This window comes from Nicotiana tabacum, chromosome 5 (assembly GCF_000715075.1).
Source record: "Nicotiana tabacum cultivar K326 chromosome 5, ASM71507v2, whole genome shotgun sequence".
Classification (NCBI taxonomy): Eukaryota; Viridiplantae; Streptophyta; class Magnoliopsida; order Solanales; family Solanaceae; genus Nicotiana; species Nicotiana tabacum.
The window spans coordinates 3,690,841-3,762,929 of NC_134084.1; the positions used below are offsets into that span (position 1 = coordinate 3,690,841).

General features: G+C 37.9%; 2 protein-coding genes and 1 pseudogene across 8 annotated transcripts; 2 read left to right on the top strand and 1 right to left on the bottom strand.

Annotated features, from left to right (window-relative positions):
• Positions 1–2,128: 2,128 nt before the first annotated feature.
• Positions 2,129–22,113, bottom strand: LOC107831385 (subtilisin-like protease; annotated as a pseudogene).
• Positions 22,114–27,439: 5,326 nt separating this feature from the next.
• LOC107795094 (putative sodium/metabolite cotransporter BASS5, chloroplastic) lies at positions 27,440–33,076 on the top strand. 6 transcript variants are annotated; one of them, XR_012709353.1, is made up of 11 exons: positions 27,440–27,788; positions 28,684–28,731; positions 29,183–29,268; positions 29,827–29,957; positions 30,764–30,957; positions 31,030–31,282; positions 31,366–31,619; positions 31,710–31,792; positions 32,161–32,287; positions 32,437–32,564; positions 32,648–33,076. XR_012709353.1 is itself a non-coding variant. In XM_075253272.1 (10 exons), exons 2-9 carry the CDS (start codon positions 28,713–28,715, stop codon positions 32,518–32,520), a joined length of 1,104 nt encoding a protein of 367 aa, XP_075109373.1. In that variant the 5' UTR covers positions 27,440–27,788; positions 28,620–28,712; the 3' UTR covers positions 32,521–32,564; positions 32,648–33,076. The 6 variants fall into 6 exon arrangements, 4 of the variants coding, with proteins under 4 accessions (XP_075109373.1, XP_075109372.1, XP_016473160.1 ...); XR_012709352.1 differs by having other exon boundaries at positions 32,511–32,564; XM_075253272.1 differs by lacking the exon at positions 32,161–32,287 and having other exon boundaries at positions 28,620–28,731.
• A 3,474-nt stretch (positions 33,077–36,550) lies between these two features.
• LOC107795093 (uncharacterized) lies at positions 36,551–41,357 on the top strand. 2 transcript variants are annotated; one of them, XR_001650039.2, is made up of 5 exons: positions 36,551–36,905; positions 38,151–38,229; positions 39,992–40,060; positions 40,746–40,914; positions 40,998–41,357. XR_001650039.2 is itself a non-coding variant. In XM_016617670.2 (4 exons), exons 1-4 carry the CDS (start codon positions 36,568–36,570, stop codon positions 40,851–40,853), a joined length of 594 nt encoding a protein of 197 aa, XP_016473156.1. In that variant the 5' UTR covers positions 36,551–36,567; the 3' UTR covers positions 40,854–41,357. The 2 variants fall into 2 exon arrangements, 1 of the variants encoding a protein (XP_016473156.1); XM_016617670.2 differs by having other exon boundaries at positions 40,746–41,357.
• Positions 41,358–72,089: the final 30,732 nt, after the last annotated feature.

The window sequence follows — 72,089 nt, forward strand, 5'->3', positions numbered from 1 at the left end:
AAACATTCCTCCATTAGAATTATGTTGGCTTTGGTAGCACAATTGGATTTGGAACTAGTTCAGATGGATGTAAAAACTGCGTTTTTACATGGAAACTTGGAGGAGGAAATCTACATGACTCAGCCAGAAGGATTCAAAGTTGCTGAAAAAGAAAATATGGTGTGCAAACTTGAAAAATTATTGTACGGATTGAAACAATCTTCTAGACAATGGTACAAGTGATTTGACGAGTTTATGTTACGGCAAGGGTACAAGAGAAGCAAATACGATCATTGTGTGTATTTGCACAAGCTTAAAGATGGTTCCTTTGTATATCTTCTCCTATATGTTGATGATATGTTGATAGCTTCCAAGAATTCGGAAGAAATTGATAAGTTGAAGATTCAACTGAAGAAGGAGTTCGAGATGAAGGATTTGGGTGAGGCAAAGAAAATTCTTGGCATAGAGATAATTAGAGATAGACGTTCAAAGAAACTCTGTTTATCTCAAAAGGAATATTTGAAGAGAGTACTTCAACGTTTTGGCATAGATGACAAGACTAAGCCAGTTAGTACTCCACTTGCTTCCCATTTTAAGCTAAGTACTACTATGTCGCCAATGGATGAAGCTGAACGAAAGTATATGTCAAAGGTACCATACGCAAATGCTGTTGGTAGCTTGATGTATGCAATGGTTTGCACAAGGACTGACATTTCACAAGCTGTTGGAGTTATTAGCAGATATATGCACAATCCAGGGAAGGAGCATTGGCAAGCTGTGAAGTGGATTCCACGGTATATTCATAATACTGTAGATGTCGGGTTAGTTTTTGAGCAGGAAGACAATCAGTCTGTAGTTGGATATTGTGACTCAGATTTTGCGGGTGATCTGGACAAACGAAGATCAACTACTGGTTATGTGTTTACTTTTGCAAAGGCACCAGTTAGTTGGAAGTCTACTTTGCAGTCAACAGTTGCTTTGTCTACAACAGAGGCAGAGTACATGGTTATTATAGAGGCTGTGAAAGAGGCAATTTAGCTTCAAGGATTGCTAAAGGAGCTTGGTGTTGAACAAAAAGGTATCACAATTTTTTGTGATAATCAAAGTGCTATTCAATTAGCGAAGAACCAAGTGTATCATGCAAGGACGAAGCACATTGATGTTCGGTATCATTTCGTACGAGAAATCATAGAAGAAGGTGGAGTCACAGTGAAGAAAATTCATACTACGGAGAATCCTGCTGATATGCTAACTAAGGTGGTGACTGCGATCAAGTTTCAACATTGTTTGGATTTGATCAACATTGTTGAACACTGAAGATTGAAGATGAAGACACAACCAAAATTTGTTATTGAGGGAGAATTGAAAATGTGGAATTTTGCCAAGGTGGAGATTTGTTGAAGTTTGGCAAAATGCCAAAGTCCCACATTGGTTGGGAGTTAAGTTTGGGGGGATTTTTCCCCTATAAAAGAAGGCCTAATGTTTAGGATTGAAACACACCTCTCATTTGCCTTCTCATCTGTTTAAGGCATTTGTATCTTCTCTCTTTAGTATTATTTCACTTGTATTTTTGGAGTGGAATAAAATATTGGTTGTGTCCGAGGAGTAGACAAAATTAGCCGAACCTCGTAAATTCTGGTGTTCCCTTTATTATTGCTCTATTGTCTTATTTATTATTTGGTAGTTGTCATAATTTTTGGTATAGTAGTTGTGACTTATTCACACTATATACATTTGGCTTCCGCAACATAAAGAACATAGCAAGAGACTCCAAGAAAGCAAATTAAATCATAGATACGAAAGTTTCCCTACAAAAAAAGTTGGCTTCAACAACCCATAAGGAACGGCTTGCAAAGCTATACTAGCAGTTAATTTGTTTATTGTCGCAAAAGTTTTCCTACAAAGGGGATGACTTTAACAACCCATAAGGGACGGCTTGCCAAGCTACACAACTCAGAAAACTTTTGTACCATAACCAACTTTAGCTGTTATAACTCAGAAAACTTTCGTACTACAATAAGCTAACTTTCTTAGAGTATTCTTACTCTATTTTCATAGATGGACCGGCCTTTCCATCCATTCGAAAGAAAGAACAAGAGGGAAATTTAGAAGAAACTCATATGTAAAATATCACAAAGATTTACAAAGGTTACAAGACTAGCACAACTGCTATGGGACTTCTTACGGAGTGTGTAGTACTAGTCCATTTCAAGAATCCTTGAACTACATCATTATTTGAACTATTGTTTGATTTGGAAAAGATCACTTGGTATGTCAACTTCTGGTTCAACTTAGAGAATTTTAGAGTAGAGGGCTTAACAATTACGGGAACTCCTGGTGGTGAAACGATCTCCACGCTATAAAATGATTTAGCCTCACCGACGTTAGTGGTTGTTCTTGTATACGCTTGAGAATTTGCTACGAGTGTGATGGAAAATGAAGGGTAATTCAGTTGTGCTTCGGGTATACTTTTGACTTCCGAGCAATTCACATTGCGTTATAGAATGCTTTCAAGCTCTTGATTTGTGTAATTAAAACCACATAGATAAGGTAAGTAGTCCTTGAATTTGGTATCATAAATTAGTCGGGGATCACTTGCTCTTGATGGATTGACATGTCCTGCACCAATGGCGAAGATATTAGCAGGAAGGAGCCTTTCATCTAGGATTGGATTGTTGGCAAGGTCTACTGTATCGGCAGTTGTCATTATTGCTGACTTGATAGCTGTAGGAGACCAAGTGGGGTGCGCGCTTTTAAGCAATGCTGCAACTCCACTGAGGTGAGGACATGACATAGAGGTACCGGAAATTATGTTGAAGGTAGATTTTGTGTTGGTGTTGTTCTTAACAGAAGTAGGCCAAGCAGCAAGAATGTTAACACCAGGACCAATAATATCAGGCTTCAAAATTCCAGGACTGGCAATATTTGGTCCTCGAGAAGAAAATGAAGCAACCACTGGTGCACTTTTACCTCCTATTATTGTTCCTTGGAATGTAATTCTAGCAACAGGTATCTTTGTTGAATTCACGTATGCAAGAATTTTCATTCCATCTGCATAAGTAACATCCAGGGCAGGAAGGACGTGAGCATCGGCTGACATTGTGAAACCATCTTCCTCTCCATTGATGATAATCATGCCAACACCTCCAGAATTCTTTACAGCTTCGCCTTTCTCAAATCTGGTAACACGACCACCTATCTTACACAAGACTATTTTGCCTTCATTACGTGGGAACGTTAAATCCGGTTAGCAAAAAGGGCTCTCATCAGAGTCACTTTCATTTTTTCCAGGTTCATATAAAGGGGAAAATGCTGAATTGAAAGCCTTTGGATGAAAAGATGATTCACCCTCGAATTCTTGTTTGTTTCCAAGCTGAACGGTTGCCTTAATTTTCCTGTCAAGAGTACTTGCTCCTATAGTGAGAATCCATGGGGCTGCGTTTGCATCAGTGCTATTATTTGGACCATAGTTACCCGCAGAGCAACTTACAAGAATACCTCTTTTTGTCGCACTATATGCACCTTGTGCAATGGGATCAAAGGGGAAGCACGTAATGCTTCCACCAAGGGAAAGTGACAAGATATCAACACCATCGTCAATAGCTACATTCATAGCAGCCAAAACGTCACTGTCATGACAACCGTCATAATTACAGGCCTTATAAATATAAGATTTAGAGTAGAAAGAGCTCAAAGGATAGATTTATTGAATCTGGCAGTAGGCTTTTAAATACATGAACTACAACCAACTAAAGCTAAAGTGTAGGCAACTACTGCTAAAGAAGCTCCCATATAATAGGAACTAATAACTACTCCTAGATATGCTCCAAAACATTAGGAGACTTATTCAAACTATAACTAACTAATAAATGAGTTAGTGAAAATATACAGAACATATGAGTTAGTGAAAATATACAGAACATAATATAGTTAATACACCCCCTCAAGTCAGGCATGGTGCAACAATGCCCATCTTGGAACGACACCTAGTAAATGCTGATTTAGGTAGTGGCTTGGTGAAGGTATTAGCAAGTTGATCACAAGCATGAATGTGAGTAACATGAACTTGCTGAGCTTGAACCTGGTCACGGACATATGCAAAATCTACAGCAACATGTTTCATACGGGTATGAAACACTGGGTTGTGAGATAAATAAGTAACTCCAACATTGTCACAATAGATGGTTGGTGTCTTCAAAATGGTGACATGTAACTCATGCAGTAAGTTTCGCACCCAAGTGAGCTCCGAAAGTGCATTGGCCACTGATTTGTACTCTGCCTCGGTGGATGATCGAGCCACAGCATGTTGCTTTCTTGATGACCAACTAACTGGATTTGGTCCAAAGAAAGGATGTAACCTGATGTAGAGATTCTGTCATTCGGATCGCCTGCCCAGTCCGCATCAGCATACATATACAAATTAGAGCCAGAGCTGCGAAGGATGCGAAGTCCTGAACTCGTTGTTTCTTTGAGATACCGTAGTACTCTTTTAACCGCTTTCCAATGATTATCAGTCGGCGCATGCATAAATTGCGACAATTTATTGACTGCATAAGAGATGTCAGGCCGAGTGATGGACAAATACTGCAACTTTCCAAGGGTGCGCTGGTAACGTGTGGCATCAGTAGGTGGAGAACCATCACCTAGTCGAAGTGGTACACTGGAACACATGGGAGTAGAAATACCTTTGCAATTGTCCATATCCAATTTGTTAGGACCCGGTGGCACTAAACACTACTGCACAGTGGAATAAAATAAATGATCAACGAAACCAAAAATAAATGACACAATATTTAACGTGGTTCACCTAAAACATTTAGGCTACGTCCACAAATCCGACACCAACTTCCACTAAAACATTTAGCAGGCATACAAAGAGAGACTTCCCCAATAATTTGGAGGTACAACAATTCCTGAGCTCTACCCAAAATAGTGGCGCACACAAAAGTGTTTCCCGAAAAATACCCGACTAGTATTCTACTCACTATTTTGTCACTCCCCTGTTAGGAAACATTCCTAAAGGAACTATATCTCTCTCCCTCTCAAACTCTTTCTTCTTGAGTTTTGATATATTTTTTTTTGGTGTGTTATACAATGAAATGGAAGGGGGTATTTATAGTTTTGAGATAGGGACCAAAAGTGCAAATCTCACCTACCAAGAAGGATCAATTTGCAATATTCCCATCTCACCTACCACTCATTGCATCATTGCTTATCTCACTAAGGAGAGTTGCATCATTGCTTACCTCTCCCATACATCACCATAATTGTTGGAAAAACTAACAATTCTCCCCCTTCCAACTATATGGTGGATCCACTATCCCTGCAGCTTCTCTACAGAACTCAAACTTCCCTTTCGGTAAAGTCTTGGTCAACATGTCCGATCCATTTTCGTCTGTATGGATCTTTTCAAGCCGCAACATCCTCTTCTCCAACACATCCCTGATCCAATTATATCTCACATCAATATGTTTGGATCTGGAATGGAATGAGGCATTCTTCGCAAGGTGGATAGCACTTTGACTATCACAAAATAACTGATAACCGTCTTGCGAAAATCCAAGTTCAGTTAAGAACTTCTTCATCCATATCAATTCTTTGCAAGCCTCCGTTGATGCGATGAATTCAGCTTCAGTAGTTGATAATGCAACACATTTTTGCAACTTTGATTGCCATGACACAGCTCCCCCTGAAAAGTTAATCAAGTATCCTGAAGTTGATTTTCTAGAATCAACATCTCCGGCCATATCTGCATCAGTATAGCCAACCAACACAGGGTTGTCTTCTCCAAAACATAAGCATAGTTTGGAGGTTCCTCGAAGATACCTGAGAATCCACTTAACAGCATCCCAATGTTCCTTTCCTGGATTAGAAAGAAATCTACTTACCACTCCTACAGCGTGAGCGATATCTGGCCGTGTACAAACCATGGCATACATCAAACTTCCTACTGCTGAAGCATATGGAATCCGCTCCATCTTTCTTCTCTCATCATCTGTTGACGGGCTTTGCTTGGTGCTCAATCTAAAGTGGTTAGCAAGAGGACAGCTAACTGCTTTAGTTTTCTCCATGTTGAACCGTTGAAGTACCTTCTCGATGTACTTCTCCTAAGACAACCATAACTTCTTGGCTTCTCGGTCTCGCATAATCCTCATCCCAAGGATCTATTTTGCTGGCCCCAAGTCTTTCATGGCGAAGAACTTGCTTAGTTGTTCTTTTAAGCTATTAATTCTGGAAATATTCCGGCCAACAATCAACATATCATCCACATAGAGCAATAGGATGATGAAATCATCGTCAGAAAACTTCTGAGCGAACACACAATGGTCTGAAGTTGTCTTCTTGTAGCCGTGTTGCCCCATCACCGACTCGAACTTCTTGTACCACTGCCTTGGTGCCTGTTTTAAGCCATAGAGGCTTTTCCTCAATCTACAAACGCAGTCCTCTTTCCCCTTTTGCTGGAAACCGTCTGGTTGCTCCATGTATATCTCCTCTTCCAAATCACCATGTAGGAAGGCGGTTTTTACATCCATCTGCTCAACCTCCAGGTTGAGGCTTGCTGCTAATCCCAGCATCGTGCGTATTGAGGTCATTTTCACAACTGGTGAGAATATTTCATCAAAGTCAATGCCTTTCCTTTGATTGAAACCTTTGACGACCAATCTTGCTTTGAATCTCGGAAGGGAATTGTGTTCATCATGCTTCATCTTGAACACCCACTTATTCTTCAAAGCTCTCTTGCCTTTCGGCAACTTCACCAGCTCAAACGTCTTGTTCTCATGCAAGGATTTCATCTCGTCTTGCATGGCTTCTATCCACTTCTCCTTATGTTCATCATCAATAGCTTCTTCAAAGTTGTCGGGTTCTCCCCCGTCAGTGAGTAACACATACTCATGTGGAGAATATCTGGTAGACTGTTGCACAACTCTTCCAGATCTTGTGTGATAAGGAGGGTTATTGAGGATTGGTGGTTGAGGTTGATCCTCCTCGTCTGCATCATCATCACCATTGTCCTCGTTACCTTCAGTATCTGCTGGTTCATCTTCATTAGGAAGATCAGGGGCTTCAGGTTGATTATCCTGAACATCATCTCCAACTTGTCTCGGCACCACTGTTGGAGGCAACTCAAACTCAGCAGAATCATCAGTGGACTTCTCTACTTTGTCAATGTCTTCAATTGTTTGGTCCTCAACGAACACGACATCTCGACTCCTGACGAGCTTCTTCTGCACCGGATCATAGAACTTATAGCCAAGCATGTCTTAACCATAGCCGATGAATACACACTCCCTTGTCTTGACATCAAGTTTGCTCCTTTCATCTTTCGGAACATGGACATAGGCTTTGCAGCCAAATACCCGTAATTGATCATAAGAGATATCTCTTCCTGACCAAATCTTTTCTGGAGCCTCGTACTGAAGAGGGACACAGGGTGAATGGTTCAGCACATAGGTTGCTGTAACTAGAGCTTCACCCCAGAAAGCCTTTGGTAACTTTGAATGAGAGAGTAAACATCTGGTTCTCTCGATCAAAGTTCTGTTCATCCTCTCAGCCAAGCCATTCAACTGGGGAGTTTTAGGAGGTGTGAACTGATGTCGAATACCATGCTCTTTACAGTAAGCATCAAATTGACCCTGGTATTCACCGCCATTGTCTGTCCAGATGCACTTCAACTTCTTACCAGTCTCTCTTTCTACCAAGGTCAGAAACTGTTTGAAAACTTGAAACACTTGATCCTTGGTCTTCAGCGTGTATACCCATGTCTTTCGTGAATGATCATCAATAAAGGTCACGAAATATCGTGCACCACCGAGGGACTTCTTGAAAGGTCCACATACATCTGAGTGTACCAGATCCAACACATTTTGCCTTCTAGAAGGAGGGAATCTTTTGAACGAAACTCTGTTTTGTTTCCCAGCTAAACAGTCAGCACACTTCTTTAACTGGATCTGGTTTAGACCTGGTAAGGCGTTCTTCTTTACCAAACGCGCCATTGACTTCTCACTCATGTGGCCAAGACGTCTATGCCACAACTTGATATTGCTATCATTCTCCGCAACATTTATAACTTGTTGGGAGATGCTCGCCTGGGTCACGTACAACTTTGACTGCTTCGTGCCCCGCGCCACCACCAATGAGCCCTTCGTGAGCTTCCATTGGCCATTATGGAAGGTATTGCAGTAACCTTCCTCATCGAGCTTGTCTACGGAGATCAGATTCAGGCGCATATCTGGAACATGCCTGACATCTCTTAAAAGTAGCTTCATCCCATTCATGGTCTCTAGGCAAACATCACCTTTGCCTACAACTGTTGAGAAATTGGCATTTCCCATCTTTACACGACCAAAGTCTCCAGGTGTGTAAGATGAGAAGAGTTCTCTCCGTGGCGTCGCATGAATGGTAGCCCCACTATCAATCACCCAGGTCATCTCTTGGGTTGTCAGATTGATAATGTCGTCATCGTAGACAACGTTGAACTCACCAAAGGAGTTCGTTTCATCATCACTGCTTTCTTCGGGCTTCACCTTTTTGCCTTTGTTCTTCTTCTGGTCATTCTGGAACTGTCGGCAAAATCTTTTGATATGCCCCTTCTTTTTGCAGTAATGGCACTCAACATTTGCAAATTTGTTGGATTTACCTCTGCTCTTATCTCTGTTACTCTGGCTCTTATTTTGACTTCTCCCCCTGGTCGTAACAGCCAACACCTCTGACTGTGAAGAAGATGTTCCTTGTGATCGGCGTCTCATTTCTTCATTCAGAATGCCACTCTTGACTGTCTCCATGTTTACCACACCGTTGGGTGCAGAATTGGTGATTGAAACCTTCAAGGTTTCCCATGACTCTGGGAGTGTTGCCAGCACCATAAGAGCAAGTACCTCGTCATCGAACTTTATGCCCATTCCCGACAACTGGTCGACAATCCCTTGTATTTTATTAAGGTGATCTGCCACAGTTGTCCCTTCTACATATTTTACTTGCATTAATTTTGTCAAGTAAAATAATTTGTTGTTACCTGTTTTAGAGGCATACAACTCTTCGAGCTTGTCCCATAACGACCTTGCATGTGTCACACCAGAAATGTGGTTGTACACATTGTCTTCAACAAATTGCCGTATGTAGCCGCACACTTGGTTGTGCTCAAATTCCCAGTCCTCGTCTGACTTATCTTCAGGTTTCTGAGAACTGAACACCGGCAGGTGCATCTTTGTCACGAACAGGAGATCCTTCATCTTGTTTCTCCATAAGTGATAATTTGTGCCATTCAGGTTGACCATCTTGCTTGTCCTCGCCTCCATTTAGATCAGAATTTGACAGACTTCTGCAATCTAAAAAAAAAAATTCCGACGGTGAATAGTAACCGTGGATATGAATAGTGCCCGTACGTATGAATAGTACCGTACGTATGAATAGTACTCTAACCAAAGCTCTGATACCACTTGTTAGGACCCGGTGGCACTAAACACTACTGCACAGCAGAATAAAATAAATGATCAACGAAATCAAAAATAAATGACACAATATTTAACGTGGTTTACCTAAAACGTTTAGGCTACATCCACAAATCCGACACCAACTTCCACTAAAACATTTAGCAGGCATACAAAGAGAGACTTCCCCAATAATTTGGAGGTACAACAATTCCTGAGCTCTACCCAAAATAGTGGCGCACACAAAAGTGTTTCCCGAAAAATACCCGACTAGTATTCTACTCACTATTTTGTCACTCCTCTGTTAGGAAACATTCCTAAAGGAACTATATCTCTCTCCCTCTCAAACTCTTTCTTCTTGAGTTTTGATATATATTTTTTGGTGTGTTATACAATGAAATGGAAGGGGGTATTTATAGTTTTGAGATAGGGGCCATAAGTGCAAATCTCACCTACCAAGAAGGATCAATTTGCAATATTCCCATCTCACCTACCACTCATTGCATCATTGCTTATCTCACTAAGGAGAGTTGAATCATTGCTTACCTCTCCCATACATCACCATAATTGTTGGAAAAACTAGCACAATTCAGAAAGAATGTCCAGAATGTATTTTGATTGAGAAAGAATGAGACCATTTGATTCTTGCTTAACTTCAACACCCAAGAAGTAGTTTAGATAACCAAGATCCTTCAATGAAAATCTTTCTGCCAAGGAAGTAATGACAAATTTAATCACTTATGGATGGTTTCCAGTGATTATGATGTCGTCGACATAGACAAGCACATAAATAGTTACAGCTAGATGCTTCCACACAAATAAAGAGGTGTCGGATTCTGTTTTAACAAAATGCATTTTCAACAGATGTTCACGCAGAGCATTATACCAAGCCCTGGGGGCTTGTTTGAGGCCATAAATAGCCTTCTTCAGTTTGCAAACATGAGTCGGAAATTGCGTATTAATAAAACCTCGGGGTTGAGACATAAAAACTTCATCCAATTTTCCTTGTAGGAAAGCATTATTGACATCAAGTTGATGGATTGGCCAATTGTGTTGCACAGCTATAGATAGCACCAACCTGACCGTTGTCGGTTTAACAACAGGACTGAATGTCTCATGAAAGTCTAAGCCAGGGCGCTGCGTGAACCCTTTAGCAACTAGACGAGCTTTGAAGCGGTCTATAGAACCATCTGCTTTCCTCTTGATTCAATACAATCATTTGCAGTCCACAACATTTTTGGACGGGTCTCGCGGTACCAGTTCCCAAGTCTGGTTTTTTATGAAAGCATCATACTCTACTTTCATTGCTTGAATTAGAAATGAAAGCTTAAAAGCAGTTTTAGATGCCTGAATTAGAGTTGAACCAGTGTGAGTAATGGGAATGGTTTTACCGTCACCCATGGATATTCCTTCAGTTCTGGTATACTCTTCAAGGTTGTGGGGCTCAGTAGTGACATGGTGAGTTGCACCAGAGTCTAGAACCCAAGAGTTTCCAGTCGATTGCAGGCTAGACACAAAGTTAGCCTGAGCTTCAAGATGATTGTGCGACTTGGAGCGACAAACATCTGCTGTGTGACCAAACTTTTGGCACAATTGACATTTGACAGATTTCTTAAATTGTCTCCTGTTTTGCTGATTGTTGGAATTCCATTATCGAGACTGAGGTGGTTTCCATGACTGATTGTTGAAACGAGGATTGTTCTTGTTGAATTGAGGAGGCGTGTTGGATTTCTGTGCAACAGCAGCTGTGATCATAGAAGATTTTTCCAGATCTTGATGTTTGAGGAAAAACTCATGATCAGTGAGCTTGTGAAATAATTCTTCAAAGCTCAAAGAAGAGTTTCGTGCGCGTATCGCAGCAGAGATTTCACGGTACTCGGGGCCAAGACCACTTAGAATTTTGACAATTAGTTCATCGTCATTGACAGGTGAACCAGCAACTTTGAGAGCATCAGAGAGAGAACGAACCTCCTGTAAGTACTTTGCAATGGTTTTAGAAGCCTTCTTGGTATTTTGCAATTGATCCCGCAAGCAAAAGATGTGAGTATGACTTTTGTTGGCGTAAGCCATGTGAAGGAGTTCCCACACTTTGTTAGCAAATGGTGTTGTGGCAACAGTTGGGGCAATGGTGGGATCAACCGATGCCATCATTGCTTGTTGAATCAATTGATCCTGAGAAAACCAGATCTGATAATTGGGATTTGCAACAGTAAGATCATTTTGGGTAATAGTACGTGATGGAGCAGTTGTGGTTCCATCAAGATGACCCATGAGTTGATGCCCATTTAGTAGCATCACAAGTTGTGCTTTCCATGTTGGAAAATTGAGGTTACCTTGTAGTTTAATAGGTAACTGAGCAACAGGATTAAATTGTACCACATTAGTGGTGGCAGAGGTTGCTGGACTGCTGGCAGCAGCTGTTGCGGAAGCCAAATGTATATAGTGTGAATAAGTCACAACTACTATACCAAAAATTATGACATCCACCAAATAATAAATAAGACAATAAAGCAACAATAAAGGGAACACCAGAATTTACGAGGTTCGGCTAATTTTGCCTACTCCTCGGACACAACCAATATTTTATTTCACTCCAAAAATACAAGTGAAATAATACTAAAGAGAGAAGATACAAATGCCTTAAATAGATGAGAAGGCAAATGAGAGGTGTGTTTAAATCCTAAACATTAGGTTTTCTTTTATAGGGGGAAAATCCCCCCAAAATTCAAGAGCCCACCGATGTGGGACAAATTTGCCAAACTTCAACAAACCTCCACCTTGGCAAAATTCCACATCTTCAATTTTCTCTCAATAACAAATTTTGATTGTGTCTTCATCTTTAATTTTCAGTTTTCAACAATGTTGATCAAATCCAAACAATGTTGAAACTTGACCGCAGTCACCACCTTTGTCAGCATATCAGCAGGATTCTCCGTAGTATGAATTTTCTTCACTGTGACTCCACCTTCTTCTATGATTTCTCGTACGAAATGATACCGAACATCAATGTGCTTCGTCCTTGCATGATACACTTGGTTCTTCGCTAATTGAATAGCACTTTGATTATCACAAAAAATTGTGATACCTTTTTGTTCAACACCAAGCTCCTTTAGCAATCCTTGAAGCTAAATTGCCTCTTTCACAGCCTCTATAATAACCATGTACTCTGCCTCTGTTGTAGACAAAGCAACTGTTGACTGCAAAGTAGACTTCCAACTAACTGGTGTCTTTGCAAAAGTAAACACATAACCAGTGGTTGATCTTCGTTTGTCCAGATCACCCGCAAAATCTGAGTCACAATATCCAACTACAGACTGATTGTCTTCCTGCTCAAAAACTAACCCGACATCTACAATATTATGAATATACCGTAGAATCCACTTCACAGCTTGCCAATGCTCCTTCCCTGGATTGTGCATATATCTGCTAATAACTCCAACAGCTTGTGAAATGTCAGGCCTTGTGCAAACCATTGCATACATCAAGCTACCAACAGCATTTGCGTATGGTACCTTTGACATATACTTTCGTTCAGCTTCATCCATTGGCGACATAGTAGTACTTAGCTTAAAATGGGAAGCAAGTGGAGTACTAACTGGCTTAGTCTTGTCATCTATGCCAAAACGTTGAAGTACTCTCTTCAAATATTCCTTTTGAGATAAACAGAGTTTCTTTGAACGTCTATCTCTAATTATCTCCATGCCAAGAATTTTCTTTGCCTCACCCAAATCCTTCATCTCGAACTCCTTCTTCAGTTGAATCTTCAACTTATCAATTTCTTCCAAATTCTTGGAAGCTATCAACATATCATCAACATATAGGAGAAGATATACAAAGGAACCATCTTTAAGCTTGTGCAAATACACACAATGATCGTATTTGCTTCTCTTGTACCCTTGCCGCAACATAAACTCGTCAAATCGCTTGTACCATTGTCTAGAAGATTGTTTTAATCCGTACAACGATTTTTCAAGTTTGCATACCATATTTTCTTTTCCAGCAACTTTGAATCCTTCTGGCTGAGTCATGTAGATTTCCTCCTCCAAGTTTCCATGTAAAAACGCAGTTTTTACATCCATCTGAACTAGTTCCAAATCCAATTGTGCTACCAAAGCCAACATAATTCTAATGGAGAAATGTTTTACAACTGGAGAAAACACTTCATTGTAATCAATTCCCTCCTTTGAGCATATCATTTGGCCACCAATCTTGCTTTGTAGCGAACATCTACTTGGTTAGGAAATCCTTCTTTCTTTGCAAATACCCATTTGCACCCAATTGCTTTCTTTCCCTTCGGGAGATTGGCCAATCTCCATGTATGATTCTGATGAAGGGACTGTATTTCATCATTCATGGCAATCCTCCACTTATTTTCTTCTGAACTTTGGACAACATCTTTATAAGTGGTAGGAACATCATCAGCTACAATTGAGGTTGCACAAGCAACCATCTCTATGAGACGAACAAGTTTCGTTATTGTTCTTTTTGGCCTGCTGGTTGCTATTGATTCAAGTTGTTGTTGAGGTTCCTGAGTTGGAATCTCCTCTACTGACTCTTCTTCCAGAGGGTAATCTTCATTTGTTTCCTCCTCTGCTTCTTGTGTAGGAAAAATAAATTTTCCCTCAAACTCCACCTGTTTAGAAGCACCTTTATTTTGTTTGGTGTCTTCTGTTACCTTATTTACCATAGCAGATTCATCAAAGGTAACATCTCTGCTGAATATTACTCTTCTTTGTCATAGGACACCATAAGCGATATCCTTTGACTCCAGAAGTAATTCCCATAAAAATAGCCTTCTTTGCCCTTGGATCCAATTTTGACTCTGTCACATGATAATATGCAGTTGAGCCAAACATGTGCAAAGAGTCATAATCTAAAGCAGGCTTTCCATACCATTTTTCAAATGGTGTCTTGCCATCAATAACAGCAGATGGTAAGCGATTAATGAGGTGACATGCATATGTAACTGCCTCAGCCCAAAATTCTTTGCCCAAGCCAGCATTGGACAACATACACCGTACCTTCTCCAGTAAGGTCCGGTTCATACGTTCAGCCACTCCATTCTATTGTGGTGTATGTCTAACAGTGAAATGTCGGACGATGCCATCATTTTCGCAGACCTTATTGAAATGATCATTTTTGTATTCACCTCCATTGTCTGTGCAAATACACTTGATCCTCTTGCCTGTTTGATTCTCCACCATCGTCTTCCATTTGAGAAAAATTCCCAACACTTCATCTTTGCTCTTCATTGTATACACCCATACTCTTCGGGAAAAATCATCAACAAAGGTTACAAAATAGTGTTTCCCACCCAATGAAGGTGTTTTGGAAGGACCCCAAACATCAGAGTGTACATAATCCAAAATGCCTTTAGTATTATGGATCGCTGTACCAAATTTAACCCTTGTCTGTTTTCCTTTAACACAATGCTCACAAAACTCCAAGTTGCAAGCCTTTACTCCTTTTAAGAATCCTTGATCTGATAGAGTTTTCAAGGATTTTCCTCCAGCATGTCCCAAGCGCATGTGCCATAGCTTGGTTGCTTCTGCCTCTTTGTCGTCACTGGATGTCACTGTCGTTGTCCCAATAACTGTACTGCCACAATATCGGTACATATTATTATTCTTCCGATTAGCCTTCATTACCACTAGTGCACCGGAGCATACTCTCATCACTCCATTTTTTGCAATGATTTTAAACCCTTTTGATTCCAGGGCTCCCACAGAGATGAGATTCTTCTTCAAATCCGGTACATATCGAACATCTGTTAATGTTCTGATCATTCCATCATGGTTCCTTAATCGTATTGAACCAATGCCATATGAGGTAAGAGGGTTGTTATCCGCTGTGTGGATGACTCCATATTCTCCTTCTTGAAATTCCACAAACTAGTCCCTGTTGGGACACATATGATGGCTACAAGCTGAGTCCATCAACCATATGTCTGATGATGTTGATGACTCTGTTGTAACTAATGAGAAGTCTGAATCATCACAATCAGCTACATTTGAATCCATAATGGCCTTTCCATTGTTATGTTTGGCCTTATTCTTCAACTTCGGACAGTCTTTCTTTCAGTGCCCTTTTTCTCGACAAAAGGCACATTCATCTTTGCTGGGTCTGGATCTTGACTTGGATCTTCCCTTCTTTGTCCTCGTTTGATTTTGAGGACGACCTCTCACAAACAGTGCTTCTCCTTCTCCGCCCTTCTGTTTTTCTCGCTTTTTTTGTTCATAGCTGTACAAAGCCGAACAAACTTCTCTGAGAGAAATTTCGTCATTTCCATGGAGTAGAGTAGTTTCAAGGTGCTCGTACTCATCAGGAAGTGACGCCAACAACATTAAGGCCAAGTCACCATCATCATAAGTTGTATCCATATTTTGCAAATCTGTGACCAACTTATTGAAACTGGTGATATGTTCATTCATCGTGGTACCAGGAACATAGGTGAAGTGAAACAGTCTCTTCTTCATGTACAATTTATTTTGACTGTTTTTCTTCAAAAATTTATCCTCCAGTGCTTTCCATAATTTATTTGCAGAAGTTTCCTTTGTGTATGGATATTTCTGCTCTCTAGCAAGGTAGGATCGAATGGTACCGCAAGCAACACGGTTGATAATTCTCCAATCTTCTTCTCCAATAACATCTGGTTTCTTTTCTTCAATGGCCAGATCTAGCCCTTGTTGAAAAAGGACATCTAGAACCTCGCCTTGCCACATCCCAAAATGCCCGGACCCGTCAAAAATTTCTACCGCAAATTTCGCATTTGACACAATTCTTGTCATAAGCGAAGATGCCAATGATGACGTATTGTTGACACTTGATGTAGATTCTTCTTGTTTATTGTCTCTTATATTTGACACAAATATTATTTAATAGCTGACGACACAAATCAAGATTATTCCTTTCTGATGTAGAAGATCAGACTAAGCTGCAACCACAGAGCATACTCAGACAGAACCTTGACTCAGTTACCAAGATAAATCTTTTCTGATGTGGAAGATCAGACTATGCTGCAACCACAGAGCATACTTAGACAGTACCTTGGCTCTGATACCAATTGTTACGGAAGCCAAATGTATATAGTGTGAATAAGTCACAACTACTATACCAAAAATTATGACAGCCACCAAATAATAAATAAGACAATAAAGCAACAATAAAGGGAACACCAGAATTTACGAGGTTCGGCTAATTTTGCCTACTCCTCGGACACAACTAATATTTTATTTCACTCCAAAAATACAAGTGAAATAATACTAAAGAGAGAAGATACAAATGCCTTAAACAGATGAGAAGGCAAATGAGAGGTGTGTTTAAATCCTAAACATTAGGCTTTCTTTTATAGAGGGAAAATCCCCCCAAAATTCAAGAGCCCACCGATGTGGGACAAATTTGCCAAACTTCAACAGCAGCAACATCACTAGAGTTGGTAACTGGAGCCATAGATGAGAAAGCTTAAAGGAAATGTAATGGATCTAACTCGGTGGAGCTTATTGAAGCCCTGATACCATATAAGATTTAGAGTAGAAAGAGCTCAAAGGATAGATTTATTGAATCTGGCAGCAGGCTTTTAAATACATGAACTATAACCAACTAAAGCTAAAGTGTAGGCAACTACTGCTAAAGAAGCTCCCATATAATAGGAACTAATAACTACTCCTAGATATGCTCCAAAATATTAGGAGACTTATTCAAACTATAACTAACTAATAAATGAGTTAGTCAAAATATACAGAACATATGAGTTAGTGAAAATATAGAGAACATAATATAGTTAATAATAAATAGCCAGGTGCGCAAGAGGGGCAATCCCAACTGCAGTGCCATTCGCACAGGGGCGGCCCTTCCATAAAGCAAGTAAAACAACTGTTTTAGGCCCCACATTTGTGGGAGCCCCATTTTTTATTACACCTAATAGGCTATGTATAAGTTTAAAAAAAGGTTCTCTGAATTGAAAAAGTGTGACTTCTTTCTTTAACAAAGTTGCAATTGCTATGATTTCTGCCAAGAAAACTGCACTTGAAATGATTATCGAACCGAATTTCGTAAAAAAAATGTATGATATATAGGAAGTAACAATTTGATGAGAATGTTGATAATAAAATCTCAAATTCGAAGAGTACTTTGGAGTTGATTACTTTATACTTTGAAGTTTACTGTAGATCGCAGGATTTGTGTTTTGAGCAGCCATGGCTGCCATCGTCTCTCCCCAGCTTCCAGCTGTGGGAGAGCCCAATCCAAATCGTAGTGAGCATATCCCCAACAACAAGATTCAACAACCTTACGCCTCTCAATTACTTACAAATAATTCTGCTTCAATCTCCACAAAACTGGTCTTAAAACCTGTCCAAATTGTTCATGGGGAACCTACAATTCAATTCACAATGGAGGAAAGACAAACTTTTGCTGTTGAAGAAGGACTGCATCAAGCAGTTGTGCTGAAGTTATCTCCAAGAGCGCTAGATTTGCAGGTTCTAAGAAGCTTACTGCCAAAAATACTAAGCATAAAAGGCCATTGCTTGATTGGTCATCTTGCCCCACGTCAACTACTGTTAAGATTGGATCAACCAGAGGATTTTGTCAACGCACTAGCCCGAGCAGTAAATTCTTTTTCGCACAGTGGCGAACAACATCAGTATAGGGTCTTCCCTTGGACAGTTGGATACAATCCTAAGGAAGAAACATCAAAGGCTGCAGTTTGGATTTCATTACCAAACTTGTCTCCAGAATTATTTGCTCGACAATCACTGTTGTCAATAGCTAATGCAGTGGGTAAACCAATCGCTATCGACAAAGCAACACAGATGAAATCTCGACCTAGCACTGCTAGAGTTAAGGTTATTCTCGATCTCTCATGTTGATAATGCATCTAGAAAGATTGTCGAGGTGTTTCAAGAAGTAATATATGATAACCTCCCGGGTTATTGTATTTATTGTAAATGGCAAGGCCACGTAGAGGAGATGTGTCGACTGCTTTTAAAGAATAAGATCGACGCCGCCAAAAATTCGGTCGATGACATGTCCAGTGTTGATAAATTAAAAGGAGATGCCAGGGACTTCCTTAATGCCAAAAGATCTGGCCAGTCGGTGGACGATGTTGCAAAAGAAGTTGGCAACTGTAATGTGACTGAAACAGCTAATGGAGAATTAAATAAGGCTAATGCTGGCCAACAGAGATCTGCTGAAGGAATTTCTGATGATAATCGAACAGGATCAAAGGTTGTTAATGGTCAAGCTAACGTAATGGAAACTGTAACAGGGGCATTGCAAGATGCTACTGATCATGAAAAGCAGACTGTCAATGTAGAGGCTAAATTTCCAAATGCTCAAGCTGAAAGGGAGCAGGGATTTGAGCAGGGGACTCTGGCTCAGGGAACTGTTGTTGCACCTGTTAAACCAGTGGACAAAGCAGCAGTAGAATGTGCTGAAGGTGTTGGTCAATTCAGGACTGCTTCTAAGTCCCCTTCAGTTACTGGACAGGTTAATACATAGCAGAAACAGTCTAATGTTCCGCAAGTATCAGGCCCAAAGGATGCTGTTGATCGAGGTGAGGTATCTGTACAATTTGGCAAGGACAAGGTTGGTACTGGTGCTTTGCAAACTGCAGCTAATGCTAAACGTCCTGATGCTCGAGCAACCAATGCCAAGAACCATGCAACTAATGTGATAGTAGGACGTGATAAATCTGGAATGGAATCAGATACTGTATTTTCAGCTTTGGATGCTATTGTTGCATTGACTGCAACTGCTGATCGACTTACTGCTGGGGATCCAAAATCTGGTGCTGTAGTTGATGATTTAATTGAAAAACCAACAGGTGAGGTGCATCAAAAAGGTCATAGGAATGGGCAACAAGCTGCTGCACATACACTTGCAACTGAGCAGCAGAAAATTGCAGAGCAAATCGCTGACAAAACAGTTTCTGCCCAGATTTCTGGGAATGAAAACGTTGGGATTAAGAGTTTAATGATGGAAAACAAATATGGGAAGTTGATAGGGGTTTATAAGGAAGATGACATGAACAAAAAGGAAGGGGATTGGAGCTTGGTAACACATAAAAAATCACCCACAAAGAAGCAGGTCTCACCAACGCAACATAATAGCACTGTTTGTTAAAATGATTTCAATGTTGGTTCCAGCTCAAATAATTTCGAGGTTCTTGCTGCTGCTGGGGACCCTGAAGTACATGCAAAAGGCTTACTTGATAGTGGAATGTCCAAACATTTAGTTCCAACTCCCAGTAATGAACGAGGAGGGCAAGGCAGTCACGATTTAGTTGAAAATTTAGGCTTTCGACGAAATGACTCCAACAACAACTTGAGGAATGAAATTATGGACATCCAAGCTCACAGTTCAAATGCACCTACATTGCATTTTTCCAATCCTCAGGTAGAACAAATCATCAAGAATGCTCAGAATGAAATGATGAAAAACTCCACAATGGTTAAACAGCCTTTGGTCACATTAAATACCTTTGTATTTGATGTTCCATCACAATCAGTTGAAACCTACGGCGACTTTGAAGGTGAAGCTGGGCAGCTTTTTCTGTCAACCGGAAACAATGATGAATTTATCCAAGCAAAAATGATCAAATCTAAACTTTGGTTACAACAACGTGAAGAGGATGACGAATACGAGGATTGGGGTGATGGTCATGCGGGGTTTTCATCTGAAGAAGCTGATCAGGAGGTCGATCAAGAGAGTGTAGGTGAAGATCTTGACTGTCTAGCAATGGCAAAATATGATGAGGGACCAGCAGCAAGTCATAGGAGCAAATTGAACATCAACGCTCCAATTTTTTTGCCCAGAAATTCTCCAAATGGAAGTTTGAAGCGAACTGCAACAACACATACAAAGCAGTTAGTCCCAGCTGAAACTGATCAAACAGCTGCTACAATAAAATCTGGGCAGCAGCATATTGTAACAGATAATCCAATCTTCGATGCAATGGAGCAGCAGCTTAATCAAAATGATCCAGTTATTAAACCTACTGTTGATCGCACATCAACAATAACAACAATTTCTGGGCAACAACAAATTGTGACAACCACTCCTACTATTACACCAGCGGAAAGAAAGCTATTGGATGCAATGTAAAGAAAGCTATTACAAGGTTAGTGATTTTTTAAATGTTAGGCGACTCCCAATGAGAGTTGCCAAACAAAAGAAGGCCGCCCCAACTACATCTACAAAGTCCAATCGTTCAAAAAAGAAATCATGAATTTTGAATACATCTTGAAGAATTGGGATTGTGATGAAAAAGAGTTACAAATTGAAGAAATTACAAGTTCGGACAAGAAGGGACAACATTTTAATTCCTTCATCATTTTATTCTACCATTATATTAGTATTCTCATTTGTAATATCATCACAGAGTATGTTATAAACTCTGTGATGATCATTGAATATTTGGTAATTTCCAGCTCTTATTTTTTACATGCATGCTAGTAGGTGAGGCTACTTAAAGCCTCAATAGGAATAGTAAGGTAAGGTTTAGCCCGGTTAGTGTTGCCTTGGTCCTATGCCTTTGGAAAATATCCTCAAGGCTATGAGATTATATGCCCTCGTGAGACTTTGCCGGCAGCTACCCCATGAATCCTCTACATGAGGCTGCCATCATAAGACAATGTGAGGCGCAGAGGAGTGATTATATAGCCAAGGCATATGGGTAACAATATCGGCGCTATTGTCCCCCTTATTTGTACTCTTCCTAATTGTTGTATTTTTCTTTTCTCTTGTTAATAAAAAAACTAGCCCTAGGCGCTTGCCTAGCGGATTGCCAAAAAAAATAAATAATTCGAAGCATATAAAAATATTTTTGATTTTTTTTTAACGGTAAAAATTAAGATCACTAGATAATGGAAATTTAAAAAAATATTTCATTAATCTTGAATGTTCCCTAGAGCATAATAATCAATTCGATATTGATTGTTTAGATTTTTTTCGAAATTAAAAATTAAGAAAAATAGTGCAATTAGAAGATAATAATTTAATTGATATATCGGTCAAATAAGAAGGTTTGATTCTTTTTCCAATGCATATATTACTTATGGAATAATGTTAATAACTTTTGTTTCCTTCACTACAGCGGAAAGAATTTTTCAAAATCAAAATTGATAAAATCTCATATAAAATCAACAATGTCTCAAAAAGGGTTAAATGGATTAATTATATTGTCAATTAAGAAAAATATATTAAGAGTTATTGATTATAAGAAAATTATTAATAACTTTGTAGCTAAAAATCGCTAGAAAAATAGATATCAAATAAATAAATAATTTTTAAAAAAACAAATATTAAGGTCCCTCGTAAAATTTGGCTTTAGGCCACAAAACTCGCTGGGCCACCCCTGCATTAGCATTCCCATACACATTGGCGCCTTTCACGAAACCCCCAGCAGCTAGCTGTGCTGGCAGTGTGAGTACCATATCCATCATCATCAATAGGTGAATCATCGAATTCTATGAATGACTTTGCTCCAATTAGCTAATTTTGATGCACATTTGTCCTTCCATTTAGCAGGTGGAGGAGGCATCCCTTTGTCGCTAAATGAAGGGTGGTCAGGCGTAATGCCCGTGTCCACGACTCCAGTCATCACGCCTTTACCACAGTTGGAATCCCTCCACAAACCCGTGTTCTGCTGCAATCCAAGAAAGCTTTGGTGTATGAAGAGAATGTGAATTCCATCTAGCATAAAGTTTTACAGGTAATTACATATTAACAAACTAATTATGTATTTATATATTATGTTGTTAGTGCATAAAACAAACTCACCATCAAGCAGTGGTGGAGCCACCCTTAGACAAAGAGCGTCAAATTGACACAAGGACAAGGAATTTTATAGATGTGTAAGTTGTTGAATCACTTTGACAATCTTGATTATTTTGAGTCCCCTTGTTAGAATTCTTGGCTCTGCCACTGCTTGGGAGAGATGTCTTCCCAATTATTATCTGATCCACAAACTAACCCTTGGAGGCTTCAGATCTCCGAGGACATGGCACTCGATAGGAAGTTGTGGAGGTCAAGCATTAAGGTTGTAGGTTAGGAGGTAGTTGAGCATATTTAGTTTACCAGTGTGAGGCTAGACTGATAGGATTTAGTCTTAGACTGCTAGTGGTCAGTGTTGTGTTTTCACCACTCTTCCGTTATTTACTGGTTATTATTTCTGCTTTCCATTTATTCACTGGTTCTTGTGATGTCTTTATTATTTCCATGTGTTTTTATTGATGGTACTGATATATTTTCTCTTTTCATCTTTTCGTTTTCTTGGGCCGAGGGTCCTGAATTTTTGAAATGCTAATTTGAAATTCAGGACTAAGTGCCCTGAATTTCTGAACTACTAATTTAAAATCAGGATATAAGATTCGAACTTCTTGACACAATTTTCGAATTTTAGGACATAATGTCCTGAAGTTTGAACTTTGATGTTTAAACTCTAAGATGTCGTGTCTTGATGTTTAAGTGAAATTGGCTAATCTTTAAATGCATTATAAAATATAAATATATTTTAAACATCATACTTAAAAGTGGCTACCTGGTATCATTACGTGGAAAATAATGAAGCCAATGTAGTTTGATTGATAGTGTAGTAATAGCCACATTTTCAACCCTGTAATAGAAAAATAGCTATTGTTATGGAGTTTCAATTTTCATAGGTGAAACTACATGATAATATCCTGGAGTTACACCTATGTCTGAAGTTGCACCTATGAACAGAGGCAAAACTAGGATTTGAAGTTTTTAAGTTCAGAATTTTAATATTTTTAAATTATTGAGTTCTAAATAAATTAATAAATTTGTGCATATCCAATAAATTTCTTAGGATAAATATAAGGTTTAGACCAAAATTATTAGGTTTGGACTAACCGGTAAGACACACACTAGCTCTGGCCCTACCTATGAAATTTTAAACTACATAACAGTGACTATATTCCAATTAAAGGATTGATAAATGGCTATTTGTAAATATCAGCCATCTTAAAGGCGCATTCATTTTTTTTTAATTCTTGGGTATTTAATAATGGAGTAATTGTAAAATTGAGGTAGGATCCACATAGATATATGCCTTAATGAAGTAACTCAAAAAAGAAACAATTAGGTATTTGATCCTTTTTATTTGGTTGCTAGGAGCTTTGGTCCCTTCCCTATGGATTTTGGTGGGCATTGAAACTTAAGTAAACAACTAGGCTAAAGTAAAAATCCTCTTAAATCTTCCCTCATTAATTCAACTCATAAATGGCTAAAATTGGGTCATTAAATAATTACAACATTAAGCTGCTTAAAAATAAATACAATTAACCGTTATAAAAATAAAAATTTTAACCTAGAAAATAAGATAATATACTTACTATAACATGTTAAAATATATTAAAAATACGTCTAGTTTGATTTATTAGATAAAATAATTATGCGTCTAATATTCTCTATTACTTTATCCATTTTTTGGTTTGTATTTTAAATCCTACATTGCTAATCATGGTATAGTTCTGACACATCAATTGGTGTATTATTTTATACTTAATATAAAATGGAATAACTGTGACAACCCAAAAGGGTCATCGTCTATTTTTAATTGAATTCTGTATTCTGAGACCTTGAGAACCTCATTTATCATTACCTCGATTTGTGTGCGCGGTCCGGGCGCGTAGCCGGAAAGCTTAAATATGAAATTCTATGAAAAATGATAAAATTTGGTTATAAAATGAGTTAGTTTGACTTCGGTCAATATTTTTGGGTAAACGGACCCAGATCCGTGATTCGACGGTCTCGGAAGGTTCGTAGGAAAATATGGGACTTGGGCGTATGCCTGGAATTGAATTCTAAGGTCCCAAGCCTGAGAAATGAATTTTTCAAAGAAAATATTTTCTGAAATTGTTTAAGAAAATTTGAAATGAAATTTGATTAGAACATGATGGTATCGGGCCCGTATTTTGGTTCCGGTGCCCGGTATAGGTCTTACATATGATTTAAGATATTTCTGTAAAATTTGGTGAAAAACGGATGTCATTTGACGTGATTCGGACCTAAATTGCTAAAGTTGATAGTCGATGAAGTTTGAGAAAAATCCTTTGATTTTGAGGTTTAATTCATTGTTATTGAGGTTATTTTGGCGATTTGATCGCAAGGATAAATTCGTATGATGTCATTGAGTTAGTACGTATGTTGGTTAGGAGCCCCAGGGCTCGGGTGAGTTTCAGGATGTTTTAGGCTTAAAAGCAGAAGTTTCAGGTCTCTAAACCCACCAGTGCGGTCCGCGGTCGACCTTGTGCGGTGCGCGGTGGAGGCTGTACGACCGCAGTCGACTATGTGCGGTCCGCACAGGGCGCTGCTATACGGGTCGACTTTGTGCAGTCCGTGGTGGAGGGCTGTGCAGCCGCGGTCGGTTTTGTGCGGTCCGCATAGGGCACCTGAGAATAGTATAAATAGACGGGATTTTCAGTTATTTTTCACTTTTCAAAACCCCAAAAACATAAGAGGCGATTTTTCAAACAACATTTCTTCTCCAAATCAATTGTAAGTCATTTTTAACTAGTTTTCTTCAATTATTAACATCTTTTAACATGATTTTAACTTCAAATCAATGATTTTCATGGAGGAAATTGGGTGTTTTGGGTAGAACCTAGGTTTTTACAAAATTGGGGATTTGGACCTCGATTTGAGGTCCGATTTCAAAATAAATCATATAATTGGGTTCGTGGGGGAATGGGTAATCGGATTTTGGTTCGAACCTCGAGTTTTGACCATGTGGGCCCGGGGGCGATTTTGACTTTTTGGGTAAAATTTTGAAAAACTCATTTTCATGCATTGGAGTTGATTTATTTAGCGTTTATTGATGTAATTAAGTAATTTGTGGCTAGATACGAGTGAATTGGCGGTGGAATCAAGTGGTAAAGCTATAATTGAAACTTGAGTTATGTTCGAGGCATTGAGGTAAGTGTTTGGTCTAACCTTAGTTTGAGGGATTAGGAGTTGTGTCTTATTTGCTACATGCTAATTGTGGAGTACGACATATAGGCATGGTGACGAGTATCTATACGTTGGTGTCAAGCATGCCCGTAAGTCTTGTATTGTAACTGTCATGACTCCACTGTGGTTTACTGCGCTTCATATGTAATTATCACCACTATTCCCTCGCCGGGATGTTTGTTTGAGGTTAATGATCCCTTGCCGGGATGTTGTTGGAATATCATTGTTCCCTTGCCGGGAAGTTGTTATATTGCTCTTGTTCCCTTGCCGGGACTTCTTGTGATTATTGTTGGCTTGAAATGGGAGCGGGTGATATGCCTACCACAAGAATTATTGAAATGGGAGCGGTGGTACGCCTACCACAAGAATTATTGAAATGAGAGCGGATGGTACGCCTACCACAAGAATTATTGAAATGGGAGCGGGTGGTACGCCTACCACAAGATATAATGAAATGGGATCGGGTTGCATGCCTGCAACAAGATGTGAACCGAAAGTGAAATCTGCCTTTGTTTTCCTTATCCTTGTTAGAAGTTGAATTTTGGTTTCCTTATAATTCTCTTGAGATTCTGCCTTATCTCCCGTAGCATGTTTCCCCTTCCCAGATTTAACTGTTTGTTTCGGATTATTTCTCCGTTGCATATATGTATATATCTGCACAGGTTTATCTAGAGTCTGGTCCTAGCCTCGTCATTACCTCGCCGGGGTTAGGCCAGACACTTACCAGCACGTGGGGTCGGTTGTGCTGATGCTACACTCTGCACTTATGTGCAGATACCGGAGCAGCGTTTGGCCAGCAGCATTAGATCGGGAGCCAGCCTTCAGTCTAGTGAGACACCGAGGTAGCCTTGCAGGCGTCCGCAGGCCCGACGTCTCCTCTATTTCTTACTATGTTATGATATCTCTTGTATTCGAGACAGACAGTATTACTTTCTTTCAAACAATTGTGTGTAGTAATTTTAGTAGTCCGTGAATGTTGTGATACCAGTTTCTGGGTAGAGGTATATGTGGAGTTTCTTATTATTTTGGTTCATTTTACCTAAGTCTTCCGCTTAAATCTCATATTCCATTGTTATTTAAATGTTTATCGCTTATTAATGTATGTTATAAAAAGGATGAAAACAAAAGGGTTAAAAATTCCTAATTTCATGGCTTGCTTAGCTTCTACGAGTAGGCACCATCACGACTCCCGAAGATGAAAAATCAGGGTCGTGACAATAACATTACATAAATGAAACATAAAAAATGCAATTTATCTTTACCTCATATCCATCATTAACACCCTTTCAATGTCATCAGATTTAAAGATAAATCCATATTCTAAATTTTATCTTATGTATCCAATTTTTAGTAGTAGAACGAACCAAATATCCCTTAACTTGTTTCTATTACAAAGTTTGTTTGAATGATTATTATATACTGTATCGTATCGTTACTGTAAATACAATATTTGTTTTGATTATTAGTTTAATTTTATTGTATTTTTATCGTTAAATTTACGTAACGAAAAGACCCTTTTTATGTGACGGGCGATTTAGTGTGATCGTGTCGTTACCTTTTCTTTCCTCATTTTGCCCTTACTATAATTCTATTTTACTCTTAATCCTACCTTTTTAATAATTACTCTATCTCATACTTTACTTTTTCTTTAGAATATTGTAAGTCTATTCTTCAAATTGTTGGTGTGTGATATTATGAAACAACAAAAAACGATACAATCTATCCAAAAATTGTATAGACTAAAATAATACAATACAATACGATAAAATACGATATATCAAGAAACAATATGTCACAACCATCCAAACAAACTGAGACTAAAAAATGCATTTTCTTTACTATGTATATTTCCTCTCGAGAAATTGCTTACAATTGTAATAAAAGAAACAAACTTAGGTATTTTATATCGATAAAATATATTATATGTCACCCATCTCTTATAAAAATAGTCATATATAAAACTAAATAAGATTCTTAAATTGAAAACGAGGACGAATTCGAATTTAGTTGAGTCCAATATAAAATAAAATAAAATAAAATGAAAAAACAAAATCTCCCAGCCCATTTTGGTTGCCGGCTTTCTGGTGTAAAGGTTGCGACTTGCGAGGAGCTTTGGTCCCTAAATAGGGAGAGAAAAGAATTCTCCCTACTATTTCCTAGTTTAGTAATTCAACTCATTGATTTCTAAAATTGGGTCACTGAATCATATTATTAGACCCCCAAAAAACTCCGCTTTACTTTCTCTGAAAATTAAGATTAAAAAAAAAATGAGTCTCAGTAGTAAATTTCTTCTTCAGCAGCAGCAGTATAATCAAGATTTCAAGATTCTACATCAGAAATCTCTGCCTTGCTTTTACCAACACACTCTTGTTTCTTTTCCCAAGAAATGGAAATGCTTCCACTCCTCAGGTTTGTTAATTCAAGTAGAAAATCAGATATTCTATGATTATTTTTTCAGTATCAAGTATAATTCTACTGCCCCTTTTTATGAATTAGTCAATAAGTAGAAAAAAAATGAGATTTTTATGATCTTTTTTTCAGTATTAAGTGTATTTCTACTTTCCTTTTTGATGAATTAGTCAAATTATACTTGTAAGTAGAAAAAAAGAGGAGATTTTTATGATTTTTTTTCAGTATTAAGTGTATTCCTACTGTCCTTTTGATGAATTAGTCCAATTATACTTGTAATTAGAAAAAAAGAGAGGAGATTTTTATGATCTATTTTTCAGTATCAAGTGTATTTCTACTTTCCTTTTTGATGAATTAGTCCAATTATACTTGCAAGTAGAAAAAAAGAGGAGATTTATGAGTTTTAAGCATCAAGTGTATTTGTGCTGTCATTTTGATGAATTAATCCAATTATAGTTGTAAGTAGAAAAAAAAATTAATGATTTTTTTTTTTCAGTATCAAGTGTATTTCTACTGTCCCTTTTAATGAATTTGTCCAACTTGTACCTGGGTTCTTGAAAGGGTACAATTGATTAAACCAAAAAGAATGGATATTTATGTTGTTTTTTCAGTATGAAGTGAATTTCTACGGTCCCTTTTGATGAATTAATCCAACTTGTACTTGGGGTTCATGAAGGGGTATCAATAATGAAAAAAGAGAGATTTTTATGAGTTTTTTCCAGTATAAGTATATTTCTACCGTCCCTTTTGATGAATTAGTTCAATTTGTACTTGGATTCTTGAAGGGTACTATTGATTAAAAAAAGTACGGTTTTTTTAATCATTTTTCAGTATCAAGTGTATTTCTACAGTCCCTTTTGATGAATTGGTGTAACTTATACTGGTGTTCTTGAAGGGGTACGATTAAAGGGGTTTTCATCAACTATGCAATCCACATTGGCAAGTAAGTGTTTTGTACCCAATTGTAGTTTACTTTGCTTAAAGTTTGAATCTTTTTAGCTTCTCAAGTTTAGTTAACAATGAGGTTAATTTCATGTACGGTCACTGAGCTACGGTAAAAGGGGCAGCCCGGTGCACGAGCATCCCGCATTTACGCAGGGTTCGGGGAAGGGCCGCAACCCAAGGGTGTGTGATGTGGGCAGCCTACCCTGATGCCATCAGTGGTTGATTCCACAGTTCGAACCTGTGGCCTATAGGTCACACGGAGATAACTTTACTGTTACCTAGCTAGGGTAAAGTCGTAAAACTATTGTATTGGGTAAAATTTAGTTACTTTACTGATACATTGGGTAAAGTTACAAAATAATAGTTTTTCTGACTTTACTGTTATAGTGATTGTGGAACTAGCCCTTTTTGATGTACTCTTTACTTATAAATGTGATCTTTTTGTATAGGTGGTAATTCAAGACTGTTAATTAGTAGATGTATCTCAAAAAAGTTCCCTGATTCGCTTGGGCCAAGTGACTCTGAATCACTTGAGGTTTTCCTTTTGAACTTTTCAATCTTTCTACTCAAAGTTCAATTGTATGTTTCTGACTTTGACTTGTATTGTATGTGGAATAGAGCAATTAGAGACTTGTAATTTATTGGCAAAAACCATTTTCTCTGAGAGGGTACGGCTGTGAATAACATTGTTTCTTTGAAATCTGAGCCTGATCGGTAATGTTCTCTTTTTATGCGCATAAAGTCCCAAATCTGAGAAGCATTTGATTTAGGATGCAAAATTTCTTGCTCCTTTAGAGCCACTTTATTTTCCCTTAAGCTGATGTACTATCTGTTATTACTACAGAACGTGAAGGTTTGGATTGTTTCAGGACTTCTCTTCTCTAACGCTTCTTTCTCTTGAACCTGTAAAGCTAAAAGTGCTAAATACCTCATATTTTTGTTCTTAAATGTAATCTGCGTGTCCCCATATCTTAGAAAAGGAAAACATAATATAGAGGAAAGAGGGGTTAAATTGTTTTCTAGGATGTTTCGAAGCCCACCTCTGAATTGTGGGATTTGACTATCTTTAACAATAGACTTTGTGCTATTTCAGAATCTGAAACAGAAAGAGAACACCTTTTTGACAATTTTGAAGGGAGCAAACTCTTTTCTGCCCCATGTGGTTCTTGGTAGCACAATTTTGGCTCTTATATATCCACCTTCTTTTACGTGGTTTACTAACAGGTTTGTATGTCATTCAATTGATGCCTTTTTTCTAAATGAATTTGTTCTATCCCACAAGTCTCTCATGTTATCTACTTTAAGCCTCGCTGAAAAGTTATGCTTTACGTCCGGTAACTTTATTCAATATTCGGAGCTCACAGGGACCAGGGTAACATAACTGTAGGATGCTTAGTTTTAAAATTTTATCTCGTTAACTGCTACTTTTGTCTGCTAGACAAAGAATTCAATTCGTTGACATGGATGCTGTTTGTCATATTAACTAACTTTGGTTACTGCATAAAGAAAGTGCCTTCCATGTATTAAAAACAAGGTTGCGGGAAGAAACTTATATATATTTTGCCTGCACAAATAATTAACTGCATTCTCGACGAAATAGAAAATCTTTATAAGGCTTAGTGAACATCTTATGGGTTGATCATATAATTTGGCTTATCCTCATAAATGTATGTTGAGACTTCTATGTCTGACCAATTGCCATTAGTTGTAACAAGAGGTGAGGTAGAGACCTGCGCGATAGGTGAGAGTAATACCATCTTACACGAGAATCATGTTGAAAGTTTTCCATGAAAATATCTAATTTTGTATCCATATAACACCTCTAGAAAAGGGTGGAGGTATAGACTTGAATGCTGAAAAAGGTATCAATATTGCACTATTTTGGTCTCTCACATTGTCTATCTAGGAAAGCTAGAGACCCGTAGTATGAGGCAAAAAGTTGCGAAGCGTACACCAAAAAGTTCAAATTGTTTAGCTTTTTGAATCTCATCTTATAATCTCATAGTTACCGTGTCGTTTACTGTTTCTAGGTACTATGCCCCTGCGTTGGGTTTTTTAATGTTTGCAGTTGGAGTCAACTCAAGTGAAAAGGACTTTCTTGAAGCTTTCAAGAAACCAGCTGCAATTTTTGCTGGTTATATTGGTCAATTTGCTGTGAAGCCCCTGCTCGGATATCTTTTCGGCACACTTGCAATGACTGTATTTGACCTGCCAACTTCCTTAGGTAAAATCTCTGATTACTTTTACCAGTGGAAAAATTTGTACGTTGACTAAAGTTCTATGAGCTGTGTATCAGCTGCAGGGATTATGTTGACCTCGTGTGTTAGTGGAGCACAGCTGTCAAATTACGCTACTTTTCTAACAGATCCACAAATGGCCCCTCTTAGTATAGTGATGACATCGTTATCGACAGCTACTGCTGTTTTTGTCACCCCTATTTTATCATTATTGCTTATTGGGAAAAAGTTGCCTGTGGATGTTAAGGGAATGGTTTCCAACATACTGCAGATTGTCGTTGCACCTGTTGCTGGTGGACTGCTTATGAATAGGTATTGATGTTGTGAATACTCAATATGTGTATCCTTCTACAATCCGAACTTCACTCTTATGACTTTTGGTTTCGCTTCAACAGATTCTTTCCGCAGATTTGCAATGCTATTCGGCCGTTGTTGCCTCCACTATCAGTTTTTGTGACTGCTCTTTGTGTTGGAGCTCCGCTTGCTATTAACATAGAGTCTCTCGTATCCCCTTCTGGAATGTCCGTTTTGTTGCTTGTGATTGCATTTCATTTGTCGGCGTTCATCTTGGGTTATTTACTTTCCGGCATAGCATTCCACAAAGCACCAGACGTCAAAGCTCTACAAAGAACGCTGTCATATGAAACAGGTTCGAAGATTTACCTAGTATTATCACCATGCACTCGGTGATATATTATTGGATCTTGATTGATTTTGTCATTCTGTGATGTGTTTGCAGGCATGCAGAGCAGTCTTCTGGCCCTTGCTCTTGCGAATAAGTTTTTCCAAGATCCTCTTGTTGGTGTCCCTCCAGCTATATCAGTAAGTACACTATCGATTACACAAATTTCCTTTCTTATTGAAGAAGATAAGAGAAGAGAGTTGATTTGGTTAGTCTATCTATGGTAGAATCAACACTCTAATTACTCAAAATAACTACAAACTTTAGCTTAGATGCTTTCCTCTTAATTATGGGATGTAAGTCTTGATACCGGAGGTGGATCTAGGATGTAGGTTTGAGGAGCAAATGCAATTGCACCAGTTTGTCCCTTGAAACACTAGGTTAGGTTCTCTCATATACGTCAATTCTAACGGATTTTAACATACATGTACTAGGCAGAGCTGAAAACACTGGGTTCAGAGGATCACATTACTAAATAAAGCAGGTGTCTCCTTTTTATGATGTTTAGTTTCAGGTTGACGGGACACGAGCACATCGTTTTACATGATATTAGGATTATTTGGTCTTCAGATTACATCGCTTTGCAACTTCTGTCTTGGAATATGGAGGATTCATATGTGTGACCCCAACTAGAGGTGATTTAGGATTTAAACTCTATGGGTTCAACCTAAAGAGTTTTGGTGTTGAATCCATTATATTTTTAAAGTTATGACTTCATATCTACTATTTGACTATTTGTTGCAATTTTAGTTAACTTTTACACATAAATTTATGTTCCGCATAGAAAATACTGGGTTCAGATGAACACGGTGTCTTCATGCTGCATCCGCCCCTGACCCCATCAAGTTTGTTATTAAGGTGTAGTTGACCAATTGATGACTCTTGATTGCATTGACCATTTGAAGCTTGTAGGTATAACTTACTTTTCCTTAGCTTGTGATTCTCAAAAATTTGTAGTCATTTCTAAGAACATCTGTTTTGTATCCTTTTTGCAGGTTGTGATCATGTCATTAATGGGCTTCTCTCTAGTAATGCTGTGGGCTAAGAAGAAAGAAACTGTTATTGGGTGATTTAAGAAAATATACTTCTAAAAGTGATCTTAAACAGATTATTCACCAAGTTCGAATCGTGCACTAGCTGACCTTAGGGGATTTCTCGGTTATCAGAAAAAAGAGGAGATCTTGAAAAAATCTCCGCCGCGGAGGTTCTTGTGGTGTCAAGAACCTCATGGTACAACTAAAGGATGGCATCACCAAATGTCATGTGGAATGTGTTTCTTCTTCTTTTTTCATCATTCCATCTGTAATTTTTCAGGAAGAAAAGAAAATGAGCTAACCATACTTTTTGGACAAATACCATGTATTATTGAGGGATTCATAAAGTCTTTAAGCTTCAAATTTGTGGTATTGTGATTCAGATTGTGACATCTTTGTCCTTTTACTGTAGGGTGCTTAAACTCGTATTTTATAACTTAAACACCCTAAAATATCAGGTTTTTGTCAGTTACCCACTTAAACTATCCTGTGCCCCCACAATCCCCTTTAACTATATATACCTATATATTAAAAAACCCTCGTCGATTTTTTAGTGGTGAGTGTGATACACCCTTCTATTTACTCAACTTAATCTGATATATCAATTTAATTAAGAATTTTAAATAATAATAAAAAATAATTAAATGGGTAAATGTTTTGGGGTTTAAAAAAATCAAAGGAAGAGGATGCAGGGATAAACACATGGTCATTTGTAAATAAAATAAAATCTCTTCTATCTCCTCCGATAATGGCTACATCATATCTCAATCGTGATTTTTACCATTAAACTTCGATTAAACATTGGATTTTTCCCAATAACCTTCGTCTTCCCGGGAATTATAGTTTAATACGAGATTTGGGAAAAACAATTAGGGTTTGGTTGAAAGAAGAATACCTAAATGAAGAAGAAAGATAATTTTTGAAGAAACAAGTGAGAGAAGAAATAAATTTCATATGAAACCCGTAAGAATAAAGGAAGAAGAAAGATAAAAATAATGAAGAAGAAGGCTAGAATACAAAGAAATAGAGGGAAAATACAAAAATTAAATTTTTTAAAGAGGGCAACAGTAATTAACCATTAGAAATGGCTAATTGGGTGCCATTTTATCTATAATTTCATCTCTCACGTGCCTTTTAGCGAGTTACCTTACATATTTCACTAAAAAATTGACGAGGGTTTTCTAATATATAGGGGATATAGTTAAGGGGAATTTTTAGGGACACCAAATAGTTTAAGTTTGTAACTGATAAAAACATAATAGTTTAAGGGGGGTTTAGAGTATTCACTCTAACTTAAACATAATTTTTAATAGACGCATGTCATTTTTGAAAAAACTAGTCTAAGTGTACGCGCGTTGCACGTGTATCCTATCTTAATAAGTATAAAATAGTAAAAATTACATAAATATTTTATTATAAATTATTTGAGTAATGAAATAAAGATGACAGAGGTACATTGTCTTCAAAAATCCAAGAAAGAAAAAATATAAATTATCAGTTAAGCTTTCAATTTGAACATCTTTCATTTAATTTAGCCCTTTCATGCTTACTATAACTGGTTATTTCGCTTTTCTATTAGCGGCTTTAACTAGAACCTCAGCTCTATTTATTGGTCTGAGCAAGATACTTATTATTTAAACTGAATATTTAAAATTACAAATTAATTTTATGAAAATAACTCCAATTTGTAAACCTAATAATAGATATTATCTAAAAAATATTGTCGAAACACTTACGGAATCAAATTTCAAGAATAGTTATGAGTAAATATCAATCAAATTTTTAAAAAACACTTGTAAATTGAGTTTTACTAACCGTGAATAGGTTATATGAAAGAAAAATAGAGGGAAAAAATTGTTCTTATGTGGTTAAAAATTTAAAATATAATGACAAAAAGCCGAAGAATCATTTTTTTGTGGCAGTTTTCTTGTCAGAAACAACTTTGCCTATTTTTCATAGTCTTTTGTTTTCTTGATATTGCATCCTTATTAAGGAACACTAAAATCTGTCAAATTAAGCTTCAAAATTAGAAATAACTACATAAGAGTTATTTAAAAAAATAGATACTTCATTGAGGAATATAGGCGAGAATGCTCTCCCCATCTAAATTTTCAAAAAATATTATATTTATATTACAAAGTCCAAATAAGAAAAAAATTTAGGTAAAATACTAAACTTTTAAAATCTTATATAGAAATTCTTACAAAGTAGTTAAAATAAGGAAAAAATTACTCCTAAATATTCGGGAAGCATTAAATGACTAATTTGTCTAGTATGAAACTTAGAGCCCGTTTGGCTTAGCTGATTTAGAGTAGCTGATAAACATTAGGTGCTGAAAATCACTTTTAAGTGCTGAAATTTATTTAAAAAATAAGCAGTTATGTGTTTGGATAAAAGTGCTAAAATTAATAATATGCACCTGAAGAACTGGGTATACGAAGAGTTTTGTTTTAAAAAGAAGTATTTTAGGGATAGAATAGTAAATATTTTGGTCAAACTTAAAGTGCTTATAAGCTGAAATTTGATAAGTTGGGGGAGACCAACTTATGGCTTTTGACTTATTTTTGGCTTATAAGCACTTAACTTATAAACACTTTTAATTTTACCAAACGCGTAGATAAGCCAAAAAGTGCTTATAAGCCAATTTGACCAGCTTATAAGCTTAACCAAACACCCTCTTATTTTTAAAAGATAAAAAAGGCGAACAATATTTTGTTAAGGGGCTTCATGTTTTTAATATAGCGCATGACCCTCGTATTAATAAGAACAAACTTTTAAAAATAATATACGTGAATGCGTAATTTAAATTAGCTTGTGAATAAATTCAACTACTAATACAAATACGTAAATTCAAAATTCAACTACTAATACAAATCTTTTTGCTCAATACCCGAACAACACAAAGTTTTGATAATAAAATATGAAATCGTTGTTTCTTTAATAGAAGTAGCCGCTTATATAATTCAAATAAGGTTTAATTGTGTATAATTCAAATAGACAAAGAAAATATTATCAAAAAATAAATACTCCTAAATCAAAAAGAAGTTCAAAGTGTTTTGTTTTTTTCTAAACCTAAAAGGAGTACAACGTATGAATGAACTTGAAATTTGAATAATATGTCAAATTGAGCTGCGTGTGAATAATATGTCAAAATTTTATTAACTAAAAAAGACCCTTCTAAACCTAAAAAGAGAAATTTGATACTCCAACGTATGAATGAACTTGAACATGAACAAAACTTTCATAGTGTATTAAAACATAAAAGTTGTTAGGAAATAATTAAATGATTACTCCTAAATAATAGGGAATTAATTAAATGACTATTCCTAAATAGTAGGAAACTAATTAAATCTTTATTCCTAAATATAGGAAAATAATTAAATAATATTTTTAAATATTAGAAAAATAATGGAATGACTATTTTGTCCAGTGTGAACATTATTTTAAAAGGGTAAAAAAGGCGAACGACATTTCACTAAGGACCTTCGTGCTTTTAATATAGTATAGATAGATTACTTATGGAAAAAAATATACCAGCAACACATACTTTAAAATTAGTTAAATAATAGTTTAGTAGATGGATAAAGGGATTGGGTATCATTTGACAGATTAGACTAAATTTAAATAAGCAATCCCAATTACAATTTACCTAGTCCAAAATTCAAATGATGCCCCATCCCAAAAATATATTCTTACAAACTATATTTATGTTTTTATTTTTATTTTTATTTTTTAATCGCGGCTACTTGACAATTTTAAAAAATTGTTAAATGCTTACTGATAAATCACAAGTCATAAAGGACATTTTTGTCATTTTACCTCTTATCTAAAAACATCTTTTACTCAAATCCAACACTCCAGTAGTCCTCGAACAAACAACAATGGCAGTTTCAACCTCATTTTCTCTCTCAAAACTTCACTTTCTTCCAAAACAAAAACAAACCCAATTCACCTTATCAACTAAAGCTCCAAACTTTCTCTTCTTTTCAAGAAAAAGAGCCCAATTTCCAGCACCCATTATCAGTATTCCATCTCAGAACTTGAAATATAATGCTGCCATTGTTTTGGGTGTCACTGGACTTGGTTTTACATTGTTAAATGTGGGACCTGCCTCTGGTTCTGAATTGGCTTTAATGGGTTCTTCATTCCAATTTAATGAACCCTCAAATGCTCTCTCATTACACACTTGGGCTAGTCATGTTTCTAGTGTTGTTGAGTGGTAATTTCTCTTTTTAAGTTTATGTGATTATATTTATCTTTCTGGCCCTATTTGTGGATATTGCTTGTTTTTTACTGTTTATTTCATTTTTCTTGAGCCGAGGGTCTCTCGCAAACAACCTCTCTATCCTCTCCAGACCCCACGTGTAGGATTTGACTGGGTTGTTGTTGTTGTTGATATTTGCCTGAAAAGGAGTTTATGTTTTTAATTTGATCCATATATTATTAGAGGCGGATCAATTACTTTATGCGTTCGAGATTCTATCACGGTTCATTTAATTTATTGGTCCAAAATCTATCATTTTTACTAATTTAGTAAGTATTTAAACGGAAGGGGAGCCTTGATATAACTGGTAAAGTTGCTGTCATGTGACCAGGAGGTCATTTGTTCGAGCTATGGAAATAGCCTTTTGCAAAAATGCAGGGTAAGGTTGCATAACTTAGTGCACCGGGCTGCCTTTTTAGTAAGTATTTAAACACCTCTACAAGGTTTGAGCTAAAGCTACTGAGTTCAGAATACTCTGTAACATATGCTATGGATTAGCCCCGGATTAATATTATTGGTAAAATGTCCAAATTTACCCGTCTACTATTTGAAATATCTTAATTTTAACCTCCATTATACTTTGAGGTCGCCATACTCTTGACATTACCAAATCGCCTCATGTTTGCCCTTGGCTTTAAAGAAGCTCCCACATGGGTTAGTGAATTTAGTGCCTGAAAATACTTGGGGAAAAGTGTTTAAATTTACTCTTCTACGTTCGACTGTTGTTTATAATTATTCTCCGTAGCTCTGCTAGGGTCAAGGGCAAGTACCAGTAATATAAACTTGTATTCGCTCGATCAGAAAAGAATGAACCTATTTGATCGGGCACGAAATTTAAGAAAGAATGAAGTTATTTGACCGTGGTTGTTTCTACGGGTTCGAGCTGTGGAAACAGCCTCTTGCAGAAATGTAGGGTTAGGCTGCGTACAACAGACCATTGTGGTCCGGCCCTTCCCCGGGCCTTGCATAAACGCGAGATGCTTCGTGTACCGGGCTGTCATTTTAAATTATTACATCTTATATTAATTTGAATAATATAATGAATTTGAATGCTTGAAAATTGTGGAAATTGGGATAGGAGGAGTATTGCAATGTGCAGTGCACTTCATCGCAGTATGGGGTTGGCAAGTTGATCTGTTCATATGTTCTTTTTTTCTTTCGTGTTAAATGAAATGACTGATTATTTACTTTGTACAAAAGGGTAACTGCTATGGCTCTGGTTTGGCAATATGGGGAGAAGTCAGGTTATGAATCTTGGAAGGGACTCTCCTGGGCTATGGTAGGCAATCTTGCTCATACTTGTTTGTTTAATTTGCTTGAGTTCTGTACTTTATGCCTACAATATTGAATCTGATTTATGTCAACGAGCTTCACATTAACTGTATATACTTTTTGAAAACGAGTTAGCTCAACGCGTGAAAAATTTCAGTTTGGTTGATGACAAATGCTATATTGGCACTTCTAAATGTTTGTTTGAACTGTTGTTAATGAGACGACAGTTTAGTAGACTTGGCATCGTAAATAGGCAGTTGAACTCAAATATTCCAGAAAGAACAATCTTTGAAATTTTTTTGTTGCTCAAAAGACAAGAATTTTCCATGCTATGTACTATATAGAACTTGAAAAAAATAAGTTGGGTGTATTCATTTGTAAACTCTGTAGAGCGAGTCAAAACAGAACTACGTGCCAAGCTTTGCGACATGGTAAACTCATTCACTGTAATATAAGAGTCGCGGAACATCTGATCAGGGCCTATATCTGGTCCAGTCGAAATGTTTGTTATACTTAAACTGTGTTCTTCTGGATGTACAGAACAGTCTTTCATGTTAATTATAAAGTGTGTTCTCATATGTTTAATCAGACAATAGTCTAAATGTCTTTATTCGTCTCTTTTCTCTTGTTATAGTAATGACTATGCTAAGTTGCTTTAGGCCTTTAAACTTTTTGTCTTTTAATTCTCTCTTTGTGGATTGTCGCCGAGCTTACTTAATTAGCCCATTAACATTTTATTACCAAAACAGTAATAAACAGAATCAATAAGAAACCGAAATGAGTATATTCACTGTCGCCCCTTATTGCAGTCAACTTATCATTCTTTGATGATTCCGATTATCTTCCACCAATCCATTTCCTAAATTCTACCAATCCCAAACTTTGTGGAGGATAGTTGTATCTTTTATTGATTCATGGCTGACTCTTTGAGGGAGAATATGGTGTTTATGAAGTCTTTTTTCCAATATCATCATCAGCCAAAAGCAACAATAACAACCACGCCTCAATTCCAAACAGGTATCATCAACCAAGATGCAAAATTTGTTCTTGTGGCTTTTAACCTACCTAAATGACATTGCTGTCCAACTGTGAAATGCTTCATAGAGAGCGCCAGAGCGGCAGCAGAAAACATGTACATGTGACACAGGTTGTTGAGGTTACGCTCCCATCACAGTGCTACTGTTATATAGTTGGTGGCCATCTATGGAGTTTAGAACTTCTTTCTCTTCAGGTTTCCTTTTTCACTTTCATACCTTTCCCATCTCACGGCTAAGATAGTTCAAAAGTCTAAATTTTGTTGATTTTGATTATTGAATTTCTTTCTAAATTTAGAAGTCATTCACAAAGAGAGTTTTTCAGGTTGCGAGAATATATTCTTTTCATAACAAACTGATGTGTTTTATTTGATTGGTCATTCTGAGTTATGACTTCATGTATCTCTTCGATCGTTTAGCTCCTGTATTCCTTTCCCCCCATCTTTGTATCTGGTTCCTTTGTTTTTTGCTCTGTTGTTGGCTCGTAAATGATGTTTTTTGTTTATTTGTCATGTTGAATTATCCCTTTATTATTCTCTTTGATCATTTATCACTTATCTCCATTACTTTTTCCCCATTTGTGCGTCTTGTTGGCTTGTAATTTTCTTAATTGGTCGTGTTGAATTATCACTTTATGATTCTCTTCGATCATTTTGCACGTATCTCCATTTCTTTTTTCCCCATCCTTGCGTCTTGTTGGCTCATAAGTGACTTCATTACGACTTTTTAATTTAGGTGCCCCTGCTCGGAGGAGCACTCTGCGCCTGCACTTGGCATTTCTTTTATAATTCGGAGTCTCTTGAGGTAAGTAGATGTAATTCTTTTCCTAGAACGAAAATTATGAACTTCTATTGGAATAATGATTGCAGTGACATTCAGCCGAGTATATAATATGACAGTTTGACTATCCTAATACGCAGCCTGGTTTAGATATAAGCCCCTTCATATTCTCTTGTGAATAATCTTTACAAAATATGTTGAGCCCTATGTAGTTTTTCTTGAGCCGATGGTCTTTGGGAAACAACCTCTCCCTCCACCCTTTTCCCTCCCCCTCGTAAGGTAGGGATAAGGACTTCGTACACTTTACTCTCCCCGGACCTCACAATGTGGGATTACACTGGGTGTGTTGTTGTTGTTAAGCCCTATACAACATCAACAACAACAAACCCAGTTAATTCCCACAAGTGTGATCTAAGGAGCTGTTGATGTACGCAACCTTACCCCTAGCCTAGAAGACAGAGAGGTTATTTCCGGAAGACCCTCGGCTTAAGAAAAAATAAAAATAAGCAATGGCAACAAGTATAAACAACAATAAGATAAAAAGAGGACCGAAGGGACGAATAACGAAAGCAAAAATGTTGATATGAGAACTGGTTCTCATTCCCTTATAGGCCGCCGTTAACATGCATTTAGGCTTAAAATCTTCGGTATAGCAGAATTTTTTTTTCTGTCATGGAGATATGACTAACGTTTCGTTCATGAATTTCAGGTAGTAGTGGCTCTCCAAGCAGCTTTGACAGTAATTGGTAATGCCACAATGTGCTTTGCAGCATTCCGGATATACAGATTGTCACAGCAGCAGTCAAAAGAGCTGTGAGCGTCGAGTCCAGTATACTTTCTCCAGTCTTCTCATCGGATCAAGTCTCTGCGTCTATCTGGTAACTTGTGCTGTTTACCTCTTATGCACCGTAGTGCTTAGGTAAACCATCTCTAAATTGTTTTCACCGGAAAACAACAATAGGAAGAGGAAAATATGGCGCATACTGAGACACGATGTGTAGAATGCGATGAAGTGGTGGCTTCATAGGAAGAACTAAGAAGTTTTCAGCAAGCTGATACCTTTGTGGACTGAGCTCTATCTCGGGAAGAAATCAGAAGCGGATCCAGGATTTGAATTTGATTGGTTCGTCCTTTAAGGGTCTTAGACTTAACTTATGTGTACTTCACAATTAGCTTTGACAGATTTAAATCACATTTACTTTTTGAACTGTAAACTTATTCGAGACAATAGCCCTGACTTTTAACACCCAACGCGCGGTGAAATGGTTGAGATTTCTTCTCTGAGTTCGAGAACTAAGAATGAAGAGTTTCTTAACGTGAAGGGTTTTACTCCCTAAATGAGGAACTAGTGTATACATATACAGCAACAGAATGAGTATGTTAAAATTTTATCCCGACTTGTCTGGAACAGAAGGGGAGCCTTGGCGTAATTGGTAAAGTTACTGTCATGTGACCAGGAGATCACGGGTTCTAGCCGTGGAAATAGCCTCTTGCAGAAATGCAGGGTAAGGCTGCATACAATAGACCCTTGTGGTCCGACCCTTTCCCGGCACCGGACTGCCCTTTTTTGTTTGGAACCGGACGCCTACCTTATTTTCCAAGTAAGCAGTTAAATTTATTACGTGGAATTACTTGTCGTTATCTTTTAAGTAACAATCCGATGTGTAAAATATCTTTTACACTATGTATTAAACTCTCTATAAACAAAGTGGTTTACAAAGATCATAAGCAGCATATATAGTTTGATTGGGACATATAGTAGACACATGATAAATATTATTTCACCATCCATTTCTCATTAATATAACAGTTATTATTGGAAAAATGACATTGTATAATCGCTCTTAAAATAATAGCCGAAAAAATGTATATTTTTTGTATATTAATTTTTGTATATATATACATTTTGTATGTTATATACAAAAATTATACAAATGTTATACACTTTTTCGGCTACCCAATATAAATAGTTTCTGGCGCGAGCTTACAGTGAAAAAAGCCCAATAAAATAATACATGTCAAGACCGTACAAAGAGAGACAAAGAGACAAAGCCATAAGCTAGAAAAGCTACAATAAGTGAAGCAAGGGCTTTCTTCATATAGTTATAGAGGCGGAGCCAGGAACTGAGGTTTATGAATTCTAAACTTGATATCAAACTCATAACTCGTTTTAGTTACAAATTTTAAGCAAAAGCTATTGGTTCGTCCTAACCAGTAACTAATGCTCTAGCTCCGCCACTGATTCTTCATTGACATGGTTGTTTATGAAGAAGAAGCAGATTAAGGGTGGCGGAAACTCGATCCAACTGAGAAAATTTCTTCTGAAATTCAGACATTAAAGCAAGGTTTTCTTGGTGAAGGAGATTGGCTTTCTTCCTTAATTTCTCATTTTCTTCTAATATGCTCATGTTCTCCATGTAAAGCTTCAAGTTTCTCAATTCCATATCCTTTCCTGCTAGCTTTTCCTCACTTTTCTTCCTCCTAAAAAGCACAAAATACTTCGGTCATGTAATACATACAGAGTAAATAAAGGGCCGTCAACTCAGTGCACAAAGTATTTCATGTTCACGTAGGGTCTGGGAAAGAGTCGTATCCTAAAGAATGTGATGTAGACAACCTATCATGAACTGATAACTTGCAAAACACGGTAAATTATTAAACTGCAATGATAATGTAAAATTTCTTTACGTTGTTAGTGTCTAAAAGTTAAACGCATAGAGAAGGCAACAAGAAAGTCACACCTCAAAAGCAGGGGGGGCGGAACTAGGTGGGTAGAAGGGGGTTCAGCCGAACTCTCTTCGCCGAAAATTATATTGTGTATACAAGGTCAAATATTTTTCTTGTAAATATATTAAATATTGAATTCTCTTAGCTTCTTCGCGTGTTTAATTTTTTTAATTTTTGAACTTCCTTAATGAAAATTCTGCTTCCGCCGCTGCTCAAAAGAAAGTAATAGTATAAACTGTGTAAAGTTACCTATAAACTTGGATTCTGGAACGCTTTGGTTTTTGTTTCTGGCCAGAAATGTAAAGGATACGTGATTTACTCCATTCTGAAGAATTGATACACATTTCTCTCTATGTGTGGTTTTCTTATGTATACTTTTTTTTTTCTTCTGGTTTTAATTACTTGAGAGAAGAGTAAGAAGAAGAAGTTTCGAAAATGATGAAATGAAATGAAGATTTGAGTGAAATAGGAAGGCAATGAGATCCTATAAATAGGTGGACCTTGTTGTTATTTAGTGTGTACAACAATAATAATATACTCAGTATTATCCCACACCGTAAGGTAAAATATTTCATTATTATTCAGTGGGTATAAGCATTAATTCCATGTGTTACGCAATAAAGATTAGAGATGATCATACAATTTCAAGATAATATTAGAGTAAACAATGGGTGCGGACTTATAATTTAAACTTAATGAATTCGAACTCTGAGAAGTTTTAGCCTGTACGTATTATGAATTTTTTAAAATTACGAGTTCTAATTAATTTAATATTTGTTTTTATGATGCATCCTCATCTGAATAGAGGTTATCGACTCAGGTCTTACTGGCCCTTATTATCAAAAAGAATCTTTACGTGCTTGATCTATGAAAATATTTTAACTCACATATAAAAGAACATGATGTTATTAATCATATAATTAAATAGTAAATAAAAGTGTAATCTCTTTAATTATTTAAATTTTATAAATAAGATAGTTATCTAATTTAACAGAAAGTAATTTATGAGAAATAAAAAGAAAGAGAGAGGGGCTAATATTTTCAAGTATGGTAATGATGACAAGGGGACTCATCATTACGAACTCCATATATTTCCGTGAAGAAAAAGCCTAAGAAAAGGTTATGTCTCTATGCCTTACAACTTAGGGTGCGTTTGGTAGGAAGGGAAATGGAAAATGAGTGATTTTGTCACTTATTTTTCCTTGTTTAGTTGGGTGGGCGAATTTTTTTTTTTCGAAAAATATTTTTTAGTATTTGTTTAGAGTGTAATTTTTTTTATGCTACTTTCCTTATCCACCTTCCCCCAAATTCCCATGTTTCCTATGCCCCTCCCCTACCCCCACCCACAACCAAAAAACCTAGCGTTTTGAGAACTCTATTTTCTTTAAGAGTTTAATTATTCTTTTAAAAATTCACACAGACCCAAAGGGCCTAATGTGTTGCTTTACTTTTTCACGCAAAAATAACGTTAAAATTTGTGTCACATAACTAAAAAGAAAATAAAAAATTTTTGGTTGAAAAAGCAAGTATTTTTTCTACAACATGAAAAAATACTCATTTTGTTAAAATGATAGAAAATACTTTTCTACATCATGAAAAGAAAGTACTTTATTTTTGTTGAAATGAATAAAAATACTTTTACATTATGAAAAAAATAATACTAATTTTGTTGAAATTAAAAAAAAAGTACTCTATCTATAACATGAAAGAAAATACTCTTAATAATATTTCTATTCAGGATGGGGGTAGGGGCAGGGTGGGTGGTATGGTGGGGTGGGAGTAGGGGTAGGGGTGGGGTGGCGTGGGTTATGGGTGGAGTGTGCGGGTGGTTGGTGGAGATGAGGATTAGGGTGAAGAAGGTTGAAGAAGAATTTTGGAAAATGTTTTCCTTTCTTTTGATAGGGAAAATATTTTTCCCCAATTGAATGAAAATGAGTTCATGAGGAAAATATTTTTCAAAATATTTAAGTCAACCAAACATGAAAAAATTGGAAAACGTTTCCCGAAAAATATTTTCCTTCATACCAAACATACCCTTAGTATTATTCTATTGCTTACATCAATTTTAAGAGTTTGGAGAAAATTTATGAAAGGTGGACCACAAACCCCCCCCCCCTCCCCCAAAACTGCAAAAGAAGTAATATTGTTGTTTGTTATATTTAGATGGACAAATTCATTCACATATCATCTTCACCTACTATTTTTGTATCTTTTACTGTTTTACTATTCACTTACATGTTAGTTGGGGGAAGGAATAAAGTCCTACATTGATAGCTGAAAAAATTAGAGCCTACATATAAGGTGTGAGAATCTCTTAAGTGTGAGGCCTATTAAGAAAAACGTGCGGGCTTGGCCCAAAACAGACAATATCACAAAATATTAAGGATATCTTTGGGCGGCTTGAGCTCAACAACTGGTATCGGAGCCCAAGTTCAGTAGGACGAGTATGGGTAGTTGTTGCTCCCAAACGCACACGTAAGTATACGTGGTCGTACAAGTAATAAAATGATAAGTCGAGTGTCGAACTGTCACGATCCTAAATTCGGACCCTATCGTGATGACGTCTCTCGTTAAGACAAGGCCATCCGACACTTCCCATTTCAGTAAGTAACAGTTAAACTGTAAGAAACAGTCTAAAGCATGATGAAATAATCCAAAATTCCAGCAGATAATAGCATAATTTGCGGTATACAACCCAACACAGCCCGATACCGGGGTATCACTAGTCATGAGCATCTAAACAATCCGGAATACTCAGAGAAAAACTACAGAGTTTAATACAGTAACTAAAACCATGGAGAAATAAGATAGGTAGAAGCTCTGGGCTGCGAACGCCGACAGCTGCCTAGAGACTCCTCGGATCCGCCTGAGCTGGGAAGATCAACACTCGGGAGCGGGACCAGATGCGCCTGAATCTGCACACGGGATGCAGGGAGTAAAGAGAGTACTCCAACTCAGGGAGTAATAGTCATAAATAAAGACTGAAAGCAGAAAATCACGTAAAGTACATTTGTAGACTATAATGAATCAGTAAAATTAGTAAAAAATGTGTGAAAGTCATTTGGCACAATTAAACTTCATAAATTTTTATTTGAACAATTAAGCAGGTAAGTGACAGACAATTAAGAAAAATAAACACACAAAGGTTCGCCCATCGGGCACAATATCAACCAATCTGCCCATCGGGCAATATCTCAGAACAATACCAGCCCCTCGGGTTATATCTCACATCATAATGGGTACCCGCGCTCACTGGGGGTGTGCAGACTCCTGGAGGGGCCCCTTACGGCCCAAGCGCAATATCAAGCCATCTCGTAGCATCATCACTAGGATCTCGGCCTCATATCAATCAAGCCACTTCGTGGCGTACATATCTCAGGCCCTCGGCCTCAAATCATGATCAGTGTTTCCTCACAACATAGGACCTCGGTCTTACTCAGTCAAAAATCCTTACAAGCCACTTGGCAGTAGTAAAACATGATTTCTCAACCCAATTATCATTTTAAAGATCATATAAGTGTTAAACACATAGTAAACATGGCTGAGTATGAAAACAGTGAAATATATCATGACTGAGTTCAAGTATAAAGTCAAAACAGTGAGGAAATATTAATAAAAATTCCCGAAGGGTTTAAATAGTTGGCACGAGGCCCAAATATGGCATTCAGCCTAAATAATGATGATAGCAAATAGATTTCAGTCAAATACGCGGTAAAATAGTCATTCGGGACGTACTAACTCGCAATCCCTATCAGTGCACGACCCCACGCTCGTTATCAAGCATGTGCGTCACTTCAATATAGCACCACGATGTGCAATTCGGGGTTTCATACCCTTAGAACATCATTTACAATCGTTACTCACCTCAAACCGGTCAAATCTCTAGCTCGCGATGCCTTTGCCTCTCGAATCGGCCTCCACTCGAGTCGAATCTATCCAAAATCAGAATCACGGTGTCAAAATATGCTAAGGGAACGGAGCCCAAGGGAAAATAATCAATATACGACACAAATCCCGTAATTACCAAAACCCAACCCCTGGGCCCACGTCTTAGAATTCGATAAAATTCACATCAATAGGTTCCTTATCTCCCGACAAGTTCATACATATCAAAAGTACCAAAATCCGACCACAAATAGTCCCTCAAATCCTCAAGTCTAGATCTCCAATACCAAGCCCAAGTTTCCCCAATTTTAACCCTTAACTTCCATTAATTATTGCCCTAATCCATGAAACAATAGCATAGGAACGAGTTTTAGGTCCAAAATCCTTACCTCAATGAAGTTCCCTTGAAATCTCTTTTCAAAATCGTCCAAAAAGCTCCAAGTCCGAGTAAAAAATGGTGGAATAGCTCAAAAATCGCGAAAGAAACAATTTATACTTTCTGGCCCAGGCATTTTCGCATCTGCAGCCACTTTACTGCTTCTGCGGTACCGCATTTGCGGTCCTTGATCCGCTTCTGCGGAAATCACTTAAACTGCCCAAACCGCATTTGTGATGAAATATCCGCACCTACGTCACCGCAGGTGCGGCCCCTAGTCCGCTTCTGCGGTTCCTGCCAACTACCCAACTTCTGCTTCTATGACCCTTTTCTCGCATATGGGCGTCACACCTGCGGTCCCCAATCTGCAGGTGCGAAAATACCAGAAGCAGCAAAAATCTGCAATTTCACAAAGTCTCAAACTCCTCCGTCAACCATCTGAAATCACTTCGAGGCCCTCCGGACCTTAACCAAAAGCACCAACATATCCCAAAACCTTATTCAAACTTGTACTAATCTTCAAAACACCTCAAACAACATCAAATCATCCAAAACACATCGGATTCAAGCCTAAGTTCCCAAAATCTTTCGAATTTCGCTTTTGATCAAAGACCCAACCAAACCACGTCCGAATGACCTGAAATTTTCCACACACATCCCAAATAACACAATGGAACTATTGAAACTCTCGGAATTTCATTCCGACCACTATATCAAAATCTCGCCTACCAACCGGGAATCGCCAAAATATCAACTTCGCCAATTCAAACCTAAATCTACTCCGAACCTCCAAAACCCATGCCGATCACGCTCCTAAGTCCCAAATCACCTACCGAAGATAACCAAACCATCAGAACTCACATTCGAGCCCTCTAACATATAAGTCAACACTCGGTTGACCTTTCCAACTTAAACTCCCTCAAAAGAGACTAAGTGTCTCAAACCTTATCAAATCCTTTCCGGACCCTAGCCAACCAACCCGATCACACATAGAACCGATAGACAAAGCAATAAGAATCAAAAATGGGGGAAACGAAGCGGTAACTCATGAGACAACTGGCCGGGTCATCACACGAACCCACAGAGACTTGTATCAACTACCCACTAAATTTACCAAGATTGTTATTCAGTCAAGCCAAATTCGTGTTCAAGAATGTGATTATACTAAACTATAATTGTAAGTAATAACTAAATTATCAAGCAGTAAAATGGTTGTTGTGTATTCAAAAGAGACAGATATTCTAGGGTTGTGTTCGATTCACCAATCCTATTGTGTTCTAGTTAACTCTCTCTTTCATACAATTCATTTATGATTGCTAATTAATCGATAATTGCTTTCATAGTCTTCTCCCGAAGTACTACTCGCCTATTCAAAATAGATTAACACATATATTCCTATGAAATCAATCTATTAAGAACGCATTAAGATTACGATATTTAATTAAGCATGGTGACTAGGTATATTCCTATCCTAACCACAAATCTGCCCCCTCCCCCCTCAGAGTTAAGATCATGTTCTCTTTAATTCTTCTCTAATCTAAACATGGCTTTCCCAAGCATACAATAGATAGTAAATAGAACCTAACTATTGGCCAGACAATTAAGCAATTAATCACATAATTGAAGAAACAATCATATATTAGTGAATTGTAATCAAGGTTAAGTCAACATTAAACAACAATATTCATGGCTAAATCTCAACTCCAGAACTATGGGTTTTAGCCACTCATGATAATAGCAAACAATTTCATAAGTGTTGGATAATTGAAAATACTAAGAAAAGATGAAGAAAATTAAGATCTCTTCACTCCTGGATGTTTCTCGTGTGTAAATCCTCTTCAAAGTGGCATCTCCCCTCTAAAAATAAGTTTAGTCTTGTATTTATACGTGTTGGGTAGGTCTAGGCCAATTGGACAGGATTCACGTCACCAGCGCCCAGCCCAGCGCTAGGCCCTATCCCTGGCGTTGGTAATTTGCCAACACTGCCTCTGGCGCCACAGGTAGCGCTGCCTATGGCACTGAAAATGCCATTTTTTGCCTTTTCGACCGTTTTGGCTCTAATCTCGCACCTTTCGCCCCCAATTGCTCCCGGATCATTCCTACACATAAAAATACCTCAAATTAATATAAATCAATACATTTTACATCCTAAATCTACGAAATAAAAGTAAAACATGAGGCGATATACATATAAATATATATACTTTAAGCTAAACATCAATACCCCACACTTAGACTCTTGCTCATCCTCGAGCAATTAGACTATCAAATATACCCCCAACTACGTACAAGTCTCAAATATAGAGGAGCACTTCAACTTTTAACTATTCACTCTACCATTGACTATGATCAATACCGCACACAAGCATGAACATACGAAATTTCACATTCTTCCCGTTTAAGCATGCCCAAGTATAACATTTCAATTCAATCAATTCCAACAACCTATTTGTAACCACCCAACCTCAAAAGCCGACTTGTAACCACTAAGCACCCTCAACTCGCGTACTCACCCAACAAGAAAGTTTACAATATTACCAATCATTCATGAGATCATGTGCCCTTACTAACAGCCGAAAGAGTGAATATATACTAGTCCACACATTCAAATATGCTTTTGAATTTAAATTAAGGACATCACACAATTGAACAAAATTCTCTCACTCTCACAAAAAATTCATATTCATCATGTGGCCGTACCATAAGCTTGCCCGTAGTATACATCTCTACTAATTTAAGCTAGCCAAATTTAGGATCAATTAGGAATTTAAGGTTGTAAAGTAGGCTAAGGGACGAGTATGATACATTTAGGAATAGTGTCTAACCTTCCTAAGCACTTTAACATACTACACTCACAAATCGAGCACATCTTCTTCTCAACCAATTCACTTGCCACAAACTATATGCAACATAGCCCTCTTTTCAATTAATCATTTCTATATTCCCACTAGCACAAATTAGTAAAATTAGGAGGTGTGTATTTTTATACATTATTTGAACTATCATATTTTTTTCTTCTTTTCTTGCAATTTTTCTTTTCCTTTCTCTTTTTTTTTTCTTTTCTTCACACACTCCATACATTAAAGTTCATCGGCTAGTGACTTTTAATTTCAACTTTAGTGCACCAACAGGCCCTTCCATGGTTCCACTCAAGAGCTACTTCCCAAATCTCTCACTTTACTTCTTTTAGTGACTAAGTTCCTTAGGAGGTAAAGGTTCAACAATCTCAAATTAAGAACAAAATAGGGGTAAGGCTTGTAATGTGGGTGCCAAAAGAAAGGTCTATAGGCTCAAGGGGCTAGCAATAGAAAATTTTATTTTTATGTGACAAACACATCTATGATCAAGCAAGAAATGCCTATGTCATCTCCTAAATTAGCACAACTTACAATTTCACTTCGATTAACACACGGGGCAAGTTCTAGACTACACAGGATAACACAGAAGATCACAAATCCTCACTCACACATTGCACATGACTCAATCACGACGGTTTTGTTCAACTCTCAATTCAAGCAAGCACACATAATTGAGAAAAATTAAGCAATATTGCACTATGTGGCATACAAGTCAAACAACTGAGAAAACGTGTCACAAAATAGGCTATTTACTTTACTTAGACGTCACAATTCAAACCAAATACACGAGAAGATAGAATATATGTTATAGCCTAATGTGCCAACATCAACTATGTCAATGAGTATCTCAGAGCAATTCAGTTCCTTCCTAAACTACTCCTAAAAAAATAAAGTATCCGGTTCGATCTACACCCTTGGAAAAGAACCGGCGCCCAAAGAAAATCAAGGGATACTACCTAACTATCCTTAAAAAAAGAAAATCTTTTTGGTGCTTTTAATCGGACTTTATCCCTCAAGAAAATTGTCCAAAAGATCCATCGTTGGAAAAAGTCTGAGCTTTTTCTGAATTTTTTTGGAGAACCTAGACTATGTCTATTATGAGTTCTAAAAGAAAAATTAAATAAAAAAATAATTTTATACAATTACACTTCAGAAAGTAATTTCCTCACCCCACACTTATATTATGCATAGTCCTTGATGCATGATCGCAGAGAAACATATTAAACAAGGGTGAGAAATATTCCATGAGACCCTCTTGGGCCTAGCTAGCACATGATCCTCAATATTAAGGGTCGAGATGACCCCACACTTAAGCTCAAAAATGCTCCTCGGCTTCAATATCGGGTACTCAGACTTTCCCTACTCTGCAAAACAAAAACAACACAAAACTTGACACTATATAAAAAAATAAAAAAATAAAAAATTAAAATACAAGCTAGGGTGCCTCCCAAGAAGCATCTTATTTATAGTCGTGGTACGACTCTGCTACTCTACTCAGGCTGGGCGCTTTCTCTTCTTCTTCTTCTTCTTCTTCTTCTTCTTCTTCTTCTTCTTCTTCTTCTTCTTTCTCTCATTAAGTCTAGCCTTTTTGCAGTCTCTTGGAAGGTCTCCTCTTTTATCTCTGGCTCTTTTCTCAATCATTTTTACACACTCAGCTTGTAACACCATCTCCTCTAACTCAGTTGTCCCATCTGGATTACTACAATTCACATAAGGACTCTGCTCTATCCACTTCAATTCTACCACAGTAACCATGCACAAGTCCTCATAATGCTTAGGGAGCTTAAGTGCCTTGTACACATTAAAAGTGATTTCCTTATCGTCAACTCTCATCTTCAAATTTCCTTTCCTCAGATCAATAATTGCTCCACCAGTAGCTAAGAATGGCCGCCCCAAAATAATGGGTACTTCCTCATCTGCCTCGTAATCAAGAACAAAAAAAATCAGCAGGAAGAATAAACTTTCCTACTCGAACTAACACATCCTCAATAATTCCTTCCGGCATAACTAATGACCTATCTGCTAACTATAAAGTGATTGCAGTAGGTCTAAGCACCCCCAATTCGAATTGCTTGAACAAAGAGGATGACATCAAATTTATACTAGCCCCTAAATCACATCGGGCTCTACCAACTTCTTATTTTTCAAGAGATAGAGGAATTGTGAAACCCCAGGATCCTTCAACTTAGGAGGAAGTTTACTCTGAACTCTAGCACTGCACTCTTCAGTAAGTGCAACTGTTTCAAACTTTATATGTCTTTGCTTGTTTGCCACAATATCTCTAAGATACCTAGCATACTTAGACACTTCCTGCAAAATTTCCACCAAAGGCAAATTCACACGCACTTGGCTCAAAATATCTAAGAATTTCTTCTACTTAGCATCATCTTTTTTCTTCTGCAGGCTTTGTGGAAACGGAGGTGGTGGCCTTGTCATAATTACTATCTCTAATCCTTTGCTCTCTTTTCTATTCTCCTCAACTATCTTGGGAACCAATTCTCTTTCAAGACTAGCCGTATATTTCTTTTTCTTTGGAACTTCTTCTAATGCTCTTCCATTTTTCAAGGTAACCGCATTGACTTGATATTTAGGATTAGGCTCAGTGAGCCCCAACTGGTCTAGTATTTTGAGCACTAGCAAGTTGTCCCATTTGTCGCTCCAAATTTTTCATCGCTGCTGCTTGGGCTCCCTGGTCAGCCATTAATTTTTTCATCATCTCCTCAAGGTGACTCGTCGAGTTTGCATGTTGTTCAGCCTGAGGTGGTCTATATTGTTGTTGAGGTGCTTGTGGCATGTACTGATTCTGAGCCCATTGGTTTCCACCCCAAGAGAACTTTAGGTGATTTCTCTAATTAGGATTGTGAGTGTCCCCATACTGATTTGCCTCTCCTCGATTTGAATTACCCACAAAATATACAGACTATGGATTTGCAGGGCATAGATTGCTCATGTGACCTTCTCCATAAACTTCACAAAATATTTGAACCTGTTGCACTGGCTGGGCTTGTTGCTTGTTAATAACCAAGGTCATCTGATTGACTTGGTTGGTCAATGTAGAAATCTGCGCTGATAATGCAGAGACGTCATTTAACTCGAGAACCCCTACAGATTTTTGCACTGTGTGTCTGCCCATCTCTCTTTGCCAATCAATATTGCTTTTGAAGAATTTGTTCAGTAATACATATATCTCATCAAAGCTTTTCTGCATCACTTGATCTCTAGCTGCAACATCTACCATAATCTTTGTCTCGGGATGTAGCCCTTCTATGAAAGTGTGAGCTAACACTTCATTTGTCTGATTGTGATGAGGACAGTTTCTGAGCAGCCCTTGAACCTCTCCCAAGATGGGTATAAAGACTGCCCCTATTTTTGTTTGAAGGCCACTATCTCACTTCTGGTCTTTGCAGTTTTTCCTGAAGGAAAGAACCTTGCCGAATCATTCCATGGTGTAATAGAATTAGCTGGTTCTGCCTTCAACCATCGCTTTGCTTTGCCCAACAGAGAGAATGGAAAAAATTGCGAGCCTTACATAGTCTGGAGTGACCCCATTAGTGATATAAGTATCACTAATTTCCAAGAAATTCAGGACATGCTGTGGTGGATCCTCGTGTGGAAGACCCATAAACTGCCCATTTGCGTGAAGTAGCTGGATCATGCTCTGTTTCAGATCAAAGTGCTAGTGATTCTAGGCTTTATAATGCTAGAGGTGACATTAGCAATGCTGGGCATCGCCACCTTCTGAACAGCCATGTGTTGATCTTCTGCCACGTTCATAGGAAATTGAACAAGTGCCTGAAGATTATTTGTATCCCTTGCTTCCCTCAACCTCCTATGAAATGTTCTCTCAGGTTCGGGGTCAAAGCCTTGAAGTCTGTCCTGGCTTCTGACCCTGCGCATTCAATCAAAGTTCCTGAGATCAAAGTAACAATCAAGTAACGTTAGACACGGCGAAATAAACAATGAAAGCAAAAACTAGAAAGTAGTCAATATTCAAGTCCTCAGCAACGACGACAAAAACTTATTGGTCCCAAATGCAAACGCAAGTATACATGGTTGTACAAGTAATAAAATAATAAGTCGAGTGTGGATCCCACAGAGACTTGTATCAACTATCCACTAAATTCACCAAGATTTTTATTCAATCAAGCCAAATTCGAGTTCAAGAATGTGATTATACTAAACTATAATTCTAAGTAATAACTAAATTATCAAGCAGTAAAATGGTTGTTGTGTATCCAGTAGAGACAAATATTTCAGGATTGCGATCAATTCACCAATCCAATTGTGTTCTAGTTAACTCTCCCTTTCATACAATTGACTCATGGTTGCTAATTAATCAATAATTGCTCTTATAACCTTCTCCCAAAGTACGAATCGCCTATTCAAAATAGATTAACGCCTATATTTCTATAAAATCAATCTATTAAGATTATGATATTTAATTAAGCACGGTGACTGGGTATATTCCTATCCTAATCATAAATCTGCCCCCTCCCCCAGAGTTAAGATCATGCTCTCTTCAATTCTTCTCTAATCTAAACATGGCTTTCCCAGACATAGCATAGATAGTAAATAGAACCTAGCTGCTGGCCAGACAATTAAGCAATTAATCACAGAATTGAAGAAACAACTATATATTAGTGAATTATAATCAAGGTTAAGTCAACGTTAAACAATAATATTTATGGCTAAATCACAACCCCAGAACTATGTGTTTTAGTCACTCATGATAATAGCAAGCAATTTTATAAGTGTTGGATAATTGAAAATACTAAGAAATGATGAAGAAAACTGAGATCTCTTCGCTCTCGGATGTTTCTCGTGTGTAAATCCTCTTCAAAGTGGCGTCTCCCTTCTAAAAATAAGCTTAGTCTTGCTTTTATATGTGTTGGGTAGGTCTAGGCCGAAATAACCTTGTCTCCGGCAAAATTGGACAGGATTCACGCTACCAGCACCCAGCCCAACGCTGTCCCTGACGTTGGTAATTTGCAAACACTGCCTATGCCTCCACAGGTAGCGTGGGGCGCTGCCTATGGCACTGAAAATGCCTTTTTTTGCTTTTTTGTCCGTTTTGGCTCTAATCTCGCACATTTCGCCCCCAATTGCTCTCGGATCATTCCTACACGTAAAAACACCTCAAATTAATATAAATCATCATATTTTACATCCTAAATCCACGAAACAAAAGTAAAACATGAGGCGATATACATATAAATATATATACTTTAAGCTAAACATCACTAGCAAAGTGAAGACGTGGGCTCGATTTGTTAATCCTTAAGAGCTTGGAGACGTGCACACCAGAAGAAGCTAGTTGGCAGTTTCGATTGACATAAATATTATGGCAATATGGGTGATACTGTCAGAGGCGGACCTATGCAATGCCGGGAGTGGTCACCAACACCCGTGAAGTTTGGCAAAAATTCTATGTACACATATATATGTCTTTTTAAATAGTGATATATTAGTAGTGGGCACCCTACATACAAAGCAGTTTTTGGTTGAATCCAAAAGTGCACCCTCGACCTTCAAATCCCGGGTTCGCCTCTACATACGGTGAATCTCGAAAATTGACCAGCAGATCGTGATAATAGACCACATGGAACTTAGCGAGGAGGAGACCTGTGGATCGTGATGATGGGCCATATGAAAATTAGTTCGAGGGGAAGATTGATGGGTGTGCGAACAGAGTCCCACATTGGTAGCTGAAAAGATTGGGTGCCCATTATATTTTTGAACCCCATTTGTCACAATAGTAGATGCTTCCCTTATGTCAAGTATATATGTATATGAACGAATTTTAACCTAAATACACTATAATTTTATGATGAAGGAGATTTGATTGAACTAGGGTCGATTAGGGGAGCAGAAGAGGGTTTATCTGAATTCTCTTTGATGGAAAATTATACTGTGTATATAAAATTAATTTTTAATGTATGTATGCTAAATGTTGGTGAATCCTCTTGGCCATTTTGCTTGTTTAATTTTTTATTTTTTAAACTCCTTTGATGAAAATTCTACTTCTGCTGCTATGTTGTACCTCTTCTACCAGTGTTGCTCCGTCCTTGATCATTGTATTAATGCACTTAATTAATCCGTCGTACGCGCTGAGGATTAGATTTGTCAGTATTTAATTAGGTTGAAATACCTTTGATAAAATTTTAAGGAATTAATAGTAAATAATGCTTATATTTTGGTTTTCAAAAATATTCATTCTGCATCTGAGCAAAGTCACCAATTTACCAGTATCTTTCTAATACCTTGTGCCCTACAAGCAAAGGACCTCGTACGAGACATTAGATCTTAGATAATAAAGATACCAATATACAAAATAACAGTACGAGATAATCAATTATATATTTGACCTGTAGCTAATATAAAGCAAGTGGATACTTTTTCTTTCTAACCAATGATGGTTATTTTAGAACAGTAATGCTTCATCCATAATAAATAAGAGATTTCGAATTCGAACCCTGAATATAAAGTTGTTTTTCTTAAGGAGCTTTTTGTCCTCCGTTCTCCATAAGAATAGCACGGTCTAGCTAGTTTTCGGACTGATTATTCAAAAATAGTCAGCGTTTGCAAAGTCATTGAAAAATAGTCGCTATTTTACTGCAATATGGAAAGTTCCAGATATACTGGAGATCGATGCACCTGTGTATGAACTTCCAGCATATTATGCTGGAATTCCAACGCGTGAAAAATTCCAGCATAATATACTGGAGATTGAAGCACCTGTGTATGAACTTCCAACATATTATGCTGGACCAATATATTATACTGGAACTCCAGTATATTATGTTGGAAGTCCAGTATATTATGCTGGACTCCAGTATATTATGCTGGATTTTTCAGTATACTTATACTTATGTTGGAACTCCAATATAATATACTGAAGTTCCAGTATATTATACTAGAATTTTAGTATATTATGCTGAAGTATTTTCCTGATTTTGAATAGTGTTTTCGTTCAAATTTATCTTTACATAAAAAGCGGACCTTAATACGGACCAGACAGTAGGCGAAAAACCAAAAAATAATAATAACATTTTGTTCCTTTTTAAGACATTTGAAGTTCTTACCTAGGTAAAATTACATCAATCAACATGATATAAAAGCATAGTGTACTTTGAATATTTTGTCGTCCAATTTGAGGTGAAGCTTAACAGAAAGTGCAGCTTTGTTGATTAACAAAAGTTTGCATGGATAATTATTATTCAATTAAAGAATCCAATTAGTCACAACTTACGAGCTAATCAATTGAATGTGTCAATAGGAACCTTTGTCTTAGTCCTTTAAGCTTTAGTCATAAATAAACTAATGTAAAATTCTTTATACCCTTTGTCCTCTAGCCATATTCCATGTGTATTTGGTGGCAAAGTTATTATTTGCAAGGGTCCATAATCCTGCTCGTACTATTATGTCCAAAGAGAAAAATCCAAAATATGAAATAAAAAAAATTGAGATATATGTATAGAGGAATTAAATTCCTACATTGTGTTGAGGTCCTACGGAAATACTTCCTTTAATTTACAAGTCTATATGCACTTGATGGCACTAATATCTTTATCGAGTACTCTAAGAACAATGACATGCACTTTAAATCCCAAATATTCTTTTAATTATTACAAAATCCAGATTTTTAGAATTCATCAAAAAAAAAAAAAAACACCCCTACTCCATATTAGTTATAAGTAATGGACAAGCAAGCACACCTAAAGTATGTATTTGAATTCGAATATTAATTTATAATTGTTATACTTAAATTATTTGTTTAGAATAACGGTAAAGTTGTTTTATATGATTTATAACTTATAGGTCACCGGTTCGAAGTAGAGGCGAACTTAGGAAGGTCTCGGGTGTATTTTGCATTCAACTAAAATCTGGTTTGTATATAGGGTACAACTACTGTCACTACTTTGTAAAAATATATACATATATACGTTGAATTTTTACTGAACTTTTTGGGTGCTGGTGACCTCTCCATTTACAATATAGGTCTGCCTCTGATTCAAGCCATGGAACCAACTACTAACGCTTGCATCAGTAGGCTACCTGCATCATATTCCTATTACGTGCATCTCTTTCCGGATCCTGCATGACTGCGGAATACCTCATGCACCGAACTGCCCTTTTTATAATTAAATTATTTGATTGGTGTTAGTATAGAGTGCATATAAATATTTTTCATGACAATAATATTAATTAGTAATGGAATAGAAATAATCTGAATAATGAGCATAACATGGAAGTATACTTTGTGGCACCCATTAGACATTACTATACAATGCTCAAAATGAAGACAAAATGCATATGTAATCAAATAATGATATTTTGAATAGTAGCATATATAGCCGCTCAAACCTTCACTTATTCTATCTTTTACTACTGCCAACTACACACTATGGCAATGTACATATAATGAGAAAATGGACCAATTTATTGTCTAAAAGGAGTGAGATATGTATCTGTTTTAGTCAACTAGGAAATGAATTTTGCTTTTGACATGTTCTGCTCCATTCTCAAGTGTACTTCAAAAGCCAAAAGTTAAAAAAAAATAAAAATCAAGATTACATTTATTAAAAACGAGAAAAGGGTAACTTCCTCTGTCAAAATTAGAGTTATATATACATCAATAACATCACATGCATAAACAATCATGTTACCCTATGTTTTTGCTCCCTCCATCCCAAATTATCTGTTGTTTTATGTTTTTGACATTCAAATTATATAAATTTTGACCAATATTATAGAATGTATTTTTTATCATATTGATATGAAAAAGATTACAACTAATAACACTTTTCGTTAGTTTTTGAATATTTAAATTTTATCTAATTCTATTTAGATTTAAAGATTAGTTAAATTGATTCACGAAAAGGTACCCTTTTTGGGATGGGGGAGTATTAAATATAGCTTCAAAGATTAGTCAAGTTAAAAAGTTATGTGTTCATATCTACTATTTATTAAAGAAGTGTATTTTTACATATAAATTTATACTCCACATTAAATGTATTGAATTCAGATAAACCAGCTAACCTAAAACAACATTCATCAGTGTAGTCAAACCGTGTATAATGATGTCTATATATACCAAGTACCAACTATTCTTGAAAAAACAATCACTTATTGTAACAAACCCGATCGGTCGTTTTGGAAATTAACATCTCGTTCGGTGGCTTAAGACCTCGAGCATCTTCGTATAATGTGTTATGAATTGCGTGTGTGGTCGACTTTGGGTTTCGGACAATTTTGGATCAATTTTGAAGAACAATTCTTGTTTTGGAAGCTTAAGTGAAAAGAGTTGACCGGAGATTTGACTTTTGTGTAGACTACTTCAGAATGGTATTTCGATGATTCTCATAGCTATATATGGTGATTTCAGACTTAGACGTGCGTTCGAATTTGAATTTGGATGTCTGTAGGTTTATTTGAACCATTTTGGCGAAAATCGGAAAGTTGAAGTTTTGAAATATTCATAAGTTTGACCAAGAGCTGACTTTGATGATATCGGGTTCAGATTTCGATTCCGAAAATTGGAATAGATTTGTTATATCATTTATGACTTGTGTGCAAAATTTAAGGTCAATCGGAATTGATTTGATAAGTTTCGGCACGAGTTTTAGAAGTTGGAAAATTTGAAAATTCATAAGTTCGATTGGGGTGCGATTCGTAGCTTTGATGCTATGTTTCGGGATTTGAGGCCTTGAGTAGGTCTGTATTATGTTTTGGAACTTATTGGTATGTTCGTACGGGATCCCGGGGGGCTTGGGTGAGTTTCGGATTTCCTTAGGTTGTGTCGCGTTGCGTTTGTTTTTTATGTTTCGACATCGTTTCTTCAAGCTTAAATGGTACCACATTAAGCATATGAACCCAAAATTTAGTTTTTAATAATGGATTAGATCTGTATTGTAATTATGGAGCCATAACAAAAAGAATTGTCAAATTTGAACATCATATGAAAGAGTTATGCCCATTCCGTGTCGGGAAAGATTGTTGGTTTCTGGTGTAGTATCCAGGGCTCACAATTGTGAACATTTTATCATAATTGCGACTTCTGCACTGTTCAAGTTCACAATTGCGATATTTTCCAGCCCTGTTCTTGTTCGCAATTGCGAACCATGGATCGCAAATGCAACATCTGCAGCTTGTTTTCAGTTGTGTAATTCAGGTTTTGCTTTATTTTTGATATTTTGAACCCTAGGTCCGAGGGTGGGAGATGTTGAGAGAGAAATTTCATCTACAATCACTGGGTAAGTGCCCTTGTTCAATTTCTATGCATACTTCATGATTATATTTAAGTTTTAACATCAAAATAGAGAGAATCAAAGTAAAAATTTTAAAAAATTGTAAAATCTTTCAAAAATGAAAAATGAAGATTCGAAGGGCGACTGATATCAGAAATTGATAATTTTGGTATGGTTGGACTCGTATCGGAATGGGTGTTCGGATTTTATGAATTTTTATCGGGTTCCGAGGTGAGGGCCTGGAGTTGACTTTTGGGTCGACTTTTTAGTGTAAAATTAAAAGTTGACGTTTTATTATCCAGAATTGTTTCCTATAGATTTTAGTTATTTTGGCTAGATTTGAGCCTTCCGGGGGCCGTTTCACACGAGAATGTCATTTTAGAGTATCGGCCTAACTTCGTAATGGTAAGTATCTTGCCTAACCTTGTGTGGGGAAAACTACCCCTTAGGTTTGAGATTATTGTGCTATTTGCGTTATGTGAAAGCCGTGAACGCGAGGTGACGAGTGAGTACACGGCCTAGATGTGGTAATTGACCGGTTTCGGGCGTCTATATACTTCCCGTGCCTTTACTTGATATTTTGCATTCTTATGCTTTAGTTAGAGATGTTGCCTTCCTTATTATATTGTTACCTCTTAATTGTTAAGTTCCTTCTATGACTCTGTGCTTATCTACTACCTATCCTAATTGTTGTTATTGTACATCTTAGTTATCACGTGCCTTACTTGTCCTATCATTTTTGTAAGTTTGCCGTATTCCTTTGACTTTTACATGATTCTTTTATTGTCATGTACTCTTACCCTTGATTATACAAATTCCTGTAAATTGAGTTATTGAATTGTTGTTGTTGATTTAAATTATTGTGGATCAGATTACACGCCGCAACAGGTTGAATAAGGGAGAATTTATATTGATACGATGTGATCGGGTTGCACACGCAACAGATGAAATATGGGTAGATTGATATGGTGAACTAAAGGCAAATTATGAAATTGACTCTGATTATATGGTGAGATTGGGTTGCGCACCGTAATATATATATATTTACTTATTATTATTATTATTGATAATTATATGGTGGAATAAGGATGGATAGTGTTTTACTGTGGGATCGGGTTGCGTGCCGCAACAGTTTATGTGTTTTGTATTCCTTATTGTATTGTGTTTGCTTCGGTTCTTTTGTACGAGACTCTGAGAATTTGGTAATTTTGGTTTTAATTGATTTTTTAGGATTGAGTTGTTTTTCATTAATTTTCTGCCTCGCCGTCATTTCTTGTTTTCATTTCCTATTACTATTATTTTGGTGAATTTTATTTTAAAGATGAATTTATTACGTTGAGTTATTTTCTCATATCCTGTTGAGTTGTTAGTAACATAACGGTTTTAAATAAAATAATTAATAACATGTTTACCTTATGTGACTCTTAAGTTTGCACTCGTCATTTCATTCGGTACCTTACTATTTTAATAGTCGTTATGTTTCAGTTTAAGCGATTTCTCAACTTAATCTCCTTACCCTATTTGATGTTTCTACTTTACTTAATAAGGAATCGCTATTATGTTTTAATTTATTAAATTCTATATTCAAATCAGTAGCTTATCTGATGCCTTATTTTATTGTTTGAAAATGTTATTCTCTTCGCCCAAATATTTTCCAAATAGGCTCATTTTATCATTGATTTCCATTTTGGTTCAGAAACTGTAATTTTACTTTATTATATATGAACAGATCCCTTGAATATTATTTATAGCATTTGACACGGATACTATGTACCTGGTAGCACGTGGATTTTGTCATGCTAGGTGATATGAAAGAAATGTGGCCAGGAGGTTCCATATGTGTTTAGAAGTTGTGATTTATGATATGAGATTACGAGAAGTGGGATTATTGAAATTCGTGTATTAGAAATGATTTGATTGGTTGAGTTGTCATTGTTTACCCTACTTGAATACATTCATACTTCATCTGTACACCGATTATGTTGTTTCTTAATTACTTGGTTCTTTCTCGTTGCTATTCGTGTTCCCATCATCTTCACTGTTGATTGTAATTTTAATTCTTTTTGTTATTGGCCTCACATTAATATTCCTTCCTTATTAGCTTTTTGTCATATCTTGCACAGGTTTACATGTCCGGTAGGTGTCTTGACCTAGCCTCGTCACTACTCTACCGAGGTTAGGCTTGATACTTACTAGGTCCCACTGTGATGTACTCATGCTACGTTTCTGCATATTTTTTTTGCAGAACCAGGTACTTCTGATCGAGTTGGTTTTGAGCCTTATGTTGTAAGGTGATAAGGTCCAACCCTACACCATTACAGAGTGGCAAGAGTGGCCGGAGCAGCTTTTACCCGAGAAGGTCGGGATCGAATCCACAGGGAGCTACAACAATGTTTGGAGTTGGATTTCTATCTAATCTAGCAGTGCATAGTGCTCTTGATTACACTTCCAATTATATTTGATTATTTTTACTTCTAATTTTAGGCTAATGATATGCGAACTTAAGCTAAGTATGAATGCTTGTAAGAAGTAGATGGTCCGGGGGCAATGTCTGGTGTGGCTGAGGGAAGCTGAAAAGAAGTGACTACTACTACTGGTTCTTTAGACTTGCTAGTAGAAGTAATGGCTTTACCTTTAGGATCTTTGGCTTTGGGATTGTCATAAACCTTGAGGCTGTACCAGGAAAAGGGCACTTTGGTTTCACCTTCACATCAAACTTCCTTTTCTCCACATGTTGGTCCTCAAAGTACATTGTCAGGAAATTTGGTAAGGGGTATGATCTATCACCTTCATTGACCACCCTTGTGATCACCCTAGACATAACATTCCCGATGTTGATCGGGTATCCCTCCATAATAGAAGCCACCAATATCGCTCGAAAGATAGGCAGAGAGTTCTCATGGGTAGTGGGGTCCAACTTGCTACATACAAAGGTCTCCCACCCCCTTGCCTCGAAGTTTAAAGTTTTCCTCAGAATTTGAACCCCTGTTGTCAACCAAGCTAGGGTGGTGCCCGGGAGTTCCAGGTATTCTGCCAACCATGGATGGGCTGCATCATCCAATGCTACCTTTTCTAAGTATAATGATTCATCTTCCTCTGGAAAGCCCAGGTAGTCATTAATTTTCTTCCCATCGAACTTTACTGTAAAATTTTGCACCTTTGTCACTTTAGTGCCCTTTTTATGCAAGCAGCATTAGCGTAGAACTCCTTGACTAAGTGCTTGTTTGCATCCCAGACTTTGCTTGTAAAATATTCCCAGCCCGATCTCTCTATGAATTGCCTCTTCACATTAGGGTTATGAGGCAGAAGGTCCCTCTCAATGAACTTTCGCTCAAAAATCAATTTCCTCTATGGCCACAACTCTCGGAACCTGTGGTATGCAGTCTCACTAACAAATTTCCTTTACCACGCTTTCGGGTTTCTAGTTCTTTCCACACCCCCTATTTGGGGTTCTCCCCCTCTTCTTCATCAATGGGATCCTCCCCTGGTGTTGAAGCTGTCGGTAAAGTAGATGTTGCACTATCACTGCTCTCTCCTGAGCCCTCAGACGACTTAGAAGAAACTTGAACTGAAGCTTGAGCAGCAGGAAAGGCCGGAGGTGTGGGCACATCTGTCAATCTAGACCTGCCCGGGAAGTCAGGTACATACCCTGCCACTGAATCAGACTCAGATGCCTCATGAGAGGGCAAATACTCACTTTCCTCTGAATAGGAAGCAGCTCTATCTGCAGCTTTTATGATCTTCCGGATTTCTCCAATTGCTTTCCGAACCTGTGGGGTCAGTTTTATCATTCCTTGTCCCTTACCCCGGGAGGACTCCCCTTTTCCTTTCTTTTTGTCACCACCTCCTCTTGATTTAACCATTGTCTGCAAGGAGAATTCAGTTAATGTTTATTAGTATCAATACTAGAAGATATAGTGAAGAGTAGGAATGGAAACAGTTGATTGCTGACCGCATAAAATGCATTGCGGCCATAGAGGTACCATCACGGACCACGAAAAATTGCACCGCGGACCGCAGTGGGGTGGGGTTCAGACTACCCACCCTCTGATTCAGGTCACAGCGGACTGCAAAAAATGATATGCGACCGCGGTAAGGCACCGCAGACCGCGAAAAATCAACCGCAGCCGCGGTCCTTAAAATTGACCTCTCTGAAGTTTTCCTCCGCGGAAAAGCACATCGCAGTCGCGATAAGGCACCGCAGACCGCAAAAAATCAAATGTGGTCGCGGTAAGTAATACAAAGCAACACAGACCTAGGGTTTCAAATTTTTGTGCATTTTAGGCTTAAACAACACATTATCAACCCACTAGGTAGTTAATGACATGCTTGACTAATTAAAACCTAATCTAAACAATATTATATAACCCTAAGTTAAAGATCGAAAGAAAAAGGAAGAAGAAGAAGAAGTACGAACTGTCAAATTAAAAGGAAATAAAAACAAAATTAAAGACTAAGGGTAGAATTGAAGTACCAGAAGTGAGATGCAATAGAGATGAAACTCAATTTCTGAGGTCCTATTTATAGAAAAAGTCTTGGGACCCACACTACTTACCCACCGCGGACCGTAAAAACTCCACCATCTACCATGGACCGCGATAGTTAAACATAGAAGGCACTAACAAGGACTTCACCGCGGATCGTAGAAAATGCATCACGGTCGCGGTAAGGCACCGCGGACCATGAATAATGCATTGCAGCACAATTTTGACCATTTAGCACTGCGGATCGCAATCAAATTTTTCCCCCACAATAAGGCCATTGCGGCCGCAAAAAATGCAATGCGGCAACAGTCCAAACTTTAGAGAGTGCAACATTTTTCCAATTTAGTCCTGCACTGCATCAAAACAGCCCTACACGTATCTCACAACCAGTTAGTCCAAAAGCAAATCCTACACTAAGAAGAAAATCAAAGAAAAACAAAGAAAAAACAGATGGCGTGCCTCCCAAAAAGCGTCTGATTTAACGTCGCAGCATGACGCAGGTTACCATCAAATCACATTAGATGGATCAGTGCCACCACATGGCTATCATCAATCTTGCCAAGGTAGTGTTTAACTCTGTGCCCATTAACTCTGCAGATATCTCCATTTTTGTTTTTCAAGTCAAGTGCACCAAACGGAGTCGCAAGCACTACTTCAAAAGGTCCACTCCATTTTGACTTAAGCTTTCCCAAAAACAGATGTAACCAAGAATTGAACAAGAGAACCAAATCACCCACTTTGAACTCCTTGCCACGAGCATGCTTATCATAAAGGTACTTCATATTGTCCTTATACAAGGATGAACTGGAGTAGGCATGAAATCAGAATTCATCAAGTTCATTAAGCTGCTCCACATGAAGATTTGCTACCATATCCCATTCAAGATTCAGCTTCCTCAAAGCCCACATGGCATTGTGCTCTAACTCAAGCGGTAGATGACAAGCTTTTCCAAACACCAACCGGTACAGAGACATACCAATCGGAGTGTTGCAAATAGTCTTATAAGCCCATAGAGCATCATCCAATTTTTTTGACCAATCGGTCCTATTTGCATTGAACGTCTTTGACAATATACTTTTGATTTCCCTGTTTGAGACTTCAACTTGGCCACTCACCTGAGGATGATAAGGGGTAGAAACTTTGTGATTGACACCGTACTTTGCAAGCAAAGTGTCAAAAGCTCTATTGCAAAAATGAGACCCCCATCACTTATGATTGCTCGAGAGGTGCCAAACCGAGTAAAAATACTCTTCTTGAGAAATGCAACAACACTCCGGTCCTCATTATTGGGTAAAGCCACGGCCTCAACCCACTTTGAAATATAGTCAACTGCTACTAGAATGTATGTGTTGCCACATGAACTAACAAACGGGCCCATGAAATCAATGGCCCACACATCAAAAATATCAACTTCGAGAATAGTGCTAAGAGGCATCTCATCCTTCTTCGAAATTCCACCCGCTCTTTGACATTCGTCGCATCTCTTCACAAGTTTACTTGCATCCTTGTTCAAAGTTGTCCAGTAAAACCCACAACTAAGAAACTTTGAAGTTGTCCTCCCCCCACCATGATGACCACCATAGGGAGAGAAATGACAAGCCTCGAGAATACTCAATTGCTCCTCCTCCGGGACACATCTTCGGATCATACCGTCAGTGCATATCTTGAACAAGTAAGGCTCATCCCAATAGTAGTCCAAACTATCCCGTTTAAGATTCTTTATTTGGTTACAAAAGAGCTCACACGGGATAATCCCGGTCACAAGGAAATTAGCAACGTTCGCAAACCATGGCATGCTATAAACTGACACAGAAAGGAGTTGCTCATCGGGAAATGAATCATTGATCTCTAGGCCATCACGAGGCCTCCCCTCCTCTTCCAAGCAGGACAAGTGGTCTGCCACTTGGTTTTCACACCCTTTTCGGTCCACAATATCCAAATCAAACTCTTGAAGCAACAAGACCCATCGCATCAGCCTAGCTTTGGAATCCTTCTTTGTCATCAAATAGCAGAGTGCGGCATGGTCGGTGTGAACTATGACCTTGGCACCCATGAGATATGGCCGAAATTTCTCCATTGCGAACATAATAGCCAACAACTCTTTTTCTGTCACCGTGCAATTCACTTGAGCATCATTCATTGTCTTGCTTGCATAATACACTGGGTGAAACATTTTATTCACTCTTTGACCCAAGACCGCCCCAACCGCAACATCACTCGCGTTACACATGAGCTCAAAAGGCAAGCTCCAATTGGGTGCGGTAATAATAGGAGTGGTGGTCAACTTGTACTTGAGGAGTTCAAAAGCTATCATGCATTCCTCATTGAACACGAACTTGGCATCTTTTTCCAATAACTTGCACAAGGGATTCACTACCTTCGAAAAGTCCTTGATAAATCTATGGTAGAACTCCATATGCCCAAGAAAACTTCTAACCCCCTTGACTGAGGTATAAGGAGGAAGCTTTGAGATCACTTCAATTTTGGCTTTGTCCACATCTATGCCGTGCTTTGAGATCTTATGGCCGAGGACAATGCCCTCCTTGACCATAAAGTGACCTTTCTCCCAATTAAGCACAAGATTGGTTTCTTCACAACTGGCCAACACCCTAGCAAGATTTTTCAAACATTCATCAAGCGAGTCACCCATAACACTGAAGTCATCCATGAACACCTCCAAAATGTCCTCCACCATGTCGGTAAATATGGCCACCATACACCGCTGGAATGTGGCCGGTGCATTACACAACTCAAATGGCATCCTAGAAAAGGCAAAGGTACCATACGGACAAGTGAGGGTGGTTTTCTCCTGATCTTCCGGAGCAATCAAAATTTGGTTGTACCTAGAATACCCATCCAGGAGATAGTAGAAGGCATACCCAGCAAGTCTATCTAACATCTGGTCAAGAAAAGGCAATGGAAAGTGATCCTTGTGGGTCACTTTATTCAACTTGCGGTAGTCCATGCACACCCTCCATCTATGACAGTCTTGGTAGGAATCAACTTATTTTATGCATTGGTAACCAGGGTCATACCACCCTTCTTCGGCACATATTGCATCGGCAAAGTTCAAGAGCTATTAGAGATGGGGTACACAACCCCGGCATCCAACCACTTAATCACCTCCCTTTTCACAACTTCTTGCATTTCCTCGTTCAACCTCCTTTGATGTTCCACGGAGGGCTTTGCATAATCTTAAAGAATAATTTTGTGCATACAAAAGGCAAGGCTTATCCCTCGAATATCATCTAAACTCCATACAATTGCCTTCTTCCATTTTTGGAGCACCGCCAATGTGGGATCTACCTGTATGTTAGTAAGACAAGAGGAAAGAATAATTAGCAAAGTTGAACTAGGGCCTAAAAATTCATACCTGAGGTGTGAAGGAAACAGTTTCAACTCCAACATGGGAGGTTCCTCGATTGAGGGCTTTGTTCGTGGAGTTTTCCTATTCTCAAGATCCAAAGAGATTTTTCGAGGCTCATAAGAGTAAGAGCCCATTCCATGTAAAGCATTGACACACTCCACCCGACCTTCATCTTCATTTACATCAAGATTCAACAATACCACCTCTAGAGGGTCCTCCACATTGATCATTGCACTAGTATCATCAACTATCACTGCCGTGACAAGATCCACGAAAGAGCACATTGTAGTACTGTTGGGCTGCTTCATTGACTTGCACACATGAAAGACCACTTTTTCATCACCCGCATAGAAGGTGAGTTCCCCTGCTTCCATATCAACTAAGGCCTTCCCAGTTGAAAGGAAAAGTCTTCCCAATATGATCGGAACCTCATAATCTATCTCACAATCCAAGATCACAAAATCAGCAGGTAAAATGAACTTGTCCACCCGAACAAGAACATCATCTATAAAACCAAGCGGCCTCTTCATAGTTCTATCCGCCATTTGCAACCTCATTCAAGTAGCCCTCGGTTTCCCAATACCCAAGGTCTTGAAAATGGAGTAATGTATCAAATTGATACTTGCCCCCAAATCACATAGAGCTTTTGCAAAGTTTGCACTCCCGATGGTGCAAGGAATGGTGAAAGCGCCGAGATCTTCTAACTTCGAAGCCATCGAGTGCACTATTGCACTAACTTGGTGGGTAATCTTGATGGTCTTACAATCCATGGATCTTTTCTTTGTCACCAAGTCTTTCATGAACTTGGCGTACCCCGACATTTGTTTTAGAGCCTCCACCAATAGCACATTAATTGATAAGCTCTTCATCATGTCAATGAACTTTTTAAACTGGTTCTCATTTTTCTGCTTCACAAGCCTTTGAGGATAAGATGTAGGTGTCCTTGGCAAAGGAGTCTTGGCTTTACGTACAACCGTTTCCGGTATGTCTATTACGTGTTCCCTAGATGGGTTCATGTCATTCTGAGTTTCCACCTCGTTATCTTAGATATCAATCCTCACTTCCTCATTCACCTTTTCATCAGTCACATTCTCAACCACCAAAGGGATCTCATCCTCTTGCAACTCAACTTCATCACTCAAAATTTCTTTTTGTTTGGAGGCATTCACATCACCGCCTCGTCCACTTCTTGTAGTTACCACCATTACATGCCCGACATTGTTTCCACCCTTCGGGTTGACTACCGTATCACTAGGTAGAGCCCCCTTAGGGCGAGTATTCAAGGATTGTGAGATTTGGCCTAATTGAACCTCCAAGTTTCTGATTGAAGTATTGTGGGATGCCAACTGGGCGTCAGAGTCAGCATTATTTCGATTCTCCCCATTTCATTGTTAGAAAAACTAGGACCCTGGGATGGGAATAGGGGTAGATTGTTCGATTGTTGATACATCGAGGGCCATTAAAAGCCTTTCCCCCGATTTCCTTGATTGCCATTGTTCCAACCACCCTGATTGTTGTTTCTACCCTAGTTGTTGTTGCTGCCACTCAAATTACCTTGATTGTTCTGGTTGCCCCAATTTGAATTTTGGTTGTTGTTCCCCCAATTACTATTCCCTTGTTATTGTTGATTTCCCCAATTACCTTAGGGTCTCCATTGTTGTTGGTTAGAAGAATTTCCCCTTTGGCCCTAATAGTTGTTCACATATTGCACTTCTTCATTCTGCTCATCATACCCATCATCTTGGAACCCACCACTATCTTGGTCAGATTAATCTGAACTCCCTTGGTTCTATTAACCTCTTTGTCTTCTTTTGTTCACTAACATGTTGACACCCTCCATAGCATTTACTTGTCATGGAGATTCAACCTGTTATAATTGTTCCTTTGCTACCTGGTTCATTGTTGTTGTCAGTTCTGCTATTGCCTGCCCATGATCAAGGAGCTCTTTGTGCAAGTGAATGACCATGGGGTCATCCTGTGGCACATTGGCTCTACTTTGCCAAACGGAGGGCGTGTCAGCCATCTCATCCAATATTGCATTAGCCTCATCATATGGTGTGTTCATGAAATTGTCCCCGGCGAGTTGGTTCACTATGTACTAATTTTTTTTGTGTTAATGCCTCGGTAGAATATCTGTTGTATCATTGCCTTAGTCATATCGTTATTTGGACATTCCTTTACCATGGTCCGATATCTATCCCATATCTCATGCAGTGGTTCGTTGGGGTCCTATTTGAAAGCTAAGATTTCATCCCTCAAGGTCGCCATGTGGCCTAGCGAGAAAAACTTTGCATTGAATTTATCCGCCAACGTATCCCATGTAGTGATGGAATGGTTGGGAAGCCTTTCAAACCAGTCCAAAGCCTTTCCTCTAAGTGAAAAAGGGAATAATCTCAACCGAAGTGCATCATCTAACACATTTGTTTGCTTGCTCCCCCAACAGGTATGCACGAAGCCCTTAAGATGTTTGTTAGCATTCTGATGGGGAGCACCTGTGAAATACCCTCACTGCTCCAACAAAGTAAGCATCACATTTGTAATTTGGAAATTGCCCGCCCGGATTCGGGGTAGGACAATTGCACTAGCATATCCTTGGTTCGGAAGCACCCGAGGAGCCACTCTTGGAGGTGGTGGGGAAGGGTTTAGAACATTATAATTGGCATGACGGCCTTTCCTTTGAGCTTAAGGCACTATAGGTACCTCATAATCAATATTGTCATCTACCTCCTCCCCCGGTGGAAGATCTCCAAGAGGTGCGTTGTTTTCCGCCATTTTGTACCTGAGTTGGCAACACACACAAATTAGTAACACAGAAGGAAAGAAAAATAATACACAAAACTATTTAGATAGATATCCAAAACTGTTAGCTCCCCAGCAACTACGCCAAAAAGTGATCGGGTCCAACCCTACACCACTACAGAGTGGCGAGAGCGGTTGAAGCAACTTTTACCCGAGAAGGTCGGGATCAAATCCCTAGGGAGCTACAACAATGTTTGGAGTTGAATTTCTATCTAATCTAACAGTGTGTAGTGCTCTTGATTACACCTCCAATCATATTTGTTTGTTTGTTACTACTAATTTTATGTCAATGATATGTGAACTTAAGCTAAGTATAAATGCTTATAAGGTTTTCTAGATGGTTAAAGAGGCACTAGGGAAGTGAAATAACAAACGTGCCCATGAAATCAATGCCCCACACATCAAAAATATCAACTTCGAGAATAGTGTTAAGAGGCATCTCATCCTTCTTCGACATTCCACCCGCTCTTTGACATTCGTCGCATCTCTTCACAAGTTCACTTGCATCCTTGTCAAAAGTTGGCCAGTAAAAACCACAACTAAGAACCTTTGAAGTTGTCCTCGCCCCACCATGATGACCACCATAGGAAGAGGAATGACAAGCCTCTAGAATACTCAATTTCTTCTCCTTCGGGACACATCTTCGGATCACACCGTCAGTGCATATATTGAACAAGTAAGGCTCATCCCAATAGTAGTCCAAACTATCCCGTTTAAGCTTCTTCCTTTGGTTAGAAGAGAGCTCACACGGGACAATCCCGGTCACAAGGAAATTAGCAATGTCCGCAAAACATGGCATGCTATGCATCGACACAAAAAGGAGTTGCTCATTGAGAAATGAATCATTGATCTCTAGGCCATCACGAGGCCTCCCCTCCTCCTCCAAGCAGGACAAGTGGTCCGCCACTTGGGTTTCACACCCTTTCCGGTCTATAATCTCCAAATCAAACTCTTGAAGCAACAAGACCCATCGCATTAGCCTAGCTTTGGAATCCTTCTTTGTCATCAAATAGCGGAGTGTGGCATGGTCGGTGTGAACTGTCACACCTCCTTTTTCCGCACCCGATGGGGCGCAGGGGAGTTTTTTCCAATTAAAGGACAATCGAGACGGGATTTGTTTATTTATTTCAGAGTCGCCACTTGGGAGATTTAGGGTGTCCCAAGTCACCAATTTTAATCCCGAATCGAGGAAAAGAATGACTCCATATTACAGTCTGCGTACCAAAAATCCGGATAAGGAATTCTGTTAACCCGGGAGAAGGTGTTAGGCATTCCCGAGTTCCGTGGTTCTAGCACGGTCGCTCAATTGT

Bases quoted from the DNA above. Each gene is read 5' to 3' on its own strand.
- LOC107795093 (XM_016617670.2), top strand. From the start codon at position 36,568: ATGGCAGTTTCAACCTCATTTTCTCTCTCAAAACTTCACTTTCTTCCA. The intron at 36,906-38,150 runs GTAATTTCTCTT...TTTGTACAAAAG, and splicing joins GTTTCTAGTGTTGTTGAGTG to GGTAACTGCTATGGCTCTGG. The intron at 38,230-39,991 runs GTAGGCAATCTT...TTTTTAATTTAG, and splicing joins AGGGACTCTCCTGGGCTATG to GTGCCCCTGCTCGGAGGAGC.
- LOC107795094 (XM_075253271.1), top strand. From the start codon at position 27,647: ATGAGTCTCAGTAGTAAATTTCTTCTTCAGCAGCAGCAGTATAATCAA. The intron at 29,269-29,826 runs GTTTTCCTTTTG...GTGCTATTTCAG, and splicing joins GTGACTCTGAATCACTTGAG to AATCTGAAACAGAAAGAGAA. The intron at 31,283-31,365 runs GTATTGATGTTG...TCGCTTCAACAG, and splicing joins GGTGGACTGCTTATGAATAG to ATTCTTTCCGCAGATTTGCA.